Source organism: Sceloporus occidentalis, unplaced genomic scaffold, assembly GCF_023333645.1.
Source record: "Sceloporus occidentalis isolate IW3139 unplaced genomic scaffold, rSceOcc1.0.p SCAF_6, whole genome shotgun sequence".
NCBI classification, from domain to species: domain Eukaryota; kingdom Metazoa; phylum Chordata; class Lepidosauria; order Squamata; family Phrynosomatidae; genus Sceloporus; species Sceloporus occidentalis.
In genome coordinates this window covers 38,742,409-38,814,497 of record NW_028316986.1, presented here as the reverse complement: position 1 = coordinate 38,814,497, position 72,089 = coordinate 38,742,409, and the positions used below count along the sequence as shown (strand labels likewise).

Genomic DNA, 72,089 nt, shown 5'->3' with positions numbered 1-72,089 from the left:
AAATTGTAACCGCAGGCTTATTTCAGCACACTAGTCACCTTGTTTAGTTTACATATTGTTTAATAAAATATGTTTGTTTCAGCATCCCTGTTTATTTATCCTAGCTAGCAAGGGCTTTGTCAAAGCAGCAAAAGAAAAAACATGTTACGAACCAGTGGCAGCAAATTTCTAATAAGAGATTAAAAAGTACATTAGTATCCTCTTGACTCCTGAGGAATGGACTCAAGTGGAGAGGGGTCAACAGCCCTTTGCTCAGAGGCATTCACGTGCCATGTTCTGCAGCATTAACCCTTTCTTGATTGTTTTGAGTACTTTCTTTATGGCTTGCTTGATCTGACTTGGATCCTACCTTTCTCTCAAAACTGGAACTCAAGGTGGCTCACAAGAAGGATGGGAGGGGGGGGGGGCGTTACAAATAAAAACAAAAAAAGCAACCATATTAATACACAACTGGCAAACTTAAGTAAGACCAATATGTGGAATATTGTGTCCAGTTCTGGACACCACTAATCATGAAGGATATTGAGAAGCTGGAGCATATCTAGAGGAGAGCAACCAAAAGGGTGAAAGGTCTGAAAGCGTGGCTTAGGGAGCTGGGTATGGGTAGCCTGGAGAAGAGAAAGTGAAGAGGTGACATGATTGCCGTATTTGAAAGGATGTCATATTGGAGAAGGAGCAAGCTTGTTTTTTTGCTGCTCCAGGGACTAGGACGTGGAGCAATGGATTCAAACTAAAGGAAAAAAATTCCACTCAACATAGAATCATAGAGTTGGAAGAGACCGCATGGGCCATTCAGTCCAACCCCCTGCCATGCAGGTAATCTAAATCAAAGCATACCTGACAGATGGCCATCCAGCCTCTGTTTACAGACCTCTAAGAAAGGAGACTCCACTACACTCTGAGGGAGTTTGTTCCACCGTTGAACAGCCCTTACTGTCAGGAAGTTCCTCCTAATGTTGAGGTGGAATCTCTTCCCAATGGTAAGAGATGTTAAACAGTGGAATATGCTGCCTTGGAGTGTGGAATCTCTTTGTTTAGAGGTCTTGAAATAGAGGCTGGATGGGCATCTGTCAGGAGTTCTTTGTGTATTCCTTCAGGGAAAAGAAGGTTAAGAGGTGATATGATAGCCCTGTTTAAATATTTGAAGGGATGTCAAATTAAGGAGGGAGCAAGGTTGTTTTCTGCTGCTCCAGAGACTAGGACCCGGAGCAATGGATGCAAGCTACAGGAAAAGAGATTCCACCTCGACATTAGGAAGAACTTCCTGACAGTAAGGGCTGTCCAACAGTGGAACACACTCCCTCGGAGTGTAGTGGGGTCTCCTTCCTTAGAGGTCTTTAAACAGAGGCTGGATGGCCATCTGTTCAGGATGCTTTGATTTCGATTTCCTGCATGGCAGGGGGTTAGACTACATGGCCCTTGTAGTCTCTTCCAGATCTATGGTTATATTGATTTACAGCAACAGCAAGTTCTAGTCATCACCATCATAGCATCAGGACAACTGGTTCAGGTGGTTCTGCTAGTTGGTTGTCCCTTCTAGGAATCTTTTTTAACCCCCCCCTCCTCCTATGTAGCCTCAGATTCAGGAACCTCCACTTGTCCCACCACTATGGTACCAAAATTACTACTAGCCTTGAACCACCATAGCCTTTGTGTGTCAAAACACAACCACCACAGTAACACTATTGTAGTATTCCTGAAGACACATTTGTAGAAGATCAGCAAATGACTAAAGATTACCTGATACATACAGAAGCTTATGGTTAGAGAATTTCAAGGTTGTTATTTATCTAACTAATCAAAATCCTAATTGATTTTGATTCATCTCACTAACTCCTTAATATTTTCAAATCACTCCAACTGAGAGAACCAGCTGATGTAGTGGTTTGAGTGTTAGACTATGTCTCTGGGTTCAAATACCTACTCAGCCAAGAAATCCGTTGGGTGATCTTGGGCAAGTCATATTCTTTCAGCCTCAGAGGAAAGCAAAGGCAATCTCTCCCTAAACAAATCTTGCAAAAAAAGAAAAACAACAACAAAAAACCAAAAAACCCAAACAAACCAACAACAACAACAAAACCATTGCAGATTTGCATTAGGGTTGCCATAAGTTAGAAACAACTTGAAGGCACATAACAGCACCACAAATCCTGGCTGAACCTAACTCACCTAACTGACCCAAAAGACAAACTCCTTACATGTCCGTGGGCAGAGGTGATTTGCACCACTGCTCTGTCATGGACGGACCATTTCCTGGTCAAAGTGGGACTGAAGGCTACTACCCAGATCCCCCTTGGGGGTGGAGGAGCTATTAAAATGGTCTGCCCTCGAAAGCTGATGGAACCCAAAAGATTCTAAGCAGCTCTAGAGGGTCTAATGGTTGGGAATGACGGCTATTCTGTTGAAGTCTTGGTTAATACCTGGAATAATGATCTTACCAAGGCCATAGACACTATTGCTCCCGAGCGTCCTTTCCAGCCCTCTTCAAGTAGAAAACCATGGTACACGGAAAATCTTCTTCAAATGAAGTGGACTGCACAACAACTACAGCGCCGCTGACAGAAATATCAACGTTTGTCTGACAAGAAACACCATAAGAACTTTTTGGATTCCTATGGAATGGCAATAGATGCAGCAAAGAATTCTTTCTATGCTGAACGTATTGCGTCTGCAGAGTCTCATCCAGCAGAGCTGTTCAGGGTGGTTAAAGAGTTAACCCAATTGTCTCCCACCCTGAACTTTTTATTGGAATCAACTAAAGCCTGCTGTGATGCTTTTAATGCCTTTTTTTGCAGATAAAATCTCTCAGATAAGGGTCGATCTGGATGCGGGCATTATAAAAGAAACAGAAGGAGAGGTGTCTAGTGACTCTGTGGACTATGTTAGACTGGATCATTTTGAGTTTTTAACTACCGATGAAGTGGACAAGATTCTTGGAAGTGTAAGGAAGACGTCATGCCATCTCAATCCTTGACCATCATGGTTGACCGCCCAGGGAGGGGATGCAATAAAAACATTATTACAATCTATAATCAATGCATCCTTTAGGGAGGGAATATTTCCATCAAAATTAAAGCAAGCAGTAGTTAGACCGCTTTTTAAAAAACCTTCCCTTGACCCCTGGTGAGAAACAATTATAGACCAGTCTCCCTTTTACCATTCTTGAGCAAAGTGATTGAGAGGGCGGCTGCCTTCCAACTCCAGGTTGTCTTGGATGAAGCCGATTATCTGGACCCATTTCAAACTAGCTTCAGGGCAGGATATGGAGTTGAGATTGCCATGGTCGCCTTAGTCAGTGATCTCAGTCTGGGTATCAACAGGGGAAGTGTGACCCTATTGGTGCTCTTGGACATCTCAGAGGCATTCGATACCATTGACCATGGTATCCCTCTGGAATGCCTGAGGGAGTTAGGTATTGGAGGCACTGCAATTCAGTGGCTCCATTCCTACCTCTCAGGCAGATTCCAGATGGTGAGGCTGGGGGATAGCTGCTCTTCTAAAAGAGAGCTAACATCTGGTGTCCCTCAGGGCGCCAGTCTGTCCCCCATGCTGTTTAACGTTTACATGAAGCTGCTGGGTGAGATCATCTGGAGATATAGGGTGCGGTGTTATCAGTACACTGATGACACCCAAATCTATTTATGTATGCCTCTGACTACCGCAGTGACTAAGGATGGCACCTGTTCTCTGGATGCCTGTCTTGTGTCGATAATGGGCTGGATGTGGTACAATAAATTCAAATTGAATCCAGAGAAAACAGAGGTACTTGCAATAGATACCCCAAGTCTGGGAACGGAGATTTGCCAGTCAGTCCTGGACGGGGTCACACTTCCCCTAAAGGACGAAGTTCGCAGTTTGGGAGTACTCCTGGACTCGTCCCTACAGTTGTCATCTCAAACAGATGGCAGGAATGCTTGGTATCAACTTCAGTTGATACGCCAACTGTATCCCTACCTGGACCAAAAGGACCCTGAAGCAGTGGTACATGCACTGGTAATCTCTCATTTAGATTTCTGTAATGTGCTCTACTTGGGGCTACCCTTATACCAAGTTCAAAAGCTTCAATTGGTTCAAAATGCGGCAGCCAGATTGGTCACCGGTACATCTAGGTTTGACCATATAACACCTGTGTTAAAATCTCTTCACTGGCTGCCAATTAGCTTCTGGGCACAGTACAAGGTGTTGGTTATCATCTTTAAAACCCTACATGGCTCAGGCCTGAGTTACTTGCGAAAACGCCTCTTCCTACACAATCCACCCCACACACTCAGAACATCTGGGAAGTATTTATTGGAATATCATAATGCTAGATTAAGGACAACTTCCCATAGGGTATTCACTGCTGTGTCTCCTAAATTGTGGAATGGTCTACCGAAAGAAATCTGTCTTATTACCACCTTAGATGCCTTTAAGAAGGCACTTAAGATGGATTTCTTCTGGTGGGCTTATCCACCGGATTCTGTATAAGAGATTATGACAAAATGCTCCACTCCTGACTACGATTGTTTGATTATCTGATGACTCTGCCATTTTATAGAACTAATAGGAATGTTTGTATTTGTATTGTATTATTTTACTGATGTAATCCCACCTTGATCCATGGGAGAGGCAGGAAATATAAATAAAAACTACATGTCCCATTTCTCACTTTGCTCTTTCTGGTCATCTAACTAACTAACTCTAACATAAAACATATCCAGGGGTATTGGTGTTGGCTATACAGCAAAGTACAATAACTTCCAAAATCCCACAAAACAGAGATACTTTATTGGACAAATCAGAATTCAGAGAATGCATTATGTATGCTTTCAAAGCTCCACTGGCTCTTGTGATGAACTGACTCAAAAACCAGCCAATCAGAAGCCAGAGACTCTAAGCCAATTGGGTGCTGGCTGAGGAGTTTGAAGATTCCGCTTGGCAGTTGGTTTTAGTCAGTTCGGGTTTGGAATCTTGAGGGATGAAGCTGGTGTTGAGTTGGCGAACAGTAGAGTCCAAGAGAGGACTGTGTTCCAGAAGTTCCTGAGGGAACAGCATTTTGTTAGAGTGGGGTGTTGATCATAGACCAAGAAAGGGTCTGATAGGTCAAGAGAGGGAAAGTATTAGTTTGGGAGTCTAGAGAAGAGAGACTCAGTGTAGCCAGACTCTGAAAGAGGGGTTTCGGTTACCTAATTTCCCGAGGGATATTATAGCCTGTGTGGCTGAGTTATAAACTGAGATTTAAGAACAAACCTGTATATATGTAACCAAGAAAGACACAGTAACAACTTCATGTCCAAGTTACCTTTTTCCATTCTGTTTTAAAATAAACTTTTATTCTTGTTTGAATATCCACTTGGCCTGTGTTTTGAAATCAAACCATGCTACTGATCTTTAGAAATGCAGGGGTGTTGGGCCATCATAGGGGAGTATTCTTGGGGCCCTTCACATAAATTAGGTGGGAGCAGGGTCTGAAGAGCCAGTGTCAAGGTGAAGGATGGGCAGAGACCTTCACATAAATTGGTGGCAGCGCCGGGATACAAAAAATCCGGTAGCCGGAGGTGTGCTGAAGTTAAGGGGTCTGAGTGGAAATACCAGATACCTGATAGTAAGTTTAAACTGAAAGAAAGCGAAACCTACAGTTTAAAATCTAGGTGTTAGATTCAGAGGAGTGATCTCTGAGGTAAAAATAAAAAGGGTAATTTGTAGGAGATCACTTGAAAACTGACAACCCTAGATAGGACTAGTCTCTGAGGTAAACGTACTGGGTATTGGTAAGAGACTAATACAACAAGAAAAAACACACTTTGTGATTGCTGAGGTAAACGTCAGTGGTCAGTGGTAAATGTAAGGAATCACTAATAATCTGATTTGAGGGGCAAGTGGAGCCTCTATGCATAGTTGAGACCCAGTTAAATAGACATGATTCCTGAGGTAAAAATTCGTGATAACGTAGGGAATCACCAGTCTGACTTTAAATCCAAGTGGATTCTTTTGACTCAGTTGAGGCATAGTAAAATAAGAGTATTTCCTGAGGTAAAAGTTTGAGGTAATTGTAAGGAAATACTATCAACATTGCCTCCTAAAAAAGTTAAACCTCCAGCAGGTCCAGAAATGGTGGAGGAGGAAGTCGGAGAAGAAATGGTGGCTAGTGTTGACACCATAATTTCTGAACCTCAGGAGAGTGTAGAGATTTGGAAAATTAAACTTGAAATGGCCAGGATAGAAAACGAGTGGCTTTTAAGAGAGAAAGAGATGGATCATCAGCTTCGGATGAAGAGTTTAGAACAGGGAATCCCTCAAACTCAGATGATGGCTGAGGTAAACAGAATACCTCAAATTGACATGAAACGGTTTCCACGATATTATAAAGGGGACAATATTGAGTCCTTCTTTACTAACTTTGAGAGAACTTGTGAAGAATTAAACATAAAAGAAGAAGAAAGGATGAGCTATGTGAGGTCACAAATTAGTGGTGGTCTGACAGAAATTTATGTAGAAATGAGGCCAGATGAGGCCCAAAATTACAATGTTTAAGGACATAGTAAAACAGAAATTTGGACTAACTCCAGAACACTGCAGAAGAGAATTTCGTGCGATTAAAAGAAAAGGTGATGAAATGTATACCCAGATGGGATGCAGATTGGATTATTTGTTAAAAAGTTGGATTGAGGGGTCTAAAATAACAACAAAGGACGAGTTACAAAGTCTGATAGGCTTGGAAAAGTTTGATAATGTCATTCCCCAGGAATATAGGTGGTTGGTTCAGGACCAACAACCTAAAACCGTAGCTGAAGCGGCCAAGGTAATAGATACATTGGCCTTAATCAGAGGGGATGACAGGAAAATGGCAAGGACTGAGGGAGAATCTCCAGAAAATGAAAAAAGAAATCCCAAAAATTGGCATACCTCCAAAGAGAGGAATAACAATGGTAAAAATTTTCAACCTTGGCAGCAAAAAACCCAAAACAAACACCTGAAGCTGAGAGAAAAAGGGTTACAACGAGAGAATATGACCCTGAAGCTTATAAAAAAGACAGTTGGTCTAAAGAACAGTCAAAATTCAATCCAAAAAAAATGTTACGAATGTGGAAAATTGGGTCACCTCAGATATCACTGTCCAACAATATTTAATGAAGATTCAAGATCAAAAATAAGATCGGCTTATTGTATAAAATCAGTTGGGCCAGACATACAAGAATGTTGCCACAGAGAACAGACTGAGGCGGCAGTTGCCATAGAAACGGCAGTTGGAACAGTAACTGACACTAAAAGGATTCCTTCTCCGAGACCTTGCCTATTTGTAACAAATTTACCTCAAGGGTTAATAATAATAATAATAATAATAATAATAATAATAACGATTTATTTATATCCCGTCCAATCACAAAGAATCAGGGCGGCTTACAACAGTAAAAATACATAGCAAATAACAATGGCAATCAAATAACATGGCAAATCACACTAGCAATAAATAGCAAAAACAAAATACATAGCAGCTCACAACAACAATAAAAATAACAGTAACAGATATAATAGGAAATTAATTTTCATTCTCAACCCCCCCCCCCCTGGTCCCAATCCTGAAAAAGAATATTAAACAGCCTCAACTGTTGCCTTGGTGGAAAAAGGCACAGGCAGCCTCCCAGTTTGGCTTGGAGCTGGCTGGTGGTGTTGAAGGCAGGGCAGATGAAGCCTCAGAGAGCCTTGGTCCTGCCCCATGTCCAAGCTCCTTGCCTCAGCTCGCAGTGTTGCCAATGTCATGACTTTCACACGAAAACGGGGACTTTTCAGAGCTTTTCGTGTGATTTTGGTGCCTGGCTCTATTTCAGTGCATTTTTGGTGACTTTTGCCTATTTCAGCTCCAGCCCTGACTCTGAGAGCGAGGCTGGCTACAGAGCAACCAACCCTTTGGAGTGTCACACATTAACAGTTTTCAGCCAATCAGAGAGAGGACTGGAGAGTGGTCGCCGCCCCCTGCCCTCAGGAAGCCTCTCTCTCTCTCTCAGCCCCCGACTCCCTCTTAAGTCTAGCTTTCTTAGACTTAAGCATACTTCCTCAGGTGCATGGGAACTGTAGTTCATTGTGGCACCAGAGCTCTTTCTCACAAAACTACAATTCCCAGGGTTCCCTAGCACTGAGCCAGGGCAGTTAAAGCGGTCTCAAACTGGATTATTTCTGCAGTATGGATAGGACCTTGAGCATTTTTAATAACGAAGGTCCAAAACACTGCAGAAATAATCCAGTTTGTGACCGCTTTAACTCTCCTGGCTCAGTGCTAGGGAATCCTGGGAACTGTAGTTTGTTCTGGCACCAGAGCTCTTTTTGATAAAGAAGGCTCAATGTCTCACAAAACTACACTTCCCAGGGTTCCCAAGCACTGAGCCAGGGCAGTTAAAGCAGTCTCAAACTGGATTATTTCTGCAGTGTGTCTTGGACCCAACTCAGGCTGCATCTTCATTCTAGACTCCAGAGACAATCCAGTTTCATACCGTTTACTGCCATGGCCCAGTGCTATGAAATCCTGGGAATTGTAGTTTGTTGTCACACCAGAGTTTGCTGAGAGAGAAGGTTAAATGTCTCCGAACACTAGAATTCCCAGGATTCCCTAGCACTGAGCCATGGCAATTAAAAGGGTTTCAAACTGGATTTATTTCTGCAGTGCGGTTGCAGCCTAAAACATTTCTATTTGGCACAAAGCTTCCTGAACCCCCTTCATGTCAAAATAAATATCTTAAAAAGACTGAAAGATTCTTTGTTTGGTTCAATGGTAATTTTGAGAGTTGAAATAAGTTACAATTATTTTTATTCAATTATGTTTACGTTTATTTGCAAAACATCCGCCATTTTAACATTATGGGAATTTTCCGGGAATTGTGACTGAATATTCCGGGTGATCTGGGGGGATTCAGTGTGTTTTGGACAAACATTTTGGGGAATTATCTTCGAGGCTTGTTGGCAACACTGCTTGCCTTGGTGGAAAAAGGCACAGGCAGCCTCCCAGTTTGGTTTGGTTTGGTTAGGTACAGATGAACATAGATAATTGTTACAAATAAATAAGAACTGGGTGTGGGGTTTTCGTGACTCAGGGGCTGAGGTGTGTATAGTTAAATCGCACTTAATACAACCTCAAGATTGGTGCCCCAAAGAGAAAATGATCTTAAAGGGTTTAGGGGGCCCTGCTTTTAAGGCACCAGTAGGCAAGGTAGATATTTCATTCAGAGGACATAACTTGCAGTGGAAATTCGCAGTATGGGATGACATTCCATTTCCATGCTAAATGAAAATGACCTAGATAGATATTTTAAGTTTGTGTGTGTGGTCACCAGACAACAAAGAAAAGAAAAATCTTCAGAACTGGTCAGTCCAAAGTCTGAAGAAAACCAAGACAAAGCAGTGGTTATTCCCAAATCTGACTGTCCCACTGACATGGGATTCACCAGCCACACTGCTTATAGCTCAAGTATGGACACATCTTTTCCCTTGTTGGACTACAGCTCCCAGGATTCCGAGTTAGGAGTTGAACTTCAGTATTCAGGATTTGCAAGGTCTAAGGTTGACAGCCATATCAGATCAGGCCAAGAATTGCGTATGAACATCCTGGGTCCAATACAACCCACTTTTAAAATGTCAAATGGAAGCTTTCTATTTTTACTAATAGCATTTTTTAAACAGCATTACTTCCAAGTAAATAATTCTAAAGTAAGTAATAAATATAGGCAAGACAAATCCTTTTTCAGAAGCATATATGAGGCCACACATTTCAGCAAGCCATCCAAAGTAGTGCCCCAAAGCATTTTAGCTTTTACCCTAAACTGACTAGAAAACACCCATAAATCAAACAGGCACCACCTATTATATACTTCCCTTCTGCTATAAATGGAAAAAGTGATATCACAATGAGGCTCCTACACATGAATGAAGTGTATTGAAATAGCCCCATGTGAAACCACTTGGGCCAGGGGTTCCACATGACATCACTAAAAAGATACAAGACAGATTTCTTGTTGATACAGCCACTATTTAGTTTCACTTGCTAGAGGTATCAGACAACCTTTAAGGCTTGCCTCATAGATCTTTTTTTGAAAAAAATGTTTACCTTCTCAGGCAATTACTTCATGTATGAAAAAATGACTTCATATATATATATAAGGGGTGAACACACATAAGTTAAGTTGATTGGCATGCCTTTTATAAAAACATTGATTCAAAATAAGACGAAAAGATGTGACTGAGTGGGAATGAATGCCAAATATTATTGATAGTGAGAATTTCTGTTCTCCTTGGCTTTCCCAAGAACATTGGAAATTGCCTTATAGTGAATCAGACCATTGGTCCATTAAGATCAATATTGCCTACACTGACTGACAGCAGCAATCAAGGGCTCTCTTCCCATTCCCTGGAGATGCCAAGGGCAGAATCTGGGACCTTTATAAAACCTGGGACTTTTGCAAAACACATGTCTCTTTCTGTGACTGCACCCTCTGAGTCATAGGCAGCCCCTGTGGAGCATTTATGTGACCCCCTCTCCCATGGTCCCCCCCACAGGTAGCTGCATCCCTGCAGTTTTTCCCAAAATGGGGGAGGGTCACACAAATCAGGGAAAGGTGCTTGCCCAGAAATGGTCAAAAGTCATTCCTGGAGTGGCAAGTGTCTGCACACCCTTCCCCCAATGAAGAGATGATATGATTGCCTTGTTTAAATATTTTGAAGGTATGTCATATTGAGGATGGAACAAGCTTATTTTGTGCGGCTCCAGAGACCAGGACATGGAGCAATGGATGCAAACTACAAGAAAAGAAATCCCACCTCAACATTAGGGAGACCTTCCTGACAGTTTAGCTGTTTGACAGTGGAACACACTCACTCAGAGTGTGATGGAGTCTTCTTTTTGGAGGTTTTTAAACAGAGGCTGGATGGTCATGTGTCAGGGTCTTGAATATAGGTGAAACTCCATTTTTGCAAGGGGTGGGGTCTGTAAAGGATCCCAGTGAAAAAGGAGGGGGGGACTGTATTTCAAGGGCAATACACATGTAATGCCTCTAGTCCCCTTGTGTTGTAGCCTTGCTTTTTGTTATGTGCCTTTGAGCTGACTCTGACTTATGGTGACCTTATCATAGATTTGTATTAGCAGTTTATATTCAAATGAGGATTACTGTTGCCTTTCTCTGAGGCTGGTGGAGTATGATCTTCCCAAGGTCAGCCAGTAGTCCTAGTCCATCATTCAAACTACTACACCACACTGGCCATGTTAAACACACTTGGCATAACAACAGAAGGATTTCCTTACGCAGTGCTCAATTATCTGGAGCTTGGAAAATTGTGGCCCAAAATGTAGTTGTTTGGATTGCGTGGAAGGTTCCAATAGGGTTAAATTGTATGCTGGCTCACAGATCCAGGATGAGCATTGCATATTTGTTTATTCAGCCTCCTGAAATCAACCTGGATATGTTTGAGACACCTCAGAAAGGACTGTGTCAGTATTATAAGGGCTGCAGCTGGTACAGTTTCATAGAAGGGCTGGGTTATGCCCAAGAAAGTTAGCAGGAAAAACAGCTAACATTTTATATACATGGGCCAGAGCTCCATATGTGTAAAGTCTGTCCACAGCTAGTAACTTTCTAATTTGACTCTGACTTACACATTAGGTTTCTTGTATTTACTCCAAGATTATAAAGCAGTTTGTGGTCTGAGTAGCAGCAGTGGGGATGGGACTGGAGCAAGTGGGCAGCAACCAGAAAGAAAATCAATCACTAACCCCAGGTGTACTCTAGGGTTTTTATTATTTACTGGATCAAGGCTCTATATATTTGGTTTAGCTGAAATGCACATGAACAGTCCTGTTTCACTTTACATATGCAAAGAATATATAACCATAAAGTGAATCTTTGCACAGGGAACAGCTGGTGATAGCCCTAGAATTCAGAGTGGTTACTCTTTGATTGCAAACCTGTTTGAACCTCATTTTATTTGAATTTGAAGTTCAAGAGGCTTATATAGGAATTTATCCCATGTGGGTTTTAAACTGCAATCTTAGCAAGAGAATAGCATCTTTGGTAATACCTATCACAAAATGTCGCCTCTGACCCATTGCTCCTGTGCCTCCATAGCATTGTTAGAGGGCATCTCTTCATTAATTGGAACACCTATCGCTAAGTAGCCAATCACACTGCCACACCACTACTCTAAAGGTATGATAAATCGCTCCCATGGCAGTCCTGATATTGGACAGTCATGTGGTGGTAGTCTCAAACTCTCAGCCTTAGAAGAAAATGATAAACGTCTTCCGAATAAATTTTGCCAAGAAAACCCTAGGATAAAGTTGTTGAAAGTCATAGTTGACTTGAATGTACTCAGCAAAAACAAGTGTATTGTTACAGAAAACCTTTTAAGAAATAGTCATTTCCCGGGCCACACTGGGCACACAAGGACATAGAAAGGACTGGGCATACAAGGGCAGAGGAAGCTAGTGGAGCAGAGATATGAGTAAGGCAGTGCTCTTCAGTATGTAGACAGAGACAGTAGAACAACATTTCATTACTGGCTAAGTTACATATGAGAGTGTGGCAGACTGCAATGATGTGCAGTTTGGAGTATGCAGTTAAATAACCATGGTAAGTCACCACTTGGTAAACACTCATCTAAATTCATTCGCAGTCTGTCCAAACCTGCTGATTGAATCAAATTGTCAACTCAAGAGGAAAAATTATTCTAGTGGCTGCATTTGAGCAATCTCCAAATCCAGCATCTCCTACTAGCGGGCAACGTAGGTGTCTGTAAGGAAAGTATTGCGACGTAACTTTATTTTAGGTTCAGAAGTGGAAAACTTTTTAAAGCTTCATAGCATACAGCAGCTCCATTCAGGATTTGCCAGCATTTCCATTATGAACCGCAACTTTCAAGAGCTTTTAACTCAGCTCTAAAAATGGGTTTTCAGATCAAATTTGAAATAGGGCCTATCCTCGTGGATTTATTCCTTCCCAATTTTCTTTTTCTTTATTTCTTGAGAGATGACAAAATTCAGATAAGGTCATCAAAAGAGGAAAATATCAAATAAGGTAATCAAAAGATGCCTATTGATTGGTGTGCCACTTTCTACACTCTGAATAATGTCCTACTATATGTAGAACACATACCAAAACAAAATTGAATAATGTCTTGGGAGTGGGAAACCTGTAAACCTCCAGATACTGATGGAATATAATTCCTATAATCCCAGACCATGCTGACAGGGACTAAAGATAACTGGAGTCATAACATCTTGAGGGTGATATATTCCCCAACTCTGGAAAAGGTAGATGTCTCCCAGAGGCTCCACCACACACTTCTGTGGCTAAGGGGAGCCAGGAGCTACAGATTACCTAAAAACCTATGTGAGATGCTCCATCCTTCTAGAGATAAAACATCTGTTGCTACTTGACCATGGTTGTTAGGCAACACACCACAGCTGGCAGGGCATTTCTCTCCTGGAAACTCCAAAGGACAGTAGTGGAAATAGCTCTCCTCTCAGTAGCAGCAACATCTAAGGCAGGGATGGGCAAAGTGTGGTCCTTCAGATATTGCTGAACTACAACTCCCAACATTCCACACCAGTGGATATGCTGACTAGTTCTCATGGGAATTGTGACCCAATTTCTATTGCAGAATATTTTGCCTATCCTTCACTAAACCCCTGAGTAGTGGACACTGTCATCACCTTTATCCCTATAAATCATCTTCAGAAGTCACTACTTCCTAAAGATATAATTCTTTACTAATTTTCTTCCCAAAGGAAACAATAATGAATTTTAGTCATTTTCCTCCTGCTTTAAGAATGTCTTTGAAATTCAGAACTTAGGACTTATTCTGTGCAAAAAACATCCATGGCATTTGTTTGTATGTGTGTGAGAGAGAATTTTCCCCACAGAAAACATTTCTGTGATTTCTGCACAGAAAATGTTGTTTCATGAACATAAAATACTGTTTTCTGCACAAAAAGACCATCTGTGAATTTTTGTACAGAATTAGCCCACAAATACACCACTTTCATCACAAAAAAGGCATATTCTGTGCAGAAAATATTTCTTTACATAAATACTGTTGCACAAAAATGTTTCCTGCACAGGAAATGTTGTTTTCTGTTATAAAACAACTATGTACAACTTTTGCATAGAGTAAGTCCCAAACTGATTATTTGCATTAGACCAGATTCCTCTCAACACTAGATAAATATGGTTTGTGACCATTGAAAATTATTTTTGAATACTATTTCCATACCTACTACTTCTATGTAAATAAATTTATTACATGTGTTACAATACATTATTTTTTACTTTCAGCTGCTTTGGGTACCCATCATGGAATAAGGTGGGCTATAAATAAGGTAATTAAGTACCCCTGTCTGCATTTTATCATCCCAGCAGACCTGTGAGATAGATGAAATATGAGGTAGTAATTTAACCAAGGCCATCCAGAAATGCTGAGTGAAGATTTAAATCTGGATTTCTTCAGTTTTTATTCTACACTCTGACTGCCAGTTTTTGGACGAAATTAGAGGTTTCCTATGGTAGCTCTTAACAAATATTTGTCCCAGAAGAGGGCAACAAGAATATGCTCCCAAAATTAAGAATGAAATGGTGGCTACTGCTGTGGAATTTAGGCTGGTCTAGATATTGGATTGCAGTTGAAGGAGACACTGTTCCAACAGTGATGTGCTATACCAATAATAACTGTACATCAGTTACATAATCACAAAAAGTCAACATGGGTTTCAGAGAAACAAGTCATGCCAGACAAACCTGATCTCTCTCTCTCTCTCTTTTAATAAAATTACCAGTTTGGTAGATGAAGGGAATGCTGTGGATATAGTATACCTTGATTTCAGTAAAGTCTTTGAAAAAGTTCCCCATGACATTCTTGCAAACAAGCTTATAGAATGTAGGCTAGATAAGGCAACTGTGACATGGATTTGTAACTGGTTGACCGGCCGAACCCAAAGGGTGCTCAACAATGGCGCCTTTTCATACTGGAGAGAAGTGACCAGTGGGGTCCCACAGGGCTCTGTCCTGGGCCCAGTGCTATTCAACATCTTTATCAATGACTTGGAGAACAAAATTGGGGGCATACTTATCAAATTTGCAGATGCCACCAAATTAGGTGGAGTAGCTAATACCCAAGAGGACAGGATCAAAATTCAGAGTGACCTGAACAGACTAGAAAGCTGGGCCAAAGCTAACAAAATGAATTTCAATATGGAGAAATGTAAGGTACTGCACTTAAGGCGGAAAAATGAAATGCACAGATATAGGATGGGGGACACCTGGCTGAATGAAACTATGTGTGAAAGGGATTTAGGAGTCCAAGTAGACCACAAGTTGAACATGAGTCAGCAGTGCGATGTGGCAGCTAAAAAGGCCAATGCAATTTTAGGCTGCATCAACAGAAGTATATTGTCTAGATCAAGTGAAGTAATAATGCCACTCTATTCTGCTTTGGTCAGGCCCCACCTAGAATATTGTGTCCAGTTCTGGGCACCACAATCCAAAAAGGATGTTGAGAAACTGGAGCGTGTCCAAAGGAGGTCAACTAAGATGGTGAAGGGTCTGGAAACCGTGCCCTATGAGGAACGACTTAGGGAGCTGGGGATGTTTAGGCTGGATAAGAGAAGGTTGATATGATAGCCCTGTTAAATATTTGAAGGAATGTCATATTGAGGAGGGAACAAGCTTGTTTTCTGCTGCTCCTGAGACTAAAATGCGGAACAATGGATGCAAACTGCAGGAAAAGAGATTCCACCTCAACATTATGAGGAACTTCCTGACAGTAAGGGTTATTCAACAGTGGAACACACTCCCTCGGAGACTGGTGAAGTCTCCTTCCCTGGAGGTCTTTAAACAGAGGCTTGATAGCCATCTGTCAGGGATGCGTTGATTGAGATTTCCTGCATGACAGGGGGTTGGACTGGATGGCCCTTGAGGTCTCTTCCAACTCTACGATTCTATGATTCTAAGAGCAAAATCTGTGTTCCCTCACAGGAGTAATGCGGCAAATTCCATCTTTCCCTGTAGAGTTGCCATGATGCAGCAAGTTCCATTTAGCCTTTAGAAAGAGAAAAGGGCACTGTAATGCAGATTTATGTTATAAAGCACCTCCCACAAATAGAGCAGAACAGGCCTGGATCCCAGGCTGGTAATACAGCAGACTAGACTGGGGTTGAGAAATCTGTGACCTCAGTGTTGGTGATCTACAGCAGATTTGTCAGGCATTATTCAAAATGTAATGAGATAACAGTGGTGGACTTTTGAAACTACTAATTATTGAAATAAACACTTTTTTGTTTTTTAAAGGCTGGTGCCCCTTTAAAATGTAATAGTAATAATAATAATAATAATAATAATAATAATAATAATAATTTGTATCCCACCTCCCCCTGTATTGGGTAACAACAAAATGGAAATCAAGATAGCTCACTTTTAAAATACAGCATTATGCAAGCACAACAAAGGAAAGAAATGGTTGAAAATTCTGTCTTCAGTAGAGCTGGCCAACTGAGAATGTTCATCCTGCATTTGTTCTCTTGGTGATGGAAATACAACATGGTAATAATCTTCTGCACTGATCAATGAGGAATTTGCAAACCAGACCAAAGCAGAACCTGTCCTGTTTTTTGTGAAAATATTTGTGAAATATATGTTTCTGTGTCCATGCACATGACAGTCATGCGTACACATGAACAAATACAAAAAAACAAACAAAAAAAACAGAAACAAAAAAAAAAAACAAAACCCCAGCATGCGGATGGAAAATATGAGAGCAGGGAACTGAGCTCATGATTTTTTTCAAAATCCCCAAAGTTATATCAGATCCTCTGAGGAGGTCTCTGGTCCCCAGAATGGGTCTGGGTTAATCAAAAATGGGTGAAGCCAATAACACAAGATGTAATTGTCACTCTTGGACTCATAGAATTTCTTTTAATGTGTTCCAGATGAGTAGATTGTTTTCTCCCATTCTGGGTCTTCATAGGTAATGGCTTCACCTCTTGCAATGCATCAGTAATGATTGTTATTACTTCATCATTTGAAAGAACAACCTGAAAAATGACCAGTTTCCAATGTTAAAAAAGAGCTATTTACATATTTACCTACCAAGATCATTACAAATGAAGTCCTGTAGTCCTGACGACAGGATCACAAATTCTTCTCCTACCACATGAAGAATATTAGAAATGTCAGTCGTCTGGCATTAATCAAACACACTTTCAGAACATTTGTTTTCACAGGGAGGAAAGGCTTGCCATTCTAACGATAATCCTGCCAGCTCTTTAGAAGCTTCCATTATTCTGCTTACAGAAGCATCATCCTTTAAGAAAAAATGAGGTGAGATTGAGCCAAAGATGATTTCATTACACATTTACAGAAGGTTTGCCCATTATCTTTTCTTTTTTACTTTTTGTCAGCACAAATGCATTTCAGCCTTTGGAATAATTCCGGTTATCATCACTGTATCATCAGTGCTGCTCTGACTTCTGGAAGTTAAGTCACACTAAATTATATAACACAAACAAGAGCACATCATAAAGAAACCCATACATGGTAACAATTGCATCTTCCATGTCTCTCTGCTTTGATGGAAACAAACTCAGGAACAAAACAATCAAGTTTTGGCTATGCTCTGAGGTACAAGTGGGACTTGCATCAAAACATTGCACTGGGGGCTGCTCCTGTTCTATGTTCCAAGGACCCAAGAATGCCTTTGTCCAGGATATTCAAATCCATTCCATACCAAACAATGATTGCTCTGTTGTTCCTGAGTTGCACTTAAACTTTCTTTAACCCTCATCACCAGGATTTTCACCTCCTAAAAACAATTTTTTTTGAATAAGTTGCGATATTGAATAAATTGTAGGATATTTCTTGACCCCAAACATAATGCCAGTGTATTATCAACTAGGAGTGAGGTTAGTACTGTGGATAAAGTTTCAATGTGTTTTCTGGATCTACTGAGAATTCCCAAGTCTTCAACTAGCCTACTGACATCCAGAGTGTTGAATGGCATTACATTCCTCTGAAGGCATAGGCTTACCGTGTGAGTGTACTCCTAGATTTAGCCTTGAGCCTGAAGGTTCTGTACCTTGGATCAAACATTGATAAGGACAGAGACTAAAAGTCAAGAAATAAGATTAGGAATGAAAAGGGCAGCCATGAAACTAGACAAGATCCTAAAGTGTAAAGATATACAACAGAGCACTAAAATCTGAATTGTCCAAACCATTATATTTGCCAACACCAAGAGAGTTGGACAGTGAAGAAAGCTGCTAGAAAGAAAATAAACTCATCTGAGATATGGTGCAGAAGAGTGCTAAGAATACAACAGACAGACAAAAAAGCATGCAAAGCGATCTTGCAGCTTCTTTGAGACTAACTGAAAGATGGAAGTTGGTAGCATGAATTTTGTAGACTTGATCCTACTTCCTCAGATGCACAACATACATCTAAGGAAGTAGGCTAAAGTCTATGAAAGCTCATGCTACTAATTTCTTTCAGTTAGTCTCAAAGGTGCTGCAAGATCTTTTTGCATGAACTCTCCCTGAAAGCCAAAATGATGAAATTGACTCTGTTGTCTCACTGCTTTATGCCATGCTTTCTCCTATCAATTGAACAGCCTCTCTGCCCAGAAACCTTGTTCGTTGCTTCCCCCAAACCTCTTTTCTTTGTCATTCCCTTTTTTCATGCCTGCTCTCTTTTCCTCATATTTCTACTCCCCAAGTCTTCCTATTCCACATGACACAATTAATCACAGCTGAGGAAGGTGAGTGACCCTTCTATAGTATGTGGTGATGAACAATATCTTAGATGCTTTTAAAATGGGATTGGAAAAATTAATGCAACATAATGGTTAATAGTCAAGAAAACTGTAAAGAAGTGAGAGGTTAGAGACAGTCAATTATTACAGGACACCAGTTACTGGTAAGCAACAATGATATTGGGCTATGGCTTCCATAACCAGCTTTTGGACTTTCCAGAGACAACTGGTTGGCCTTTGTGACAAACCTGATCCATTATGAGAACGTTACATTTTGGATAACCAGTCCTTTCTCTCCTCAATACATTAGGAACTGCTATCCAAAGCAGTTATCTGTTCATTAATTGTAACATTTTTTTCTTTTTAAAAATGCATATTATTTACAGTGGAAGATTAAAACAAAATACAACCACCCAATTCACATTTTGTTTACAAGTAGAACAGAAAACATTTACAGAGCCCAGGAGAATTCAAGCCCAATATGAAGTCATTTTCATTTGCTTGCTGAATTATGTACTTCACCAACGCAAGTGGAAGTTCCAGAAGGTATCATGAAATAGACTGCTTAAGCCTACCCATTTGTTTCATTATGTCTTGCCAAATGGCCTTCAACTCTGTAGACCGAGATGAAAAGCTACACGATATATAGTACTGGTTTGTAAAAAGTCCCCAAGAAAAATTACTTTTGGTTTAAAGAAGACTGGCTAATTGCTGTTATTGTTACCAAGAGGCAGTGTGCTTGTGTGCTGTGCTTTGCCATGAGAAACATGGGTTCAACAGATTCTCAGAACAGAAAAACTACTTATTAAAATATATTCAGACATAATGGGTGAAATCCAGATTTTGTTTGAGGACTGTCACATTGACATTAATAAAACATATGCCATGACTAACTTTAACATTCAGTGATTTCATTGGGTTTAGTCTAAAAATGGGGTGCGGATCCAGCACAACGAATATTCACAACTTTATTTAAATGCTATATAATCATCAGAAGTATATTTACTTAGAAATCCTTATTGTAGTTAATGAGAGCCTACTGAAATGTACATTACATAACAGATATAAGCCACAATTCAAAATAGTTCGAAACTACCTCAGTATGTGAAAAGAGAAATTAAGCTTGTAATTCTTAAAGGGCAGCCTTTTACCCAGGTTGCATAAAAATCAGTTTCTAAAAGTGATGGGAATTTCAATATTTGTTTACAATAGTGCAGGATGTATGTCTTTTTAAATGAGGAGGGGGTGGAGGAGAGCAGACAGGCATATGTGCGCATGCGCGCGCGCACACACATTCCTGAGTGTTCCAACATGGACCCAACTCTAGAAGATAAACATACCAACGACCAAATCCTACTGAACTTGCTTCTGAATAAATATATTCAGGATTAGGAGAGAAAGAAATGTGTTGCATTCACATTTCCCTATAAAAACATCCATTTCGTGCCTGTAGAGACTGCCAACAGGATGAAGCACATCTTGCCTCAGAAATCCATATGAAATTCTGGAGGATCGCAATGTGTGTGGTAAAGAAAAAATGGGCACAAATTATGTGTGATTTGAGAAATGTGCACAACTAAAACATATACATCTGAAAAATGAACTCAGAGGCATGTAAGTCAACAAGAAATATGCATACATTTGGAAAAAAAACATATGCCCCCAAATTTTCATGAATTTCAGATGTGGGAAGAAAAAGGTATTGGAACATAATACAGTACTGGTTTAAGGCAAGAATGTCCATAAGATTCTGAGAAATGCAACAAAAGGGTTTTACATCCCTAACTCAGGGTCAAACATATGCCCCGACAAGTGATCTTTCTATGTAACTGTAACTGAACAATCTAATACATCAAAGTAATATGTGATATTTGTCCCAGAACTAATCACATCGAGTTCCAACATTTCCTTTCGGCTGATAAGATCTGTTTTATATTGTTTTACATACATATAAGCTCCCAAAGCAAGTATAAACTAGAATATATAGACTGTCCCAACACACACTTTTTCCTCAGTGCAATGAACTGGACATGTTAATGATTGATAATACTTTTTAATGCTATTTGATATAAACAAACAAGTCTTGGAAAATTTAAGGAATAAACTTGATCAAATTTACAGTACTTTATACTTACTAGAGTTTTTAATATTATCATTGATTTATTTTTAGGGAAAGTGTGTTTCAACCAATAGAAAATAACCATATTAAAAGACTGAGTGTTTTGTAAAACCCAGAAACATCCATGTGAATTATTACTTATGTATATCTGATAAGAACTGTTCATTATTCAGGATTCTTCTGGTAATTTCTTCAAAATCCATGTTTGCAGTTTTTCTAGCTCACTTTTGTTCAGTTCATGATAAATGTTTGGTAAACTCAAAAAAGTAGTTGCTACACCCAGAGATTTTAACATTTTGTTGGTTTCTTCACCCCAAGAATACAGAACTAGTTCATCAGCAGTTCCATGACATTGAAATAATTCTGGGAGTTCTCGTCCATCCTTCTTCAGTGCCTAGTGCAGAGAAGACATCTTTTTTATAACCAATCTTTAAACAAACAGGTAACTAATAAAAACAAGAGAAAGTCAGCATTTTACATTGAATACCCAACTACTCACCTAGATCAGCATTACAGTATACATAACAAACATATCCTAAAGACACCTGACCCTGTCTGATCTTGGAATTAAGCAGGGTCGGCCCAGGTTAGTACTTAGTTGGGAGACGGCCAACAAATACCAGGTGCTGTAGGCTATATTTCAAAAGAAGGAACTGGTAAAACTACTTCCTACGTATTCCAGGAGATGCAAAAGACTGCAGCAATTACAAGGCCATTATGCTCAACATTCTGCAGCAGAGATTCCTACCATAAATGGAGTGAGACATTCCAGTGTTGCAAGATGGATTCAAAAAAGGAAGAGGCACTAGGGATCACATTGTAAATATACGTTGGTTAATGGAGCGCACCAGAGAATTCAAAAAGAAAATAAATATGCACTTTATAGATTATAGTAAAGCCTTTGACTACACAGAGATCATGAAGTTATGGCATGCTCTGAAAAAAATCGGAGCGTCACTATACTTGATTGTCTTAAGAAACTTGTACTCAGGACAAGAAGCTACTGTCAGAGCAGAATAAGAAGAAACAGAGCCGTTCCCAATCGGCAAAGGAGGGTGTACAGTGGACCCTTGCTATCCGCTGGAGTTTGGTTCCATGACCCCCTAAGGATACCAAAATCCATGGATAGTCAACCCATTAAACACAGTGGCACAATAAGACCGTGCCCCTTGTAATAAATGGAAAAATCAAAGTTTGTTTTTTGGAATTTATATATTTTTAAAATATTTTTAAACCATGGATGCTTGAATCCATGGATTAAAAAAACCCTGGATATGGAGGGCTGACTGTATTCTATCACCCTACTTGTTCAACCTGTAAGCAGAAAATACCATATACAGAGCAGGTTCAAACTTAGAGGAAGGTAAGGTGAACGTTGGAGGAAGGAATATCAACAATCAAAGATATGCAGATGACAACATACTACTAGCAGAAAGGAATAAAGACTTGGAACAATTACTAAAGAAAGTCAAAGAGGAAAGTGCTAAGTGCTAATGTTAAAGCTGAACATTGAGAAAATAAAAATAACGACTACGGAAAATTTACATGAATTCAGATGACAAAGAAATAGTAAAGCTAAAAGAGTTCCCCTGAGTACCTTAGATCAATCACTGATCAGAACAGAGATTGAAGTCAAGAAATCAAAAGACTGAGGTCCAAAACATACTGCAGAAATAATCCAGTTTGAGACCATTTTAACTGCCCTGGCTCAGTGCTAGGGAATACAGCGAATGGTGGGAGATGTAAAAGAAGAAGAGGTACTTTTTCACACACTGTATAAGCCTACAGTTTGCTCCTAAAAGATACAGTGATGGCCATCAACTTAGATTGTTTTAAAAGGGAATCATCAAATTAATAAGAGCACAAAGATATTCATTGTTACCAGGCATGAGTGCTGTTTACTATGTCCAACAATGAAGGATATATGTCTGTGTCCCTTGCTGGGAGAGTGCTATTGCTCCCCATTATCTCTGGCTTCTAAGATTCCCCATGGACATTTGGTTGTCCACTGCAGGAAACAGTATGTGGAACTAGACAGGTGTGTGGGCTGATTCAACAGAGCTCTTCTGCTATCCTTATGCTGGCTACATGAGGATTATGAGACAGGACACAAAAGAGAGGCAAAAGAACTAAACAGAAGATGAATTTCTGGGGATGTTTAGCCTGGAGAAGAGAAGGTTAAGAGGTGATATGATAGCCCTGTTTAAATATTTGAAGGGATGTCATATTGATGAGGGAGCAAGCTTGTTTTCTGCTACTCCAGAGACTAGGACCTGGAGCAATGGATGCAAGCTCCAGGAAAAGAGATTCCACCTCAACATTAGGAAGAACTTCCTGACAGTAAGGGCTGTTCGACAGTGGAACACAGTCCCTTGGAGTGTAGTGGAGTCTCCTTCCTTGGAGGTTGTTAAGCAGAGGCTGGATGGCCATCTGTCGGGGATGCTTTCATTGAGATTTCCTGCATTGCAGGGGGTTGGACTGGATGGCCCTTGTGGTCTCTTCCAACTCTATGATTCTATGATTCTATGAAGATGGAGAAGGAGAGAGTAGATGGCATTTAGATTAGAAACTTGTGCTATCTTATACAAGTCATTAATTTAATTTAACTTACAGTAATTTAATTTTTACCCTGCCATTCCCATCAATATGGGATCAGAGTCAGCTCACAAATGTGAGACAAAACAAAATTAGCTGTATGATAGCAGAAAAGCTTTTTTAAAAACCAATTAAACAATCAATTTAAAATATTAATTTACAAGTATTGAAAGGCAGTTTAATAATAATGACAAAATGCCAATGCAAATAAAGCACACCCCAATTAAAAGACCTTCCACGTCTGCATGGAAAGCTACAAGATGTAATCAATTAGGACAGGATCATTTGTTTTTTCCAAGGAGATGCAACAGTGATCAACTCATGTTTTGGCATTTTGGGCAACCCATGTTTCCTAAAGAATGACAAGTGTGAACTTTTTTAAAAATAAGAAACAGTCCTTACAGGCAATCTCTAACATATAGCCTCCTCACCAGAAATAACTGGGCAGAAGGAAAAAAGTGGGCTCCAAAAATCTGCTATCAGTTATATTAAATATTGCAATTTGGTTGTCTGTTACAACATACAGGGTTTATTTTTATCCATGGATTCAACCATCCACTGTTTGATAGTATTAAAAAAATAAATTTCAAAAAGCAAACTTTGATTTTTGCCATTTTATAGAAAGGACACCATTTTGCTATGCCAGTGTATTTAATAAGACTTGAGCATCCATGGATGTTGGTATCCATGCGGGGTCCTGGAACCAAACCTGTGGATGTCAAGGACCCACTGTACCTTCATAAGCTTCTGAACTAGGTTGGTTAACATGGTGGTTGCAGGAATGGCTTAGGTCCAGGCAATATGAAACAACACATTTCCATGTACAAGTCTCTCTGAGTCTTAAGACCTTTGGGGGAGGACTTTCTCTCTGTCCGACCTTTGTCACAGGCCTGTCTCGTGAGAATTTGTCGGAAGGCTTTCTTGGTGCTGTTCCCAGCCCATGGAATTGCCTTCCACGGGAGGCTAGGCTAGCCCCCTGTCTGCTCTCCTTCCATAGCAAGATAAAAACCTTTTCATTTCAACAGGCATTTGATGATTAATTGGTTGTACAGATGGGCCTTTTAATAAGGTTTGTGTACTACATTCTTATCTTTATTTTATTCTTAAATGACTTATACTGTTTTAAACTATTGATGGTTTTATTACGATGACAAATGTAACTATCTTTTAAAAGCTTTTTTACTTTATGATATTGAACTGAAACATGGCTGAACACTTTTGTAAACTAACTTGGGTCCCAGGTCCAGAGAAAGGCATGATAAACAAACAAACAAACAATAATCAAATAAAAATATGCTTCATAGCATCGATCACAACATTCTGAGACTTTTAAATATCAAAAAATAAGGCAGACAAAGCTGCCTAACACCCACCTGATAAACAGAAGAGTTCTTATTAAGGAAGCTTGAAAGAGCAAACACTCCAGCCACATCTTGGTGATATCTATAGGCTAAATGCATCGCCATGCCTCCACCCATTGAAAATCCACCTATGGAATTTTAAAAGAAAAAAAAACCAGACACACCAGAAGATAAAGAGCATACTGAATCCAAATGTTTAGAACATTTGCTAACTGCTGTCTATTTTCTAGCATAGACATAAGGGTATACTTACAGCAGCTTTAAGAAAGCTGCAGATTTAAGCAAGCTGTAGAGGATAGAACATTTTCTAGCTTAGAAATAACTTTGCCAAATATCAGTAAAGGCCACTGCACCTTGTTTGCAGATTTATACTTAAGAGGACCCAGAACTCTTTTAAAATAAAAATAAAAATAAATTTGTAGTCATTTTAAGCTTGTTTTGCAATTTAAAACATTGCTTTTAAACTACTAGCTCACTAGATAACAAACCACGCGTAATGCTTGTTTTCCTGGAAGTTAGTGTCAGAAGAATTAGCATGACACTTTTTCTCCATCTAAGCTTCAGTATGTTGTTTGGATTTTACTTAAGCAAGGAATTTGGCAGCTTCATATTCTTCTTACTCTAAAGCAGGAGAGTATGCCCCTTCTTCCTTGAGTCAGACTATCAGTGCCTTCCTCCTGCCTCTTGCCTGAGGCTCAGTGGAAGAGCAGACCTTGCTTGCAAGTGGGTCATAGTTCAATCAATGGAGTCTCGCGGAGTTTTCCTATTCCTAAGAAGCAGATGATAGGAAAGATTTCTTCTTGAGATCCCACAGAGTTGCTGCCCATCAAAGCAGATACTACAAAGAGGCTGGGTAATATGGACAAACAATATGGAGTCTGAGCTGCTGTAAGATATACTCTTATCTACATTTTGAGACAGCACTTTGGTATAGACTTTAGCATATAATGAAGCACTCTTAGTGCTTTTGCTTAGTCTTACAATCACAAATTAAAAAACTGACTAAAACCTGCTCCATCTTCTCTAGGACTGAGAATTATGTTGTCTGGAGATGTTCTTGGCCTGCAACAAACAGCATTCCGTACCATAACATCAGGAGAGCCACACAATTCCCATCCCTGATTCCTAAAATTCACTTTTATTTGACCACCACCAGCCTACATTAAAACAATTCTGGGTGCACTCCCAAACCAATTTCACATTTTCAAAGGGGGTTTCAGAGTGTTCCTTGTTTTACTCTTAACCTACATTGGTGACAGGTGCACATACAGTAACAGTGGGAAAAAAAAGAATGAGGGTATGTGTGTCATATGGGAGAGGGAAAGGACCAGGGGGCATGCATGATCTCATAGCTCTTGATTACTCATCTCTGGATTTCATTTCAAGCCTGGGCCAAGCCAAAAACTCATTTATTTCATGAGAAGATCTATCCTTCTCTGGGTTTATCATTGTAATTCTACGATGATGCATAGTTAATTATGGACAGATGGCTGTAGGTACACAGAAAACACATCTTTCCAGCACTCCTTTATTTACATAAAACTGAGTTAGTACTAACAGTCATCTGATTTTACTCTTCTCCAATTGTTATTAATTTGAGATTTAGGTAATTAATTTATACTCTTCACCTAGAATTTCATGATCCTATTCTCAAAATATTTATTCTACTGAAGAAGGGAAACAAAGCTTAAAATGCCCTGAGGATTCTGAACAAATGTTTTAAAAGAAAAAAAAGGTTCTGCCCATATATTAAACTTCAGGCTGCAGTGCAAATCTCCAAGACAATGACAAAATAGACAGGATAACACAACACACACAAAACACACACATTCAAATTATATATACAGTTGTATTTTGTACAATACTTAACCATCCACAGGTTGAAAATAGTTTTATATACACACACACACACACACACACACACACACACTACATTCCAAAAGCAAACATTGATTTTGCCGTTTTGTATAAGGACACCATTTTACTACATCACTGTATACAATGGGACTTCAACTTCCATGGATTTTGGTGTCCACGGGGGTTCCTGGAACCAAACCCCAGTGGATACCAAGGGCCCATTATATAGGCCAGTAATACTGAAACAGAAAAACCACAAAGATTAATTGTTCATCTATGAAAATGTAGTCAGCTTAGCAGTTGCATTACAATTTTTAAAGATATAAATTACCATCAGCCACAAGCTTGAAAGTACACCATTCTTGGTAAAAGAAATGTTTTAAATCACGCACAAGCACTTTGCTTATTTCATTGTGCAAGTCAGTGAATTATGCCATCACCCCATAGCTCATATATATATATATAGTGGAAAAGATATTTTCTGTATAAATAGGCATATACTGACTCCTAGACACTAGTGCATATTGTGCATAGATAAAATTAAATATGTTTTGGTGTTTCAAAATGCAGGAGGAAAATGGGACACATTGAAAACTCATTACTAATTTGTAAATGATTTAATCTCTCTCTGTCTTTTTATTTTTTTGCATATACTTAGTCATTAGCTGGCAAAGCAACCTGCCATTACTCACCACCCGGGTCTGATAATGCAGCCACCTTCTGTGAGGAATGCATTAAGCAATGGGGCTCTTGAAAGTGAGGGAAAACTAGAACTCGGAAAACTTACTTTTTTGGAAAACAGAATCTCCCTGGCACCACAGGCCAAAACAATTAACTTTTCCACACTTTGAGGAAAACCAAAGGCAGGTTTGATGAATATTGATTTTGAGGAAGAAAACTACAGTTCATTCTGCACTAACTTTGAATCTGATTGTGTATAGCCAGGGTGGGGACCTTGTAAAGATTTCTAATGTAAAGATTTCTAACTAAATACCAAAGTTAGAATTGCCCATGCCATCACATTTCCCATTTCTATGTATGGTTGTGAAAGCTGTAGGAAAAAAATCAACTAATTTGAGATGTGGTGCTGGGGAAGAGTATTACGGACTGCTAAAAAGACCAATAGATGGGTCCTAGACCAGATCAGGTCTGAACTCTCCTTGGAAGCAAAGATGACTAAATGGAAGTTGTATTTTGGCCATATCACGAGAAGAAAGGACTCACTTCAAAAGACTCTATGGCCATGAGGCTGAATGAACTGAGCAAGGTGGCTGAGGATAGGGTAACCTGGAGGTCTCTCATATAGAGGCACCATGGGCCAAGGTCAACCCAATGGCAATTAACAACAATGAAGTGCCAGAAAAAGAAAGAAAGGGAAGAAGATACCACAATTTCAAGTTGTATGGATGGTGGAAGGAGAAAGAGTGCCATGTAGTTGCCAATTACGGGTGTGGGGAATGCACTGCAGCCTGTGATGTGTTGCTCACCCATATTGTACGTTGGCCCGTTCTGGACGGTCGTAAAGTACGTATCCAGTATGTACTAGGGTTAGGGGCGTCACTTCCTGATGCCCCAACCCAACAAAATGGTTGCGCCGGTTCCACACGGGCACCGCCATTTTGACGTAGTGGACACGTAGTGTCCGCATGTCACGCGGCAGAAGTGACACCGCAAGTGTGCCATTGGGCACTTGCGGTGCCACTTCCGGAGCACAGAAAGAAGCGCCATTTTCAGGATTCTTTTTGCTCCGCGAGGGAGCCGCGTGGTACAGAAGCTGCGGCTCCCTCGCAGAGCAACCGGCGGCGCCGGCAGACCGCTGCTTTCAGGCGGTCTGTAATGCGCCATAGTCAGGCTATTTAAATCTTACAGAAGCAACTAGGACTCTGTGCCAAGCCAATGCCTGCTGTTGGTAATGGACTGGATGAGGCTACAGGAAAATAAACTGAAACTTAATCCAGTCAAGACAGAGATGCTACCGATCAGCTATAAGGCAGATCACAGAATAGGGATTCAGCCTGTATTGGATAGGGTTACACTTACACTCCCCCTGAAATCTGGTTCAAAGCTTGAGTGTGCTCCTGGACTTAGATCTGAGTCTGGATGCCCAGGTTTCACAGTGGCCAGTAGTGTTTTGTACAGCTAAAACTCATGCACCAGCTGCACCCATTCCTTAAGATGTAGATCTGGCTAAAGTGACACATAATTACATCCTCTTTGGATTACTGTAATGCACTTTACTTGGGGCTGCCTTTGGAAACTGTTTGGAAATTTAAATGGGTTCAAAATGCTAGGCTGCTAACTGGGGCAGGTTACAGGGAGCACATAACCCATCCAGCTGAAACAATTCTACTGGCTGCTGATCAAAATTCAGTGTTAGTTTTGAGGTTTAAAGACTTATATGGCTTGGGTCCAGATTATGTGAAAAACTGCAGATTCCCATTAAAGCCTGCCTGTGCTCTAAGATCTATAGGTGAATGCTTTCTCACAGTCCCACCACTGTCCCAACACATCTGGTAAGGACATGAGAGAAAGCCTTCTTGGTGGCTGCTCCCAAGTTTACGAACTCCCTTTCTTGGGAGGTCCAGCTGGTCTCCTCCCTGCTGTCTTTCCTCCAGCAACTAGACCTTTTTATTTAAGCAGGCATTTGTGTCAGCAGATAAGAGTTTTTAATGGGGAAGGGGTGTAGGGTTTTTCTTTTGTTTTAAATTTCTTTTTAAATGCTGTTTTGTGTTTATAATGTGCATTTTAAAATCAAAGTTAGTTTAATTGTATTTTAACTTTCGTATTAAATAGGTTTTTTAAATTGTCTTTTAAAGGTTGTACACTGCCTTGTGTCCAGATAGCTCTGTGGCACAAATCACATAGCCCTGGGCTGCACACTTGTCCCCAGTACTGTTTCTGTGGACCCCAGGTCTCTCCTGGACCAGCCTGCACTGAAAAAGAAAACCTTTTAAGACTTAAAAATAGAAACAGGGATTCTGGGGAACCTCCAAGAGTAGCAATTTGTCTTCAAAACAAGGCATAGGGATCACCTCCATCTTGCTTTGTCCCCAACATCCCCAAATAAATTTGTTTAAACTGGAAGCAAAATTTTAATAACTTTTCCAGGCTTTTTATGACTTGTGGCAAATCTCAGTGGCAGAGATTCAGCTTCCAAGGTTATTAACAACATGATTAATCAACATGGATAGATGTTGATCTTGGGCTGCCCAAAAACTATGGAACACTCTTTGCTCTTCGCTTAGCATAACAATCTCATTTGTTTAGGTGTCAGGAAAAACTTTTTTAATTTATCAAAGTATTGCAATCAATTGAACAGCTCCAACTGTGCAGGTTTAAATCTCTCTTAAAGTTTCATTTGGCCTTTTTTCTGCTTTTTGTATTTGTTTTGTATTTTAAATCTGATATGATGAATGGCAGTCTAACAATATTTTCAACCAAGTTATACTGGTAGTAGTGCAGATTCTAATGTTTTAAAAGTTAAATACCTACAGTGACAAACTGTTTGATAATGAAGAGAAGATACAACTTTATGAGGGGCAGCAAGATTGGGGCATGCAGTGCCGTGGAAACAGACTGGCAGCTTGCCCAGATTTTTTTTCCATTCAATTCCTTCTGTTTTCAGTTATTGACAATATTCACTTTCTTCAACTTGTACAGTGCTGTATTTCTTCAATTCCCATTTATATATAGGAGAGAGTGAACATGCCAATATTTATAAGAATTGAACAATTTTCATGTTTTTTCTCTCGTGGTTCAGTAGAGATGGAAGAAGGCTAGCAATAAACAGAAGAGTGGTTGCATGTCTCATGTTATTATAATGAAACAAGGGGTCAAAAAGCATGCCTGTATTTCTTGGCATACTGTTGAGCCTATGGCTCTGTCACAGAAAGTTTATTTTCACTGGCTGCTCATAAAAGTGACTACAGGTGGCAAGGACCAATTGGCTTGGATCAGGATATTTGTGGCCTACCAAACTAGAAGGAGAAAGAGTGAAACAGAAAAAAATGACCTTGAGAAATGGACAAGAAGAAATAATAAGGATTTGCCACAGGTAGAAAATATATATATATATATATATATATACACACCCACCCACCCACACACACACACACACACACAGAGAGAGAGAGAGAGAGAGAGAGAGTGTTACAGTTATACTCTGCCACTTAGTACATCAAAGAGATGATAAATAGAGTCTGAACCTGCAGGAGAGGCAAAAACAGCCTTTTAGTACATATACATGATGTATGCTGTTGACACATACCCAAATGAACAAGCCAGATAGATCTTTTCAAAGTGAGGTTATCAGTGATTCTTTGAGCTGGAACAGACCGGCTATAAAAGCTGCCGTCTGGATGGCTTGGGGCTGTGACGTGTGTTCGCCACAGCCCCAATCTGTCTTCAGAACGGGTGGCTTCAATCAGCCCTTTCTGCCCATCTGTTTCGCCCTTAGTGTAAGGCTGCATCTGCACTGCAGAAATAATCCAGTTTGACACCGCATTAACTGCCATGACTGAATGCCATGGTATTTGGGGAACTATAATTTTCTGAGACAGTCTTCTCTGTCAGAGGGCTCTGGTGCCACAATAAACTACAGTTCCCAGAATTCACAGTACTGAGCCATGGCAGTTAAAGTGGTGTCAAACTGAATTATTTCTGCAGTGCAGATGTAGCCTAAGACAGACTGGAGGAGAGCCTTTAAATCTATAGCATAGATTTACAAGGCTTTTCTACATGGCTGTTCCCAGACACTGAATGTCCTCCCCAGGGAGGCTAGCCTGCCTCCCTCCTTGTTGTGTGGCAAAAATGATTGTATTCAGGCAGGGAATTTGCAATTGACCTGACTTGCAACAAATGTGGCTTTTAAGTAGACGGGTGATGTCTCTTGCTTTTTCTGCTTGTTTTAACATGATGTTTTCTCTTTCTCGTTTTTTAGCTTTTCATTTGATTTTATTGGCAGATACACCAAGTTCCCATTCATGGCACAAAGGTGGGATTTTCCTAAGAATATAAATAAAACTTTATGCGAGTGCAACAGAACTTTCACCTCTCCCCCTTAGCCCTCTGTTATGCCAATATGCAGGTCCAGAGCCAACTTTCAGATATACTAGGGTTGGGAAAGAATAGTATATCACTTCCCATGTACCTGGAATGCAACAGCATGGCTTTTGGAGGAGTAAGCTCAAAGCTGACCGTTAACCCCTCACATTTGCCCAACAGACTATCCTGAGCATTTGGTATGAAACAAAATGGTCTCACACAACATGCCAAATATTGCAGGAGTATATCTGCTGAAAAGTGTAGCTGATGTCTGCTTTTCCTCTTCTGTGGCCACTATGGATCTGGAGATGGCCAGCAGCTACCAAGAATTCTTCCTGTATTTGGCGGTTTCCAGAAGATCTGAGCTCTTGCATGAACCCAGAAGTCTTGTAAGAGTCTCACTTCTCATGATACTTGAGGTATTCTTATACAGGCCTGCCTCATGTGCCCCAGCCAGTCTTAAACAGGTAACTGACTATGCTGTATTGCTGCTTTTAAAATCTGGCAATCCTACACTGAGGTATGTGTGCAGGAAATTAACTATATTTGCATTAGTTTAACATGTGTTTAAAACATTCTTTTAAAAGGAACAAACAAACAAAAATAGGTGCTTAGAATCTGGTAGGTCACTGAAAAGGGGGAAAGGGACAATAATAAATTATTACTTTCAATAATCATTGGTTTAACAATAGTGTTAATCATCAGATTGATAATTATCCCATTGCCTCCACTCTGGGCCAGACTGATGCTTATGTGTCATAGTTCATATGGTATTTTAAACACAGGACACACGTAATGCATTAGGGTTTTTTTTTCCTTTGAAAAAATGGTGTGGAAATTCACCTGCACCTTTGAAACAGCTCAAAAGAAAGTTTTGTGAAAGTTTTGTTTGGGCAATCACCAGTTAGCTTGGGCATCTTTGCAGAGCAGCACTGTTCCAAACAGAAATATATTTCTAAACAGTGACTTCACAGACAGAAAATATTTCCATAATAGCCCACCCCAAATTCTGTTATATTAGGACAAAGTACAGTGAACTTTGTGCTGATGTCCTCCTAGCCTGTCCAATGGTTAGAAGGATCTTAACATGCTTCTCAGTTCCAGCAGAAGGTTTTAAAAAACATGAAAACCAGATTAAACAATCTCTGCTAAACCTTGGAGCTGGGACAATGAGCTACCAAGGCAAAGAAAATAAGGAGCTTCAGGAGCAGGACAAGCTCAGACCTAGAAATAGGCACAAAGAGCCCTGGCTCCATCACTTGGGATCTTCCTGGCTTCTGGATAAGATTTTAGAAGTTCCCACATGAAAAACAAATTTTAACCACCTTGGATTATTCATTGTTGTGCCTGCAGTACCTAGTTAGCTCCAATATGGTGGAAGGTATATGGCAACTGCCCTCGTAGCATTTTTCCCATACAGGGGAGGAGGGAGAGCATGCCAACTCCAGTGCATGTCATCATATACAGTGGTGCCTCGGGTTACGAAATTAATTCGTTCCGCTGTCAATTTCGTAACCCGAAAGGCTTTCGCAAGCCGAATTCCCATAGGCGCTAATGGGGAAAAGCCGCGATTCCGTGTGAAATCGCGCCGAAAAGCACCAAAAGTTTTTTCGTAACCCGAAAAAACTTTCGTAACCCGGAACAATGTTTTCCAATGGGATTTTTTCGTATCCCGAAAATTTCGTAACCTGGGTATTTCGTATCCCGAGGTACCACTGTATTTAAATCCCACATATGAAGAAAAAGCAATAACATCCTACTAACAAGTGCGTGTAGTATAATAGATACTTCAGCAAATTTTACACATGGCATATGCTTTCCGCTGACTCATGCAAGGGAAAAGTGGCCTTATCTATAGCAGATGTTAATGGCCGCAATTACTGTTATTGAACAGTTCCCATTTATTTCATATTGAGCTTTGCAAAGCAGAGCCTACCAATATTTAAACAGTGACAGCATTGCTCCATTTGTCACTAAGCTTCTGAACTCAAGTAAGATGCAAATAAAAATTATGTTGATTAATGCTGTGACAGAGTGCATTCCTACCCTAGACTACTATTTCTTACTCCTCACAGAGTAGTAGTAGTAGTAGTAGTAGTAATAATAATAATAATAATGTTTATTTATATTTCCCGCCTCTCTCATGGATTGAGGTGGGATTACATCAATAAAATAATACAATACAGATACAATCAATAAAACAAATACTGAATTCACCAACATTCCTATTAGTTATCTAAAATAGTAGACAATGGACTTCATAATAAAACTCCAATCCTGCAAATCCCATAAGAACAAATTTTGCATTTAATTAGAATTTAATTTTTGTATTTAATGCATTTCATAGTCCCTTTCTAGGCAGCAATTTTTCCCAAGGCAGCTAATAATATAAGACATAAAACCCTCTATCAATATAATCAATTCATAAAACCATCAATCAATTTAAACCAAATGTAAGAATGCAACAGTGAAAATGAGCTGAGGACAGCAACTAAAAGGCATTAGCAGAAACTCTACCCAAGCAGTACGAAGGTTTTTTGGCTACTCAAAGCTTCCATATCCACTCACCACATTTTCAGGTTTGGCTCAGCTCACAGAATGAGCTCTCTTAAAAGTTTTCTCTTCTAAAATCTTACCCAAGAGTATCCTGTTCTTCTTGATGCCATTTTTAACTTCATCATCAATCAACCCTGTAAGTGCTTGACACATTGAATCAATGGTTTCAATATGTTCTGGGCAATCGTTAGAGATCTTATATCTGTCAAACCACACACTGGACAAGGACCCTCTCATAGGTGTATATGGTCTGGAAAAAAAAGGTGATAGAAAAATATGTGAGAACAGACATTGTAATACATCCATGGAAATCAATTAATTCTGTGTCTTAGGAGTCTTTCCACAAATGCTAGCTAGAGTGGTGGTAGATGGACAGCACACAATTATGTAGGTGATTAAGACTCAAACTACACGTAACAAAAATAAATCTGTTTCTTTAAAAAATATTGGACCCAGTTATTTAGGAAAAAGAAATGGAAGAAGGAAGGAATGAAGAGGGAGGAAAGAGAGAGGATAACGGAGTATGTTTTGTATCAGGTTGGGGCAATGTGTGGTCCTTTAGATCTTGTTGGACTGCAGTTGTCATTAGCCCTAGATGACACAGCCATTGGAGAGGGATGATAGGGAACTGCAGTCCAAAATTTGGAGGGCCACAGTCCTCTCAATTGATATATATCTATATAGCCAGGATGATGTAGCAGCTAGTGTTTGGAGATCTAGGTTCTAGTTCTCACAGAGCTATTAAACTGAGTAAGAACTCTAGGGCCAGTTGCACTCTCTTAGCCCCACTTACCTATTTATTCTGTTTGTTTGAGAATAAAATGGGGAGCAGGGTAGCTATATATGCCACCTTGATCTTGTTAGATGAAAGTTGGGCTATGTTGTTGTGGTGTGCCTTCAAATTGTTTTCAAATGATGACAACCCTAAAATTACCCTAACACAGGGTTTATCTGATAAGATTTGTTTGGCAATGGGGTTAACTTGCCCCCCCCCCCCCAAATGTTGAGAGAGTGTGACTTGTCTAAGATCACCATGTGGGTTTTGATGGCTAAATGGGTATTTAAACCTTGGTCTCCAGAATCCTAGTCCCAGTGCTCAAATCACTACACCATGCTGGCTCTCTAAGGTGGTCTATATGATATCTACATTGCAAATTTAAGAGCAAAAGGGATGTCTTGGTGACTGGGGCTAAACCCTACCCACAGTGTTGGGTCCTGGAACTTTCTATCAGCTAGATCAGTAATACAGTACTCATACATTTGTCTTCCAGATATTTTTCACTTCAGCTCCCAGAATTCCTGGCTGTTGGCCAAGCTGTCTGGGGCTTCTGGGAGTTGAAGTCCAAAACATCTGGGGGACCAAGTTTTAGAAACCACTGAGGTAGATGCACTTCCATTATTAAAAGAACCCCAGAGAATGAAAAACTGTGGGCAGAATGGAGAAGTGAGTACTGTATGACTATAATTCAAATGCTTGGACCAGTGGAAAAAACAAAGAGCTGGGTATAAGCTTCAGGCCCAATTAAACTCTAAAAATACTCTACTTTTCCTGAACTCCAGCTTGCTATTTATGTCATATGACAAATAATATCTTATCCACCACGGCTGTTGAGAAAATGAACAAAGCTGTAAAAACATTTTTACATTAAAAAATTGAAATTCATCTTTTGAAACAAACCCACCATCATTCTGTGTTTCTGAGCTGTAGATGGCTACTGAATTCTGCCTGAAATATTTAACATTATTTAATTATCATATTGGGGCCTAAATATTCTAAAGCAGCAATTCCCAAACTTTGACTCTGCAGATGTTTTGAACTTCTGCTCCCAGAATTCCTGACTGTTGACAAGAGGGTGGTTGGGCCTTCTGGGAGCTGAATTCCAAAACACCTGGAGGACCAAAGTTTGGGGATCACTAACCACATCCCATCTGGGCTTAGAAACTAAGTAGGGTCAGCTTTGGTTAGCATATGGATGAGAGACTGCCAATGCATACCAGATGTTGTAAGCTATATTTCAAAAACACTTCTGAGTATTACTTGTCTAAGAAAATCCTATGGAATTCATTGGGCCATAAGGTGAAGGATGGCTTGAAGGTGTGTGCGTGCATGCACTGCACAATTATCATACATGGTAGCTTAAAAAAACTTTGCACAACCAACCAACCAGCAACCAGACAACAATAATGGAAGTATTAACTCATTAACATTTAAAAAGAGCCAGCATGCCCAAACCCTAAATATAACTGCTGGAATCCCATTGCTTTTCCCTATGCTAGCATCTGCACTTTTTCCAGGGTTGCACAGCTGTGGCGAGAGATAGCAGACACTGCCCAAGAGCCAACAAAGGGATAGCACAGCATCAAGTTCAACAAGCATAGCTATTCCATCCCATTTGTATACTGGATGACACCATTTTTTGTGCAATTAGCAAAAGGAAGGATGTGTAATCCATTTCTTTTAATATGACGTTCTTGTTCCTTTTTTCAGGACCATCAAACCAGTTTAGGAGCATTTTTCAGATGGGGACAATGCAGACTAAATTTGAAGTATAGTTTTTATGGGCAATTTGTGGAATCAGACTCTACAGAGCAGCACTTTTAAAAATATACTGTAGCTGTCTTTCTTGACAAACCTCACACTTTAAATGTTGTGACAGTAAAGATCTATTTTTTCTACAACAGAACAAAGAAGCTTGTTTTCCTTTCCTGACAGCCTGTTTTGTGTAGATTAATCCACTGGTACTAACTCCTGATGTCTCTTGGCTCTCTTCCCATTGGCAACCCCACTAGTATGGATGCCAGTGTTTTCAAATACCACCATGAAGAACAGCAGTAGAGGTGCACACTAGAGAATAAAATCATTTTCTAAACATGTTAGCAGAGTTTCTTTATTGTGATAAATGCGAGCTGCTGAAATTGCCTTCATTTCCATTACCCACTGGCATGATCCAACCAAAATGAATCAATGTTTTAAGTGTTCTTGATTTCAGTGTGGGAAAATTTAAACATTTGGCTTGATCTTAGCCTTTTTAGTTTAGACTCATTGAAGATGGATGTATATGCTTAATTTCTTTCCTGAGTCTGAACCTAGGGCTTTGTATCATCAGCTTCCATGCTAATAAAACTCAGTCTTGCTCCCACAAAATGGAATTAAAAATGGATTACAATAATTTCTGAATACAAAAAAGTCTTAATGAACCTCAAGTGATGTTTTTGAAACTTTCCTTTGCCATGTCTTTATTTCTGAAATGCTCTCTGTGGTTTAGCAAATTTGGGAAGTCACACTAAAGGTAGCAGGGAAGGATATGTCAATCTTGCATGTAGAGTATGCATAGTAGTAGCTATGTTGACTCAGTGTGATGGAAATTGTAGTATAACACATCTGAAAGGCACTTTGTTAGGGAAGTGGGCAATACAGACTGGATCATAGGATGCTGATTCACCCAAAAGTTTAAAGAAATATATAAAACCTTCTAACCAACCAACCAACCAAATTTATTACAAAAAAACCTGTAAATCTCATGAAATTGGAATGATCTGACATCCACAAATGTGGATCCTTGGCAGATTTTAATGCTTTTACTCAGTAAAACATTGCAGTTACTAATAATTTTTGTGGTCTTTTCCCAGAAGAACAAACATAAAGATAAGCCAATGATTTCATATATACTTGTGCACATAGTATAGTTTTACTACGATATATGTTTGCTTTCTCATGAAAGGAGTGATTCACCCATGAGTGTGTCTCTCCTTTTTTGTCTATAACTAACTACTGTATACATAGTAACTGAACATATTGATTTACTTTACTAAAAAGTATTGTGTGTACCTGAGGTATAGAAATTTATTATCTAAATGCCCCATTCATTCATGCAAATAGTCATAATGTTGTTGTCATTAAGTTTTGAATACATTAATGTTTGAATGAAGGCACAACAAGAGATTCCTGTCTATCTCCTTATCAAACTTGGGACCCCTTCCCAAGGTCTCTGCCGATGCATGAAAGCATACATTCCTATTTTGGGGGGGGGGGGGGGGAGAAGCAAAATAAGTGTTGACTGATTCTGCTTTTCCATTGTGATCTGTTAGCATTTTACCATCCTCCCTGAGCAGCAGACTTTGTTCTCTTCTTTTGAACAAATTTGAAAAAAAGGACAGGTTGCTTACCTGTAACTGTGTTTCTTCGAGTGGTCATCTGCGAATTCACACAAATGGGTTATTTCTGCGCATGCGCAGCAAACTCGGAAACTTCTAGAATCTCCAGGCAGAAAGTCATGTAACTTTCTGCAGCCTCTTGCAACTTTTTGGCGGTAGCCCCGCCCATCCGTATATAAGACCCCTACCGGTCCGCCCTCCTTCAGTTCCGAATGAGCCGCAGACAGTGCGGCAGCAAGCGTTATCAAATGAGCAGACACTGAGGGGACGGATGGGTGGGTTTGTGTGAATTCGCAGATGACCACTCGAAGAAACACAGTTACAGGTAAGCAACCTGTTCTTCTTCTTCGTGGTCTCTGCGAATCACACAAATGGGTTAGACTAGCAAGCTATAGTCAGAGGAGGAGGGAGTGTCGGCCAAGAAAAAATCAACAAAGAATAAAGTATATACATCAAACAACTGTGTTATTTATTTACAGTGTTAATACTTAATGTATGGCAGAAAGCAACACTGCCCTCCCAAAGGCTGCATCTTGTCTGGCCCTGGCGTCCAGCCTATAGTGCTTAATGAATGTCATTGGTTGTGACCAAACAGCAGCCTTACACACATCCTCAAGCGGGATCCCAGCTAAAAAGGCCGAGGATGCTGCTACCGCCCTAGTTACATGGGCTCTAACCCGTCCTGGTAGGGGCTTCCTTGCCAGTTCATAGCAGAGGTGAATGGTACTGGCAATCCACTTGGAAAACCTCTGCGGTGAAACCGGCAGCCCCTTCTTGGTCTCGGAGTAGCATACAAAAAGTCTCTCCGACCGTCTGGTGGCAGCCGTTCTGTCTAGATAGAATGCCAGTGCCCTGCGAACATCCAGGGAGTGAAGCCGGCACTCAGAGTCCGTGGACGGGCTAGGGGCTAAGGTTGGCAAAACAATGTCCTGGTTAACGTGGAAAGCAGACACCACCTTTGGTAAGAACGAGATGCCCGTCAGGAGAACGACCTTGTCTCTGTGAAAACGTAGGAAGGGCTGGTCCATTCTGAGTGCACACAGTTCACCGGCCTGACGGGCTGACGTGATCACTACCAGGAAGGCCATCTTCCATGTCAGGAGTCTCAGATCTGTGGTAGCTAAAGGTTCAAATGGTCTGGACATCAGAATTGCCAAAACGGTATCCAGGCTCCATTGTGGAGAAGGATCTGCAACTGGTGGATGTAAGTTGTTGAGTCCTCTGAGGAACCTTTTTATGAGAGGGTCTCTAAACAAGGACAGCTTGTCTTGCAATGAGTAATGTGATGAAATAGCAGACAAATAAGACTTTATGGAACTCAACGAGAGGCCTGCGGTATTCAATGTCATAAGAAAGTCCAGGACTACCGGAATGGAGACATTAGACGGTGACACATCACTGGTTCGTAGGAAGGTAAGGAACCTGCTCCATTTATAGGCATAAGACCTCTGAGTAGACGGTCTTTGTGCTGCTTTGATAATGTCTCGCACTCCGGATGGTAGTGATCTCAGGATTGAATCTTCCATGCCACCAATTGGAGGGATTCCATCTCGGGGTGGTGGACTTGTCCGCCGTGAAGCTAGTGCAAGTCTGGTCTGTAGTCCAGTCAGAGATGTTCTTGGGCTTGTTGCAACAGGGGGGCGAACCAAGGTTGTCTGGGCCACCATGGAGTGATCAGAATGGCATCCGTGGAATCCGTCCACATCTTTGCTAATACCCTGGTGATTAACGGGAAGGGGGGAAACAGGTACAGGAGACCGTTTGTCCATGGAAATTGGAAGGCGTTTCCCAGGGAACCGGATGCACGAATCTGAGAGCAATAGGTTTGCAGTTGAGCATTGTTGGGTGAGGCGAACAGATCTACTATCGGGGTGCCCCACCGTTGAAAGAGAGTGGCAGTTACTTCTGGGTGTAACATCCACTCGTGGCATGTTGACCGGGATGTGCTTATCTGGTCTGCCAGCTCGTTTTCGTCTCCTGGGAGGTGGACACACTGAAGCAGTATCTTGTGTTGTATACACCAATCCCATATTCTGAGTGTGATGTCTAAAATGATCAGGCAGACCCAGCAACATCTTGGACTGCCTGAAGGAAGAGGCCCCTCCCTCCTCAACTGTCATCTCGGCCTCAGAGGGAGCCATCAGGCAGACCCAGCAACATCTTGGACTGCCTGAAGGAAGAGGCCCCTCCCTCCTCAACTGTCATCTCGGCCTCAGAGGGAGCCATCAGGCAGACCCAGCAACATCTTGGACTGCCTGAAGGAAGAGGCCCCTCCCTCCTCAACTGTCATCTCGGCCTCAGAGGGAGCCATCAGGCAGACCAGCAACATCAGGGACTGCCTGAAGGACGAGACTTCTCCCTCCTTTAACTGTATTTTGTATTGTATTACGATTTTACTGTACACCGCTATGATCATCGCGGAATAGCGGTCTATAAATAAAACATATTATTATTATTAAAAGAGTCCTCGACCTCGTACCCCCCTGCTTGTTGAGGTAGTACATGGTCGTGGTGTTGTCTGTCAGGAGGAGAACCACTTTGTTGGAGAGTAGGTTTTGGAATGCTCTGAGAGCTTTTTCCACTGCTAACATTTCCAACGCATTGATGTGGAGGTTTGAGTCTTCGTGGGACCATTTGTCTTTGACTGTGAGTCCCAATGCATGGGCTCCCCAACCCTGAAGAGACGCATCTGTCGTAAGAGTTATGTCTGGTTGAGGTGGGGCAAAGGGCATGCTTGAGCAGATGTTGTCTGGCTGGAGCCACCAACGTAACGAGGCTTGGACTTTCCTTGGAATGGTGAGCGTCTTGTCGGGTCGGTCGTTTACGGGATCGAAGACGGAAAGGAACCAAGACTGTACTGGTCTCAGACGTAGTCTTGCCCATGGCGTTACAAAAGTTGTTGAAGCCAAATGTCCCATCGCGACTTGTACCACACGGGCTGGTAGATGTCTGGAATGGAGGCAGGCTCGAATTGCCCGAGATAGAGTCAGGAATCTGGACGGTGGGAGGTAAGCCTTGGCAGCTTGTGAGTCCAGTAGCGTGCCTATAAAATCGATCCGCCTGGATGGAGTTAGATGTGACTTTTCCAGGTTGATGCAAATTCCCAATGACTGTAACAGGCTTTGTGCAAAGTCCATCTGGTGTTGTAGGGATTGCCTTGACGGTGCAGTAAACAGCCAGTCGTCCAGATACGGGAAGACTGCAATTCCTCTCTGACGGAGGTATGCGACTACAGGGGCCATACACTTTGTGAAGACCCTTGGAGCTGACGAGAGACCGAATGGAAGGACTTTGTATTGAAAGATGTCCTGACCTACGGTGAAGGCGAGGAATCTGCGGTGATCTTCTCGAATGCCAATATGGAAGTAGGCGTCTTTCAGGTCCAAGGTTGCGAACCAGGCGTCTTTCTGCAAAAGTGGCAGAATAGAAGCGAGAGTTATCATCCTGAAACGTTTGTATACTATGAAGGAGTTTAAGGCACGTAAGTCCAAGATGGGTCTAAGGCCTTCAGGCTTTTTAGGGACTATAAAGTACTTAGAGAAAAAGCATGATCGAACCCGTGATGGGTGTACAGGCTTGATAGCTCCTTTATCTAACAGGGAGCGCACTTCGTCGAGAAGGGTGTCCGAGGGGGTAGTAGGAATGACAGCTCCGGTGGTAGGGAGCTCAGAGAACTCAAGGGCATAACCCCATCGAACGATGTTAAGGGCCCAAGAGTCTGAAGTAATAGAGGCCCAGGTGTTAAAGAAGGGCCATAGACTGTTTACAGCGGTGACGAAGTGTGCTGGGAAACTTCAAAAGCGTTTCTTGCCTCTGGTATCCTTCTTTTTATAGCCCTGTTGGTAGCGGCTCTGAGATGGCTGACGTCGATCCTGTTGAGAAGAAGGGGATCTTGATGGCCTGCCCTGTTGAGGGGTGTCCTGGGACTGAAACTGACGGTCCGGTTGATTGTAATGCTGTTGACCATGATGGAACCAAGAGCGTTGACCAGTGTATCTCTGTCGAGGTGGTCTAGATGGAGGAGCTGACATGCCATGCTTTTTGGCGGCGGCTTTCATTCTGTATTTGAAGCTTAACTTCTCATCAGTTTCTTTGTTAAATAAGCCGGAGTTGTCGAACGGCATATCTTCAATGGTGGATTTTGCCTGAGGGTTGAGATCCGAAGAACGCAGCCAGGCATACCTGCGGAGGGCCACCGATCCGGAAAAGATTTTTGAAGCGCAGTCTGTGGAATGGCGCGCTGAAATGATTTGTTGGCCTCCTACCTGGTGGACTTCGTTTCTGATGGCGGTCATAAGTCTCTTTTTGTCATCAGGGAGCTCTGCAATGACAGGGTCCATCTTTTCCATTAAGAGTTGGACATATGCCCCCATACATGCTGCGTAATTAGCTATTTTAATGTCCAACGCAGCAGAAGCATAAAACTTTTTTGCCAAACCATCTATCTTCCTGCTTTCTTTATCTATAGGCGAAGATGAGGGCCGAGCAGAGAAGGAGGTCTGAGAACCCTCTACGATAGCTGAATTCGGCTTCGGATGGTTAAATAGCCAAGTGGGTCCAGATGGTGTAACTCTATATAAATTCTCGATCTTCCTAGATGTGGAGGCAATAGTCGCGGGAGTGTCCCAAGACCTTCTAGCGATCTTCTCCAACAAAGGTAAAAATGCCAGGGAGGGAGGCGCTGGGGCACAGCCATGGATTCTACGCTCCACTGGATCGAGTGCCACTTCTTCAGAGTGGGCAACCTCTAATTTAAGAGCATCAGCCATCCTAATTATTCTGTCCGAAAAGGAACGGACGTCATCCGTCAGGGAAGGTGCGTCCGGTTCGCCAAAGGAGAGAGGCTGATCGGCGTCCAACTGATGGCAAGGGGACGCGGAGCGGGAACGTGATTCTGAAGGTGATCTACTGGCCCTGCGGCTGGTAGGACTGCCTCTGCGGCTGGCAGGAGAAGGGTCCCTGCTACGGGAGCGGCGTCTGGATGGATCTTCGGTATCCAACTCAATGGGCCGGTGGTGTGGAGAGCGAAGCCTCGCTCTGGAAGGGTCTGAAACAGTACGGCGAAGATATTCGACATCAACTGGAAGGAGATATTGACCAGAATGATGGTCGTAAACTAGATCCGGGTATGTATTGAAGAGGTCGCGTTCCGAATGGTCTCTATCCAGAGGAGAACGATTTGGATGGCCACTATCTAGGGCTTCGTCCGCTTCTGTCCCCAAAGCTGCTCTATCTCTCCTTTGCGGAGAAGTACCAACCCGTCTGGGTCGGGATGGTGATCTGGATGGTCGTCTCTGCCTCAATGGACGGGACGGTGATCTAGATGGACGTCTCTGTCTCTGTGGCGAGAGGGGAGCGTCCGAATCAGGGATTTCTCCCTCAGATTCTGAGGAGTCTCCCAAGTTAACAATCTCCAGTTCCTTGTCTTGTACTGACAGATGGGAGGAGATGAGGACCCGTGGTTCCAGAGGTGGTGGGGCCGATGCTGCAGTGATCTCCGGAATGGGAGTAGCCCATGAGACTCAGGCGGGGGAACCGATATGGTACTTGGGGGCCCCTTGCGCCTGGACTTGGGCGGAGGAGAAGCTGATTTGGCCCTTCTAGCCTCACGGTGGTCCTTAGAGGACTTGGAGGATTTCTGTTTGTCTCCATGAGCCCTCTTTGAAGCCTTTTCCGGCTTAGCCTTTGGGTCAGCGGCTGTAGATTGGGCAGCCGACTCCTGGACCGTCGTGCTGGGGCGAAATGCTTTCTCATAAAGGGACGCCTTAAGTTTTTGGTCCCTATTCTTTAGTGCCTGGGCAGTCATGGCCTTACAGTGCCTGCAGGCCCCAGGGATGTGCTCCTCTCCAAGGCAGAGGACACATCTATCGTGTCCATCAGACATGGGGATTTTGACCCCGCACTTGGTGCATTGCTTAAACGAAGCCATATGGGTAGTCGTTACCGGTCTGCGTCAAGTCCGAGAGAGTTGAGACAATGTCCAAATCGTAATCGAAGAGAGTGGTCAAAGGTCCAGTCCGTTTCAATAGCCAGTTAGAGATTCAGTAAGTCAAGCGAAGTTCCTCGAGCTGCAAACGCGGCGGAATGAAGGAACTGAAGGAGGGCGGACCAGTAGGGGTCTTATATAAGGATGGGCGGGGCTACCGCCAAAAAGTTGCAAGAGGCTGCAGAAAGTTACATGACTTTCTGCCTGGAGATTCTAGAAGTTTCCGAGTTTGCTGTGCATGCGCAGAAATAACCCATTTGTGTGATTCGCAGAGACCACGAAGAAGAAAAACCATTTTATTGCTCCTTGCTTGCTTAGCTAGTCTGTGATTATTCTGAGCTTTAGCATGTTGTTCTTGTTGTTTGTTAACTGTCTTCAAGTTGACTTCAACTCATGGTGATCCCGTATATAGAGAGATCTTGTAGCACCTTTGAAACTAACTGGAAGAAAGAAGTTGGCAACATGAACTTGCGTATAATCATAGAGTTGGAAGAGACCATAAGGGCCATCCAGTCCAAACTCCTGCCATGCAGGAACTCCCAATCAAAGTATACCCTACAGATGGCCATCTAGTCTGTTTAAAGACCTCCAAGGAATGAGACTCCACCACACTCCAACTAAAATCTATTTCCTCAGATGCATTTGGTGGAGTAGAAGCCAGGGATAGACCCATATATGCCATTGGGAGCCCTGGTGGCACATTGGTTAAATGACATTACTGTAGTCACAAGGTTGTGAGTTCAATCTCAGACATGGCTCCAAGGTCCGCTCAGCCCTGTATCATTTTGTAGGCCAGTAAAATGAGTACCCAGCTTGTTGGGGGCAATTGGCTTACACATCGTAAACTGTTTTGTGAGTTCTATTTCACTGATAAGTGGTGTAGAAATGTACTTGCTATTGCTATTGGTGTGTGACACAGTCAATTCAAATTCAAAATCCTTTGTGTATGAAAATGAAGTGGCAAGTCCAGTTTTAACAATGGTCGTTTGTGAACAAAGGCATTAGGAACTAGCCTTTGTGTGTGCAAATGAAGTGGCAAATCCAGTTTGGCATTCGAAACTAGCCCACAGGTGAAGAGATTAGATGAGTGTAGGATGCCCTCATTGGGAAGGGGTCATATAGTGTTGAAATGTGTATAGTGTGCCATGATTCCATTATCTTTGTTCAATCCACTGCTGAGGGAATATAGTCTGTAGATGAACTGCCTTTGTAGTTCTTTTGTTCAAGGACTGCTGTTCTGAGGAGTGAGATGGAATGCCCAAGGAGATTGAAATTTTCTGCACTGGATTTTGCGTATTCCCATTCCTAATGTCTGATTTATGTCCATTTATCCTCTGCTGCAGGGACTGGCCTGTTTGCCTGATGTAGAGCGCTAGTGGGCACTGATGTTATAATAGGGCATAAATCACATTGGAAGATGATCACGTGAATGTCCCCCTAGTATTGTAGGTGATGTCATTAGGTCTTGTGATGGATAAATGTGTGGGCAGAGTTGGCATTTTGGTTTGTGGCAAAGCTTAGTACCTGTGTCTCCATCTGTGTCTTGTGTCCTGCTATTGGTAAGTATCTGAGGTTTGGAGGCTGTCTGTAGGCAAGTAAAGGTCTGCCACCAAGAGACCATGAAAGATGTCCAGAATGGGCTGCAGTTCACTGATGATGTGCCTGAATAGTCTGTTGGGAGCTGTATATGACCACTAGTGGAGTTCTGTTGTTTTCTCTCTTCAGTCTGTTCTGAAATAGATCAATCCTGGGTACAAGTCTTGCTTTGTTTATTTGGGTTTTTTATTTCATGTGGTGGGTACTGTAGTTTGAGGAATGCTCATTGTAATTCCTTGAGTGTGGCATCCCTGTCTTGTCGGTCTGAGCAGATGTGATTGTATCTGAGGTACATCCAACCCCTCTGATACACTCACATCTGCTCAGACCCACAAGATAGGGATGCATATCTTAGACTGACAATGTTCCTTCCTCTGATCTTCACTCTTCCTTCTTCAGAATCTGAACTAGCTCTGCATGTGTTTACTGTGTACAAGTTAAACACAGAGAGTAACAGAATGCAGTTTTGCCTGATCCCTTTGCCAGTTGGGAACCTTTAGCAACCCTTATACTATTTCTTCAAGCTTGGGTTACATATCTGTATTCTTCCTTGGTACTTTCTGCTTCCTTTCCATTCTTAATATATGCTCTCTTTTTTTCATCTTCATTTTCTCTTTGAGTTTATGGTGCAGGCACATCAGCTTTTTAAGATAATTCCTATTTTAATTCTTCCATAGACTTGTTTGCGATTGTGCTTTTAGCCATTCCTTCTTTATGAAATCCTACCCATGCTGGGTGTCTTTTTCTTTTAGCATCTCTAGCCATGAGATTCAGATGACTATTTATCTGAGCTTAAAAAAAGATAAATTTTCAAGAGGTCTTAAAAAGGAAAAACACAACATATTTAAAGAAGACTGGATTGATGTCATCAACTTCCTTAAAAAGGAGTGGGGGAGAGATGTAGTAGTGGGAATAGAACCCCTGTAAGCATTGATTGTATTTGATATCTGTTAATCAATCATTGCCAGATTTGAACAAAAACTAGACTAACTCTGACGTCATTTTTGGTTAATTTTTAAGTGGAATCTACTGGCCTGGTGTACCCAAAAACAAAAGCTGTATAGAACTTGCTGGAGGTTAAGCATAGTTATAAACCCTCATTTTTTGCGTATTTGTTTAAAAGGTAATGTAAGATTCAAAAAGTGTATGATTAAAAATGGACTGCTAGCTAGGAAGTAACGAAGGAGGAAGGTAGGTATATCTTTAATGCATCAAGCATCTTAAGCTTGGAAATTGAATAATTATTTTTGTTTTTATTATATATATATATGTTTTTATCTTTAAAAAACTCAATAAAGACTATATTAAAAAAAAGATCAATTTTTCTGAAATTCAGGATTTGTGTTTACCTGTACTCTTCTTTTGCCTGTCCCACAATCATTAATTCTATTAGTAGAAAATACTAACTACTTTGATTCCAGTGACCAATTCCTTCCCATTTGGCTAGGTTCAACTCCAGTATTGCTGATCCCATTGTTTCTTCCTCCACCTTTTGAAAGGCAATGAGTTTTAGGCCACAGCAGGACCAATGGGCCATATTCAGCTCATCTCTCAACTCATCTCTTGTTATCAAAACTTAGTTATGCTCAACAAGACTTGTGTATCAAATAGCTCCCATTTTTTTTAAAAAAAACAGTACCTTGCTGACTCTGTGGTATAGCAGAAGAGTCTTGATATGAGACATACAAGGGGAAAAAAGGTCTCTAACGCACGCTCGAAAAAAGGATCTGCATTACTCCATTTTCCAGCAGTCAACAGATATTTAAATTTTTAATGAAAAAATGTAATAAAAAGAGTCTAAACTATCTGTTGGCTGACAGAATGGTGCATCCAGAGAATCAATTTATTCATAGATTAGATTTGTAAAAGAAGAGAACTGAGAAAAGGAAATGCTACATAAATCAAGATTCTTTGACCTAGATTTGTTGAAAGGAAAGCATAATAAGGTACAGTATAGTCATTTCATAAAGTTGAGACTACATAATTTTAAGATGACCACGTTGGCTGTTGCAATGCCAGTTTAAACTATCACTTTCTATTTGTAAGACAAAGAGGGAGTGGTATTCTATTTCAGTTTAGACAGTCAACAGAAACAAATGTTTAACTTATACCACTAGATGCTAAATCAGTATTTAATGTTGCAACTATACCTACTCCAAGGAGAGAGAGAAAAAACACCATTTGCTGTAAAAACCACTTGAACAGATGTGGCACTGGATGCTATTTTTAAAGCCCCAACTTAAGTTACAGCACATTTAATCAGAATAATTGAGTGGGGGAGGGGGAAATGGAAAGGCTAAATTATATTTGACTATGGAAAGTTGATGTAGTTGTCAATTCTCCATTGCAGAGTAACAAAATTATTATAGGTACAACCTCAGTTAATGAAGCAGATGTGTTCCTGAGCATTACTTGTTTAACATAAAATTTGGGACCAGATGCAGAACTAACATGGAAAGACGAGAGTTTAGTTGCCACACCAAAAAAGGTGGGGCATGTTTCAGCAAACATTTTATCCAAAAGTAACAACACATACATTTGAAATTAGGAAAACATGTTGTATCTTCTTCAGAGCACTGAAAGGCTTCTTTCAAACTGTATCCAAGGATGATTTTTCTTTTCTTTTACTAGCTTCTACTTTTCTTGAAATTTCTCTTTTGGTGGCCAAATACAAAGACTGTGTTTTTTTTTTAAATTAAAAAAAAAACATGCTGAGAGTAGCTGGTAAGACAGATCCCCTCTCTCCTTTCTCTGTTTTGCTGTTCACATATGCTCAGTGAGAGATTCTGAAACCAGCTTCTGTTTACTACCTATTGTACATGGCTACAATACGGTCAGTTAAGAGTAGAGGCTCATCCTTTGCCAGCTCAAGCTTTACTGTGCTGCTTACTGAAGACACAATGTTAATAATAATAATAATAATAATAATAATAATAATAATAATAATAATAATATGTTTTATTTATAGACCGCTATTCTGCAATGATCATAGCGGTGTACAGTAAAAATCATAATGCAATACAAAATACAATGTTGCAACATGTTACACAAAATCTGCACTTCTCCAGCCCTCCTTCAGCATTCTCTCAATGTTAATGCTGCTAAAAAAACTCAAGCCAGACAGAGGTTGAGGAAGAAACAGAGAGCTAGTGGGGTGTAAAAAGCCTTCACTGTCAATGGGTTTGTTAATTGAGCTATGTCTTGGAAAAATCTATATTCCAAAATTTCCTCTTACTCTTACTGCCTCCCTTGAGGACTTCTGGGTCCCATGGCTTAATATGAAACGAAACACTTTTTATCATTATGTCATCACATATTAACTGTCATAATTTCTATTGTGAGATCAACTGTATCAAAACATTTAATTTCACCAAAAACTACCATTGTGTTTCCATTATTCATACCAACTTGTAGAAATCTGATTTATAGTAACAACATTGACTCCTGCAAGCAGATGTAACATCTATTAATGAGATCAAACATGCTACACCTGTTCCAAGTCTCTGTTAGAAACACAAGCAGCTAGTACCAACCATGCCAGATTGTTTGTTCATCTAGCTCAGCAGTCCCCAAACTTTGACCTTTAAGAGATTTTGGACTTTAACTCCCAGAAGCCTCAGCCATATTGGCCAATAGTTTTGGATTCTGGGAGCTGAAGTCCAAAATCCCTTAAAGAACACAGTTTGGGGACCACTGATCTAGCTAGTATTGCCTACTCTGACTGGCAGTGGCTTTTAGTGTGTCAGGCACAACCTTTTCAGAATTTGCAAGTTCCATACTACAAGTATCAATGGCGGTTTACAGACCGCCCCTTTGGGGCGGCCTGTACCCGTCCCTTTCCCAGCCAGATCGGGGCCTCAGCTGCCACAGTGGTAGCCTCTGAGGCCCCGATCCACCGCTTTCCAGGCTGTGGGGAAGCGTTAAAAGGCCGCTTCCCCACAGCCTGGAAAGGGGTGTCCTTGGGGCTTCATGCCCCAAGGACACCCAACAGCAGCGGGGACAAAAAAAAGGGGCCACTTGGCCCCTTTCTGCTTTGCGTCGCTAGTGCAGCCATCGCACAGCACCAGGACGTCACTTTCGCGCCGCTCCGTTTGGGGGTGGCGCGGTTGTGACGTCACAATGGCAGCGCCCGCCACCATTTTGTACGTGCTCAGCACGTACTAGGGTTAGGGCGTCCGGAAGGGACATCCTTTCCTAACCCTAGTACGTGCCGAGCACATACTTTTGGCATGTGTGGAACGTGCCAATGTTACCTTTAACATACTACTTTTCTAGTAACAAGAGTATAATGATATTGCTCCTCTGAAGTAATATAGAGGACTAATATAGAGTACAATGTTCACTCTTTACTTTAAAACAAAAGTGGGAATCATGCAGCCTTCCAGGTGTTGTTGGACTTCATCTCCCCAAAGCCCAGCTATTATTGCCAATCGTAATGGACTGTGAGAATTCTAGTACAGAACTTCTGAGGCAATAGATCCACTAAATTTATTATAACCAGAACACTGCAGAACATTTATTCACAAATACAGCCACATTAAATCTGATTGCAACAACCTCTGTACTGGATAACAGGAAATGGGCAAGAATAATTACTTAAAGTATATTTTTGTTCAGAATATGATTAAAATGATGTGATCGCTTTTGCTTGTCAAGAGAATATTCACTTGCTGTTGAGTAGTTATAGCCTTGTGTTAGCAATTTGCCACCCCAAGGAACCTGTCCAAGAGCATGATATTACTGTCCAAAATAAATAAAATCTTTAAGCTGTCACCATTTTGGCACAGCAGTTCGCCTGCATGCTAGCGCTCAGAGGCATGAGGCTGACAACTTAAAAGTTAAATTTACAAAAGGGTTGAAGTTAAGATCTTAACAAAATATGTAGATTGTGTGCATGTGTGTAAACGAAGGCAGTCATGTAAACAAGTTTCTTTATACTTTAAAATACTGATGTAATTATAACCATACTAATCACTACCATATACAGGACTTGTTATGTAAATCCAAGTGTCTTAAACTCCTTGTGCCTTCAGTTCATTCTTTCTCACAACCACCCCCAAAATTAATTTATTGTTGTGTGACCTTTTGTAGGCAAGACTTAGCTTTTTCAGACCTGAAGACCTGTTTATCTACCTATTTTACAAATGGGGGGGGGGGGGAGGCTAAGATATAATAATATTCCAGTTACCAGGATGTGATACTATATCTGAACAGAGATCTGAAGACTGGTATTCAGGAACAGATTTCCAATTCTGTAGCTAGGATCACTCTAACCAATTTAAATTTCAGGGCAAATGTGTATTCTTTGTGCATTCCCCAAATATTTGCAGGAACAAGTACATACCTTATATCTGCTCTTTTTGCCAGTGTTGCTTAACAATAAAACTGTTAACAACAATTATTTATAATAATGGTCATCTGAAAAACAGTAATTTAAGAGTTGCATGGAAGAGTACCTGGCAGGAGCTGTTGGATAAATGACCTTTATATGTTGAAACGACAAATCCTGATTCAAAACCTGCTTGATCCAGTTTCTTATTCCTTGGCCAGTATCACCTAATATAGAAAGACACAATCTGCTTTAGATATCTATAGAGTACTAAATACTGGACACACACACACAAGTTTGCATCTGAGAGAGAAACTGCACAACATTTGGAAATCAATGCTCAACCTTACTGAATTTCAGGAAAACCTAGCAGTACTTGATGTCTCTCCTTGTTCCATACATAGTTATTTTGCCTTCTCCTTTCCCCAGCTGCTGGAGTGCAGATGCTTCAATACAGCAGGGTATATAAAGTAAAGGCATGACAACAGGCTGTCGTTCTGTACTCTGTGAATAAAAGTCTCACTAACTTGGAGCTCTCAAGCAACAGGTGTTGTCTCTGGATCAGGAACTGGCAGCTCCAGCTATTCTACTTTCCATGAAAAACGATCCCTTATAAACACAAGTTTACATGTAGGCAGTAAAAACAGCTTTACAGTGCAATAACCCCAATAAGTTTCACACTTTTTAAAAAAGGCTATTTAAAACCACATAAAATGGCTTTGATCTAGCTCACCTACTCAAACACCAGAAATTAAAGAGCTGCACGAGAATAGCACCTGCTGAGGGATAACAATCTCAGCATGCCTGTAGTCAGATAAACAAGGCAACCTTAAGGTAATGAAAAATACACCAATATTAAAGTGTTCTGGGACTGTAAACATGTTCTTTGAAACAGAACCACTGAAAGGTCAACTGCTGAGTCCAACGTGTGATTGCCTTTTTGCACTGCTAGCCACCTTGCTATGTTGTAGATAGTAATGCAGAACAATGTACCAGTCCACATTAAGTAAACCATTCTGATCATCCTCATTAGACCCTAACTTCCAAAAGAACTGAACAAAGAAAACACCACTATTACTAAAATTAAAAAGTATCAAAAATGAAAGGCTGCACACTACTTGAGATCCTAGGTGGCTGAAAGGCAGAGTTGCTTTCTTATTTTACAAACAGCTAAAAGGGTAGCCATGTTAGCCTGGCACAGCAGAAGCAGTGATTCCTCTGGCACCTTAAAAGTGACATGATGAAATTTCTGGCTAATATTTGGCATACTGGTTTCAGCGATGGACTATGACTCTAGAGACCAGGGTTCGGCTCCCACCCAGCAAGGCCATGAATCCCACCTTGGGCAAGTCACACTCTCTCAGCCTCAGGGGAAAGGCAATGACAAACCTCCTCTGAACAAATCTTGCCAAGAAAACCCTCTAATAGGTTCAACGTAAGTCAGAAACCACTTTAAGGCACACAACAGGAACAACTGAGGAAGAGCCAGGGTGACCAGAGGTCCTCCTTTTCCAGGACATGTCCTCCATTCCTGTCTACTGTCCAGGAGGAATTCCAAAATGCCCTCCATTTAAAGCATTAATTTATATTTTTATGAGTGGCTCCTTTTTAAAAGCTTTAATTTGGTCATGTCCTACATTCTTCTTGAATGGCCTGCATTCCCAGGCGCCTTGTCCTCCTTTGCAGGGAGGACACCTGGTCCACCCTGTCTCCATCCGTCTTTGATTTTGGGGGAGATTCAGGCAAAAAGAAAACTGAGGCTACTTAAAGACTAATTTAGGTCCAAAACACACTGCAGAAATAATCCAGTTTGAGACTGCTTTATATTATTATTATTATTATTATTATTATTATTATCATTATTATTATTATTATTATCCCATGTTTCTCCCAAGCCTGGGACACAGAGCGGCTTACAACATAAAAAAATACAATTAAAAACATGCAAAACTAGTACATCAAAACAGAATTATTATTACTATTATTATTATTTATAAAGTGCTGTAAATTTACACAGCACTGTACATACAATCAATTAAAACAGATAAAAATAAACCTGCCTATAGCGTACATTCTACAAAAATAGTTAAATGTTAAACATAATACAATAATAATAATAATAATCTGCAACAAACAGATTATACTAATCTGAACGAATTATGGAAAACTGCAATATGTTTTAGTAAGAAACATTTTTGTAATTTCAGTGTACACCTATTGCTTTATATGTTTATAAAGCATATGTTTATATATTAAATATAATATGTTTAATATAATATATATTATATTTATATCAAATATACAAATAAATATATAAACATATTAAATTAATATATTAAATATAATAAATGTTTTATATTATATATTTAAATATAATATATGTTTATATTTAAATATAAATATAATTATATGCTTATATTTAAAATAGCAATTATTTTAACTTTTAAATCTATTTTTTTGTATTTTTGATACAAATACGACATGTTTGAATTTTGTATGTATTTTGTATGTATATTGTATGTACTGTTGTTTTACGCAAAGGCCATTGGCCATAAGAAGTAATAAAACTTTGATACTTCGATACTATATTTTATAGAGCTAACTGACTGTAAAAGTTTTAAAAGGTTTTAATTATTTTTGTAATCTGATGACTATAACCTGTATTTGGTTGTCAGGAATAAACTGTATTGTACTGTACTGTAACAACAACAACAACAACAACAACAATACATAATAGCATTCAAACAATAAAAATATAGCAGACAACAAATTATTACTATTAAATTAAATTACTACAATAATTGAAACAAATCACATATTTAAAATATCACATATTTTAAAAAAGATTTAAAAAATGTTTAGAAGACATTAAAAAAGTAAAGCACCCTGGGGACTGTAGTTTTGTGAGCCTTCTCTGTCAGAGAGAGAGAGAGAGCGCTCTGGGGCCACCAATGAACTACAATTCCCAGAATTCCATAGCATTGAGCCAGGGCAGTTAAAGCAGTCTTAAACTTAAACTGGATTATTTCTGCAATGTGTTTTGGGCCCTAAACATACAAGGTGTGTGCCTTTAGTTGACTGCAACTCCCACCATCCATAAATATGGTGGTTGGGGATTCTGGGAGCTGCAGTCCCACAGGTAATGAATGTTTCAGGGTAGTAGGTCAGGCCCTTGAAAAGGTGGAGGGCTGGGGGTCACCCTGGGATGGGGAAAACCCTGTCTTTGGCAGCCCCAGTTTCCCCCTACAAAGTGAGGCTCCTTGGGAGTCCAGAGAGCCCAGTGCTAGCGCCACCTGCAGGCCACCTGAACCATGGAGAAAGATGATGGAAGCTGTATGTCTCCCCGCAGGAGCCGCCACCACTGCGCCCCTCTGCAGCGCTGCATTGACTGCCATGCTGACTCCTTCCTTGGCCAAGCAAAATGGGCGGTTGGAACGTACTGCGCAGGCGCGGCAAGGAGGCCTTATTATTTTCCCCGCACATACATGGAAACACCTCAGCTGCCAAAGAGGGAGCGGTTTGCGCATGCGCGGGAGGGGAGGGCTAGCCTTTCAGCTATACAGGCGGATGAGGGAATATTATTGAGTTGTATTCAGGCTGCAACTGCACTGCTGAAGAAATAATAATAATAATTTAATAATATTTGTTTCTTAACTCGCCTCTCCCCATGGATCGAGGCGGGGAACAACAACAACAACATAACATAACAACAACAACATAACATTATTATATTATAACAACAACAATAATATAACATTATTATAACATATTATAACAACAACAATAATAATCATAATATTATATATATGTGTGTATAATATTTTCTCAAAAATGGAACTTAGAAGATTAAAAACAGTACCATTAAAAACACAGAAAAATGTTACATTAAAACAATTATTAAAATATTGAAACAACAACAACAATAATAACAATATAACGATTATTATGATATTGTATTATAATAACAGCAATAATATATATATATATATATTAGCATTATTATTATAACATACAACATCAACAATAATTATATATATAATATAATTTTATAACATCACAACAACAATATTATATATATATATATATATTCTCAAAACTGAGACTTAAAAGATTAAAAACAGTACCATTAAAAACAGAAAAATGTTACATTAAAACAATTATTACAATATTGAAACAACAACAACAATATAACTATTATTATGATATTATATTACAACAGCAACAATAATAATTACATATATATAAAATTATTATAACATTATTATATTATAACATTATTATACAACAACAATAATACAGTATCTATAATCTAACATTATTATTATAATATATCATAACAGCAATAATAATAATATTTTATATATGTGTGTGTGTATATATATATATTATATTTTCTCAAAAATTGGACTCGGAAGATTAAAAACAATACCATTAAAATGTTACATTAAAACAATTATTACAATAACGAAACAACAACAACAATAATATAACATTATTATAACCTTATATTATAACAACAGCAATAGTAATAATCATTATATCATATTTTATGTAAAATATAATAATATATATTATATTATATATTATATTCTTATATTTTCTCAAAACTAGGATTTACAAGTTTAAAAACAGTACCATTAAAAACAGAAAATTGTTACATTAAAACAGGTCATTACAATATTTAAAACAGATTGCATTAAAAAATAAAATACAGTTAAAAAGATAAAGGTGTTTAAAATACTTTTAAAAATTACATCATCTAGAGTACAACAAGAACAACAACGATTAACACACACACCTTTTGTCAGTTAAAACAGACATCATTTAAAAATGCACATCAGTTTAAAAGGACAAGGCTCTGTCCACACTGCAGAAATAACCTGATTTGGTACCACTTTTAATGGCCGTGGCTCAGTACTAGGGAATTCTGGGAACTGTAGTTTGTGGCAGCACCAAAGTGCTTTGACAGAGATTCCATAGCCTTGAGTCATGACCATTAAAGCAGTGTCAAACCAGATTATTTCTGCAGTGTGTTTTGGACCTAAGATATTATTTATTTATTTAATTTCTATGCCGCCTTTCTCCCAGAAAGACACCCAAGGCGGCTCACAAAAACTCTTTAAAAACGTATTACAATAAAACAATAAAAACAATCCCATAAAAACCATTGAAAATTAGAAACATTAAAACTACAATAAAACCCCAATGCCCACCACCATCATATAAAAAAGCTACCCCATGATTATACATAATAGACACATATTAAAACAATCCACATTTAAATTCATCTTTTAAAATTCACAATGAAAAATAATCCAGTTTAAAGGCCATGGCTCATGAATGTTATGAAATTGTAGCTTGTTGTGGCACAAGGCTGTGATTCCCAGGCTCTGGCCTGTTTTGGACTTCAGCTCCCAGAAGCCTCAGCCATCTTGGCCAATAGCGTGGAACTCTGGAAGCTGATGTCCAGAACACCTGGAAGGCCAGAGTTTGGGATCACTGTAAGAGAAGGCTCACAAAACTACAAATCCCAGAATCCCATTGCATTGAACCATGGCAATTAAAACAGTGTCGGCTGGGATTATTTATGCAGTGTGGATGCAGCCCTAAACTGCCCTGGTTCAGTGCTGTGGAATTCTGGGAACTGTAGTTTTGGGAGGCATTTAGCCTTCGCTGTCAGAGATTTCTGATGCCACAAAAAATACAGTTCCCAGGATTCCATTGCATTGAGCCATGGCATTTAAAGCGGTGTCAACCCAGATTATTTCTGCAGCCTGAATTCAACATGTCTGTCCAACACCAAAACCTCTCACATGCTACCCAATACATGTCCATATAGCAGAAAACCAACAGTTATGGGTTCCCATGAATGGGGATTTCACAGTTTGGAATTCTGCTTGAGGCCCATTTTCAGCAGCAGCTGCAATGTATTTGTTGCTGTTTTTCTGTTTATTTGGGTGGTGAGACCATGCTCAACGTGGCATATACTAACATCAGAAAGAATGTTAAATACAAAACAACATTTCCAGGTACAGTACATTGGCCTTCCATATCCACAGATTTTTTTATCCATAGATTCAAACATCCACAGCTTGAAAATATTTTAAAAATATAAATTCCAATTGATTTTTGCCATTTTATATAAGGGATACCATTTAACTATGCCATTGTATTTAATGGGACTCGAGCATCCACAGGTTTTGGTATCTACAAGAGGTCCTGGAACCAAATCTCAGTAGATAGCAAGAGCCCACTGTAATTCAATAACAACTGCAACTCAGCATGGTCATTTATACCATAAACTAATCCTTTCACAGCAATTATTCAGTATGCGCTGAAATTAAATAATCCATTAGTAAGCAATTTACTAGTAATATGCGTTTCGTGTTCATTGTTTTTAAATCAATGTCTTACAATACTGATTTTATTGGATTGTTTTTAAATAACTTTTAAACTTTAAAGTGCAAAAGCAGTTACAACTGAATGTTAATAATGACCACAGATAAGATATTATTTATTTATTTAATTTGTATGACGTCTTTCTCCCAGAAGGGACCCAATATTCATATAATTAAAGTGGATGTTGAATACATTGACATAGTCAGAGACTTTCTATATCTTGGCTCATTTATAAATCAAAATGGAGACTGTAGTTAAGAAATCAGAAGTAGACTAGGACTTGGAAGGGCAGCTATGGGAACTAGGTGAGATTGTTAAGAGGTTGGGCCAATTTGGTTGCCAACTTTGAGGTCTGGAAAAATATATGCAGAGTACAGAATATAACATGTAGAATATTTATAATGCAGAAAGATGTGTGTCTCTGTTTGTGTGTGTGTTACTGGGAACAAAGAGGCTAATTCCAGGCAGAATGCCTATTCAATAATGAACAGGGAGATGAGAACGCCAAGATTTCTATTAGCATTGAGATATGAGCAGACTTGACCAACAATAACCTCCTAGCAGGTGCAATGGCTGATAGAGATCTCTTATTTCATTGCATCAGATGGGATAGCTGATAGGCTGAGTGAAGGCTGGAAAGAGAATAAAAGAAGCCAAGAAGAGAGAGAAATTAGATGGCTTTGGCAATCTGCAATGTACAAAGGGAAAGCTGCAATGTATCCTCCAAGCCATGCTGTTCCTGTTAACTGCCAGACTGTCCAAACATGCTGATGCAAACAGATATTGCTGGTACAGCACGCCCCCATTCACCATATTAGGTCTCACCATCCATGTGACCTCAAGGCCGCATATGGCAAGCCCGTATACGGCGCGGGCGTGCTGTAATAGCATCGATTAGTATCAGAATGTGGAATACATTGACTTTAGCATAGCCTAGATGTTTCTTTTACAGTCTGCCCTTCGCATCCATGGATTTTTTTTATTTATAGATTCAATCATCTACTGCTTGAAAATATTTTTTTTAAAATTCCAATGAGCAAACCTTGATTTTGCCATTTTATATAAGGGGCATGGTTTTATTATGCCATTGTATTTAATGGGACTTCAGCATCCACCAATTTTGGAGTCCTGGAACCAAACCCCACTGTACCAGCGGCGTACTTCATGAGGCTTGATCATTCACGGGATTTGCCTTACGCAGGGGAGAGGGGTCCGGACATTTGAGGATCAAGGCGAGTAACAACAAGGAAAATTTCAAACACAAAAGTCACAGAAAATAACGAAACAGTCCCCGAAAACCCCCACCCTTCTACCCTCCCTCCCATCAATACAAAATAATAACAATAAAACATTTAACTGGAATAACATGAGTTAAAACAGCTCAGCAGGAAGTGACAACAATATGAAAATATTGGGCAATAATGATGACAATGTTCCTCTAAGACAGCGGTTCCCAACCTTTGCTGGGCCGTGACTTCCATTGCGGACAAAAGTCCCGCCTGGTGGTCTCCCTGATTGGTTGGGAGGCCAGGAATGGGCGGGACTTCCAGTTGCCTACAAACCCCAGCGGCCTTTGCATCTGGAATTCCTGCCCCTTCCCGGCCTCCCAACCAATTAGGGAGGCCACCAGCTAGAATAAAGGGCGGGACTTCCGGCCGCAAAGGCTGCTGGAAGCCCCTCTACCTCCACCTGCTCTTCCTCATCCCTCCTCCTCCTCCTCCTCCTCCATGCCGGACAGGCCTGCCGTGGCCGCCATCAGAGGAGGAGAGGGAGGCAGCCCCGTCCCCATCCCTGTGCTGTTCTGGCACCAGCACTGGCACCCATGAAAAAAAGAGGAGGAGGCAGCCTCTTTCCCATGTGGTGCCAGCGCCAATGCCAGCACCCGCAGAAAAGAGGAGGAGGAGGCAGCCCCGTCCCCTTCCCCGTGCGGTGCCGGCACTGGAAAAGAGGAGGAGGCGGCATCCCCATCCCCGCAAGGTTCCGGTGCCACTCCAGCACCCGTGGAAGAGAGGAGGAGGAGGAGGAGGCAACCCCGTCCCCTTCCCCGTGTAGTTCTGGTGCCAGTGCCAGCACCCACGGGAAAGAGGAGGAAGAGGAGGCAGCCCCGCCCCCGTCCCCTTCCCCGTGCAGTTCCGGCCCCAGTTCCGGCACCCGCGGAAAAGAGGAGGAGGAGGAGGAGGCAGCCCTGTCCCCTTCCCCTTCCCTGTGCAGTTCTGGCGCCAGCACCCATAGGAAAGAGGAGGAGGAGGAGGAGGCAACCCCGTCCCCTTCCCCATGCGGTTCTGGCACCAGCAGCCACAGGGAAACAGGGAGGAGTGGGAGGCAGGGGGGAATCACAACCTGGCGACCCCCAAGAAAGGGTCAATCGACCCCCAATGGGGTCACGACCCCCACGTTGGGAACCCCTGTTCTAAGACGCCTGCTAAAGAGATGCAGAGGTAGAAATCCTTCTGAAATTGTAACATCTTGCTTGCTATATCTTGTAGTTTAATTAATGTTCGATGCCTTACATGCCATGTTGTGCAATGTGATGAAAGCAAAACTCCCAGACATTGTCATGGTTGTGTTTTTCCATAAGGAGACTTTGTATAGTTGTATATCTGTGTTCGCCTATAATAAATAGCCTAAAAGATTACCAGAGAGCCTGCTCACTTCCCCATATAAATAACCTGAGATTCCACTTCTTTAGAATGCTCATGTGGAATGCTGACATTAACTTTGCCTGTCTGGATTTCATAGCCATCAGAAGCTGGATGCCTAGGTTGCCAGAAGGCAATAACGAGACATGAGACAAAATACAGATTAGTTGATAAGTAGTAAAATACCCCCACCCCCAAACATCAGTTTGAAGAGATAGGGCTGAGGAACTAGTTTCAAATATCTTGCAGGTTTAATCTCATTGACCTTCTCTTCCATACTGGTTAGAATCAAGTCAAGGGTATTGAAAGGAACTGAAAATAAAACTGCCAATATCATGTTGCTCATACACAAATGCAAGATGCAGCCACTTCTTAAATGTTGTGTACAATTGTGGTCAACACACTAAAACCTTTTTTTAAATTTACATAGAGTCCCTGAGTGGGTATTCAAATCTCAGTCCAAAACTGAAACTACTATGCTGGCTCTCCAAACAGCAGCAAAACTTAGCGGTTTCCAGTTCTATTAGTTCCTGCATAGGAGAACTTAGCTGTTCTCATCTGAGTCAATAGTTCTTAATGAACCATGTATTAACATATATTTCACAATATATTACTTCTTAAAATACATAAAAAGAAGTAGTTTTTAATGCTACTGAAGACTATTCCAGCATTTGATATCTTTCTTGGTTGTGTAAATTCATACGAAAAGCCATGTTGGATCAGATCAAAAATTTAACTAGTCCAGCATTCTGTTCCCACAATGTTCAGCCAGATTTTTTTTGGCTTTTTATAGGCATCTGGTTGGCCAATGTGGGATCAGAATGCTGGACTAGAGAGGCCTTAAGTCTGATCTGGCAGGGTCTTAAGTATCTTTTCAAACATTTTTTTTGCCTCCAAAAAGAATATGTCCAGCTAAGGCTGCAGTCCTAACACATTTAACATGGAGTACAAGCCACTGAACCAGGCCAAGTACCAGTACCAACATGGTGGAGAAGATGGTAGGGCTCATAAGCACAAGCAAACACGCAGAGTCTAATTTTAGCTTCCTTCTATTTCAAAAGAAGAGATAGATGGATATCTTTTTAAACAATCAAACATTTTTTAATAACGAGCTGAGCACCATAAACTGTAGCACCAAGATTAAAGGTGCACCAACTATCACTACTCCCCAAATTTTGGGGTCGCCTTCTGGTTGGTTTCGGAAAACCACCAGAATAATACAGTGCTGTGTGGGTGGTACGTTTCCCAGTATGTTGAATTTATTTGGACTGCTGATTCAATATGCTTTCGATGCACCCAGGTCTGACTCTACCATTAACCACAGTTAGGAAGCCACCTCAGATACCAAAGTATGGTGGTGATTGGTGAAATATTGGTAAATATAGGCTGGAATCCTGAACATGATATACCGTATATACTTGACTTTAAGTCAAACTCATGTAAGTCAAGGGCATGTTTTGGGACCAAAATTATGGATTTTGATATGACCTGTGGATAAGTCGAGGGTAAAAGTTAGGGACAAAAAACAAAGAACTTGAAGGATGAAACAAAGGAAAACAATGCCAAGGAGCTTAGAAAATTCCAGCAGGCAAAACTGTTTCTGCTCACACTAAAGGCTGGATGGATGAAAGAATAGAGAGGAGGGGGTCAGTGCTTCCAGGACAAATCACACTCTTGCCTGTTACCAGGTGATTATTCCCTTTTTTTTAATGAGAAAGTCCAGTACCTACACTGACCCACTGATAAGTCGACTCAGTTTTGGGGATCAAATTTTTGACTTAAATTTCTACATTTATACATGAGTATATACAGTTCACTTGTTTAACCTGTGATTATGCAAATGTAGGTTCTTTTGGATGTTGTGAAAGGAGGTATTCATGACTATGTGCACTGAATAAGAGAAAGTACCCTGGAAGCATTCTGCTGCAGTTTTGCCACTGATGGTTGTGGGGCAGGGAGGTGATGCAGTCTGCTTGGATGATGTAGGATATGAGCTAGAATTTAGTGTGCCAGTTCAACTACTCTGTACCTAGTAAACTAGCCTTCCACCCCAAGATGTAGAGAAGGTTGCAGTCCACGCTACACTGATTAAACTAGAAGTAGGAATTAATTTGTTCCTCTAGCTCTTGTTGAACTACCGCTCCCAGTAGCCCTGTAGCTGCTGATGGTGCGGATTCTGGGATTTTCAGTTTATCCACGAGACTTTTCTGCCAATAAAAAGTGACTCTATAATTCTTCTTTATTCATGGGATAATGACATGATTTTCGTGATGTTGTGTGGCATTGTCTGATAATCTTCATGCAATTGTGTGACAGTGACAGGAGCATCCGACTATGCTCCTGTCACTTTTGCCCATGTAAAAATTTCCTTAGTTTGGTTGCCTTCTGAATGTGGATGTAGTTGGAGGGAACCAGCATTGTTTCAAGTAACAAAATATCTTACGTTCAGCTGTTGTGTATCAGCATTTTCTTATGCTGTATTGCTTGATTCTAGCCATACTACTTCTTTCTGTCTTCTTTGTTCTGTAGTTTTTCTCACACCTTCCTCGGCAACTGGCTGTACCTCTTTAAGGGAGGCCTGGTGCTTACTTCTAAGAATCACCATAATTTCCAGCAGGCATTTTAATCTCCTTCATATGTGGATTAGTTCAGAAAACACATGTGAAGTAAGCAGTGGTCCAGCTCCTCCACTCCCAGCTTTGTACTGCTGGGGTCTTCTGTTTATGGCTTCCATATTTTGCCATTTATTTGTCCAAAATGGGGTGGAGATGTCTTTTTCTCCCCAGTTTATGCGCTGCCATAATAGCAGCTTTTCTCCCTTCGTTTTTCATCACTTATTAGCTCAGCTCCCCAGCTGTGTAGCACCACTCCCTGGTGTGAACTACAGAGGCGTAATTCTGACAAGTTTATTTTGGCCCAAATTGACGGCATTTCATATGGGTAAACGAGTATCTTGTTCACATTTCTACTGAATATACTTATTTTGTATGACAGCTTCTGTCCACACAGTGCTAGGAACACTGCAAATGTGGCATTTCTTGGAAGGTAAAAATGATATGTGAGGCAGCTTGCTTATAATAGGAACAAAAAGATTGTTAAAAAGAGGGAAATAAAAACATGTTAGCTGAGGCATCATGTTCCTTGCCAGCACCAGGCAAGACTTTCCTTCCACAGAGAAATACTGCACATGAATGTTTCAGTGGTGAATTACCACTGAGTTATATTTATTTAATCACTTTTATATTCAGCTGTCAGGAAGTTCAGAGTGCCATATATCAGCATTATCCCATTTTATACTCACAAAAAGGCTTGTGAGATCAACTGAGAAATGGGAGAAGTGGATAAGTGGCTTTACGGAAGACTAAGCAAAAGAGACAGCCAGTGAGATATAGTAATTAAGAGCACTACAGTGGTTTGGGCACAATTCTTACTTGGGGGTAATGCTTTCTCCCCCAACCCCATAGCTACACCTGTGCATTAGTTCTACTACATTTGATCAAGCATGTGGCCAGTTCATATGTAAGCATCATCATATGTGGGTTAGGAGATCTGATCAAGGGATCTTGGATGAGACGGATTTTCTGGACCCATTTCAAACCGGTTTCTGGGCGGGCTATGGAGTTGAGACTGCCCTGGTCGCCCTGGTCGATGATCTCCGTCTGGGCATGGACAGGGGTAGCGTGTCCCTGTTAGTGCTTTTGGACATCTCGGCGGCCTTCGATACCATTGACCATGGTATCCTTCTGGAACGCCTGAGAGAGTTGGGTATCGGGGGCACTGCGCTCCAGTGGTTCCGTTCCTATCTCTTGGGTAGATTCCAGATGGTGCAGATGGGGGACTGTCGCTCCAATAAGAGGGCCCTTACATCTGGTGTCCCTCAGGGAGCGATTCTGTCCCCCATGCTATTTAACATTTACATGAAGCCGCTGGGAGAGATCATCCGGAGACACGGGGCGCGGTGTTATCAGTATGCTGATGACACCCAAATATGCTTCTCTGTGCCTCTGACTGATGCAGTGACCAGGGATGGTATCTCTCCTCTAAATGCCTGTCTGGAGTCGGTAATGGGCTGGATGAGGGAAAACAGACTCAGCTTGAATCCAGAGAAAATGGAAGTACTCGTGATAGGTTCCCCGGGCCCAGGGAAGGATATTTGTCCACCTGTCCTGAACGGGGTCACGCTCCCCTTGAAGGACTCAGTTCGCAGTTTGGGGGTGCTTCTGGACTCGTCGCTCCACCTCACATCTCAGGTGGATGCGACGGTCAGGAGCACCTGTTATCAGCTTCGGCTGATACGCCAGCTGCGACCCTACCTGGGCCGGGGGGACCTTGAAACGGTGGTACATGCTCTGGTAACCTCTCGGTTGGATTTCTGTAATGCGCTCTACATGGGGCAACCCTTGTACCAAATTCGGAAGCTACAATTGGTTCAGAATATGGCAGCGAGGCTGGTCACTGGATGTTCCAGGACCAGCCATATAACACCTATATTGAAAGATCTACATTGGCTGCCTATTCGCTTCCAGGCGCAATACAAGGTGTTAGTAATGACCTATAAAGCCCTAAATGGCTTGGGCCCAGGGTACTTGGAGGACCGCCTCTCCCCATACAGTCCGCCCCGCACTCTCAGATCAGGCGGAAAATATCTATTAAGAGTTCCCAAGGCAAGGTTTGTGTCTTCGTCACAAAGGGCATTTTCCATCATGGCCCCTCAGACCTGGAACTCTTTACCCAATGAGCTCCGCTAAACAACCTCTCTAGATCTTTTTAGGAAGAATCTGAAGACTTTTCTTTTCCGTCAAGCCTTCCCCCATGTGCCTTGATGTTATTCTCTCTCCCCCCTGTGCATTTTGTTCAATCCAGCTAATTTGTTATATAGGTTTTTAATTGGTTTTAGATTGAATGATTGTATGGATTGTTTTTAGAATTTTTGTATTGTTTTTAAATAGTATGGGTGGGTTTTTGTATTGTTGGGTTATGGGTCGTCACTTTGTATTGGTTTTGATGGTGTTTTTGTAAACCGCTGTGATCTGCAAGGAATAGCGGTCTAGAAATAAAATTTCATTCATTCATTCATTCATCTCTCACACCCATTGATATATTCACTGAACACATGGGAAGAGATAATCTGAACAGAGATATGACATCAAGCCTTTACAGTAAAACAACTGAGCAAGTATGCTTAGCAGCAGATAATCTGTACTCCAAATCACACACACATAACACCTGCATTTATGTGCCCATGTTTCTTAGGCCCATTTTTATCTGTCTTTAAAGCCACAGTCTGTATTTATTTATTACATTTATAACTTGCCTTTACTTCAATGATCTTACATCCAACATATATGACTTTCCTCCTCATGCATATGGCTTTCCCCCTCCACCTTACAACACCCTGTGAAGCTGATAGAAAGTGACTGGCCCATGTTTACTCACAGAGATTCAAGGCTTGAGGGAAACTCATGCCACGGCCCTGATCCGGCCTCCGGAGAGTGCAAAAAGGAGCAGAAAAAGTGGCTCTTTTTTGCGCCCTCCCAGGAGTGCCATAGCTACTGCGGGATGGCTTTATGATGCCTTTTCAGTGCTGCATCATGGTGATGCAGCATCAGAGGGGCGTCATGATGGTGTGTGCCATTTTGACCGGCACATGCGAAAATGCCACCATTGGGGTAGGGTTAGAGCAGGGGTAGGCAACCTGCGGCCCGCGGGCCGGATGCGGCCCGGCGAGGCCTTGGGACCAGCCCCAGCCCGGTCCTGCCGCCGATTGCCGCCGGGGCCTTTGGCCTCTCGCGCACAGGGGCAAGGGGGGCAATTGTCTATAGACGCCTCAGAAACATGCATTTATATTAACATTTTTAAAAAAATCAGCAATTTTTTTTGCGTGTCCTCCACTTTTTTAAAAAAAGTATCCACCATTTGAAAATGTTGTCCTACATTTGTCCCGGTTTATTTATTTATTTAATTTTTAAAAGAATTGTTTATTTATTTATTTATTGGCTTCGGCCCCCCAGTTGTCTGAGGGACAGCAACCCAGCCCCCGGCTCAAAAAGATTGCCTACCCCCGGGTTAGAGTATTCAGCATGCGGACATTACACCCTAACTCTGCCCACAGGCCAGCACAAAGTGCCGGTGTGTATCAGGCTTAAATTTCCCAAATCCCTGTCCATGTCTCACTTAATGAAGGGGCAGAATTGTTGAACTCCCAGGCCTGAATTGTTGATGGGTCACACGTTTACACTAATGTTTGCTACCAAGATATTTATGTGTATTCCTCAGCCCAGTTTTGACTTTCAAGGTTTTTCTGCAAACATAAAAGCTTACCTGCTCAGGCATACAGAGAACTGTGTTATAGGAATGATGGAAGCTGTAGTCTAAAAACACTGGCTTGGGGAACATTGCTTTCAAATGTTAAATATTACAATAGAAACTTTCTGTTCAAACCAAAAGTGTCCTCCTGGGCCAATACCAGATCTTGGAAAAGTTTCTTTTTTGGACCACAGTTTGCAGAACCTCCCAGTCAGCATGCCTTCAGCCCTATAATCTTTCAGCTGTAGAGATAAATTGGGCCATTGTGACACAATCTCTGTCTGTCTGTGTGAAAGAGACAGAGAGAGACATTGTGCATGTGGTTTCTGAGTCACAAAACTGAATGAGAAGACAAGTAAAGCTCCATAGCTCAGATAAATCATAGAGTAAGTTTTAAATGACTTGACTGGAGACATCTCACATTCCAGCCTTTTGTTCCATAGTGTATTGTACCATCCGTTTCCCTATAGTGACCACAGAAAATCTGGCTTTGACAAGGTTCTCACACTTTTATTAATATAATGGGCTCAGGGAAATTCCTCAAATAGACTTTTAATTTTTTTAACAAATACCGATAGATTTTTTTTTAATTAACTTTGGTTAGCAAAAAGCCTGCTGTAATAATCACAAATCAGATTAAAGTCTCTCAAAGGCCACATTTGAATCTGGTTTTGGGGAATAAGGTCTATTGACCTTAACTGGGAATCCTATAAAACAGGCAATGTGAGGATTATACCGAAACGCATCTATTAACAAGTCATTTCATCACATCAGAATGATTCTCCCACTTCTGCAGCAATTCTAGTGATGAGATACCTATTTGAAAAATCATGTCACAAAGGATGTCTTTAGGGAACCCTCAAGCCAATGCATCAGATCCATTGCCTAAAATGATGTTCCTTAGCCAAGAATTAATCTCTCTGCTTCTTCATTACTCAACTGTCCTACTTAGGCATAATTTCATGAAAAGGATCTTTATTGGATCTAAAATGGCCTGGGGCCATTCAAAATGCAGAGACATTTCTCCCTGTCTTGGGGTAAGTAAATTTATATTTTGAGCCCTGATGACCAAACAACAACAACCCAACTCTGGTGGGCTACATGAAGCCTGTCAGCTCCATTTTCCCTACCCCTGTTCTACCCCAATGTTCTTCAGCTAAGAGCCTATGAGTTGCAGTTAGTTTTTACCCTGACACCTATTTTTGTTTGGCTAAGTGTCCCCCCCCCCCCCAAGAAATGGAAAGAGTGATTAAACAACAACAACAACAACAAAGATGAAGATAGATAGAGGAAGAGGAGGAAGCAGAGGAACAGAAACAATCTGGTGAAAAAGTCTATGAAACTGATGGAAGAAAATAAAATGGATTCATGTAATGGGTCCAATACCCCGTGTGTGTGTGTGTGTGTGTGTGTGTGTGTGTGTGTGTGGTTTCATTTCACTGATTGTTCGGTGTGGTTACTAAGCAATAACTCCTGTACAGCTTAGTGGGCATGGTTTTGATAAGATATGTGTAAACTCTGTGAAATTCATGAGGTCACAATAAACCATCAGGACGCTTGTATGCACATAGATACATCAACTGTATTGTATATCTGTGATTTGAATATATTTGGCTCTGTTTCCCAATTTAGTCTGAATATCCACGAGTACCCATCATTATCATGATGTTAGTTTTAGTGTTCTGGTTCTCACAGTTCTTGTTATTAACCAGCTTTGACTTATGATGATCCCATGAATAAGTGACCTCCAAGAGCCCTGATCATCAACAGCCGTGCTCACATCTTGCAGACTCAGAGCTTTGGCATCCTTGATTGAATCAGTCCATCTGTAATGTGGTTTTAATACTGCTCAGTGGTGTTACTAACTATGGTGTCACCAAGTGCAGGGAGGACATGCCCACACAATTCCTCCTCCTCCTCCTCCTCCATTCCCCTGGGAGGATGCCTGGGGACGGAGCATGCACACCATTCTTGCACCGAAGGAGGAGGGGCATTCAACCGGCTGTCACTCCTCTTCTGGATGTCACCTGGTGTGGTCCGCATGCCCTCCTCCCCCGTGACACCAATGATACCGTCTTCCACTTTACTGAACATTATTGTTTTTTCTTCAGAGAGTCTTGTTGTCATATGATGTAACCAGAATACAATAGCATCTGTTTAGTTGTTTGGGCTTCTAGGGAGAGTTAAGGCTTGATTTGCTTTCTGCTCAATATAGAAAAGATAGGAAATCTTGACCATTTCTGAGTCTTCATCATCCACTATAAAGTTATGTAAATCATATGTGGTCATTATTTTTGTTTTCTTAATATTCAGCTGTAACCCTGCTGTAGCACTTTCTTCAGTAGCTATTCCAAGTCTGTGCTATTTCTGCTAATAACATGGTGTCATTGCCTTTTCCTAAGTGGTTAATGTTTTGTCCCTCAGTTTTCAGACTAACCCTGTCTAGCCCCACTTTCTGTATGATAAGATGATAAGCTGCAACCTTGTCTGATCAACTTTGCCAATGGGGGACCATTGTGTATCTCCATATGGTATTCTGACAGGGCTGTTTTGTCCAGATTTTGGTTAATCATCAGGACAATGAGGTGTTGTAGCACACTCATTCCTTTTAGAACATGATTCATTGATGTTAACTCATATTGTGTTTAAAAGAAATCTGTGAGTGTAGCCACACTACAGAATTAAAGCAAGTTGACACCACTTTAGCTGCCCTGACTATCCTACAGAATCTTGAAATTTGTAATTTGGGTGAGTTCAGTCTGGTCCGTCACAGAGCTCTGATGCCTCAAGAAACTACAAATCCTAGGTTTCTGTAATATAGAGTCATGGCAGATAAAGTGGTGTCAAATTGCTTTAATTCTGAAGTGTGGATATCCCTTGTGACTTTTGACAGTTTAGCAATCTGCATCTTGGGTGCATCCATACTGTGCAAATAATGCACTTTGACACCACCTTATGTGTTGTAGTTCCATTATATGGAATCCTGGAATTTGTAATTTTACACAGTTTCTGGCCAAAGAGTGCTGGTGCCTCACAAAACTACAAATCCCAGCATTATGTAGGAGGAAGTCATGGCTGTTAAAGTGGTGTCAAACTGTATTGTTTCAACAGTGTAGATGAACTGCATGTCTGTGTTGTCTTTTTCCTCTTTCTTGCTATGACTACCATGAATATTTCTTCCTTTCTTACTTGTTTTTACACAAAGACAAAGGTCCAGTTTGCCCTGGCTCAGTGGTAGGGAATCCTGGGAACTGTAATTTATTGTGGCACCAGAGCTTTCTGACAGAGTAGGCTATGTCTCACAAAACTACAGTTCCCAGAATTCCCTAGCATTGAGCAAGGGCAGTTAAAGTGATCTCAAACTGGATTATTTCTGCACTGTGTTTCAGAGCATAATGACCCAAAGAAAGAAAAAAAGACATTGCTCAGACTTTCCTTGGTGGTGTCAAAGCTTATTTCGCCTTTACCAGAACCTGCTGGAAATTATAAAGCTCTCTCTCAAACTACATTGCCTCTTTCCTGATGACGAGACTGAAAATCTCCAAAGTCTGTGGAGTAATGCAGGGACATAGCCAAGGGGGGCAAGGTCCGGGGTGTGTGTGTCTGGACTCCCCCTTCCGTTAGATACAATGAATGGCGCATGACACTGTGCCACTACACCCAAGCCCCATTATAATGGTGGTACTTAGTCTGGACCCACCCTTCCCAAAATCCTGGCTACGTCCCTGAGTAATGTATCACTTTCACTACACTGCAATTGTGTTGAATAGCAATATTGCACAGTGGAATACCTCCCAAATGTGTAAGCAAAATACAAAGTGGCACCACATAGGCAATTCCACTTCAGCAAACCTGAAGGCAAAGGTTCTGCAAAAATCTCCAACCACTTTAGAATGCCCAAGACTCCCAACATGATTCCTGCTACTGTTTTTTGACTATACTTATGCACGATCATGCTCCAATTGGACACATTGGGGTTTATTTCCAAGTAAGGATGGCAAAGGCAAGCCCCTTTTGAAGAAATGTGTCAAGAATGACTTGGAGGTCATCAGAGTCAGCAACAACAATTCTGTGTACAGTTATGTTGTTGGTATTACAAAGTTGTTTCTTGTCAGATGATGGCATTTTGTTACTCAGGTGTTTAAAACCTACTGAGATCAACAGGGCTTACTTACTCCCAACAAAAGTACACCTAAGACTGCAGCTTTAAAGATACTATCAATACCCGTTTAACATAGTAATCACCACCACCACATTATTCATGGATTCAGCAAGCATTCTTCCATCCCAGCCTCATAAAGAGCAAAAGAAAAATAAATATCCACAAAGCTTGCAGCCATTCCTTGGAAAAGAGGTTGGGTTTTTTTGGCAAAGAATAAAGTTGTCTCCAAGTTTGAGAGGAAAATAAAAATAAGCAGACATAAATCTAACAAGATTTTTTTTGTACCTCGGTAGCAGAAGAAAGAGGGAGAAAGAAAAACCTTTCCAACCTAAAACCTGCTCAGCCAAAGGAGGAAGGGTGGGATTAAGGCATTGATAAGAATTCTGTCCCCAATTAAATTTTCTTTCATTTGTCCAGTTTCTAACATTGCAGCAAGTGAGACAATGAAAATCATTCACACCCAAAACTTCAATCTTTACTGTGTTCATATTCCCTTAGTAACTTTTTGGCCTCTTTTCTTTGGGTGCCTAAATTGTGGTTAATCTGCAGAGCAGAAATAATGTAGTTTGACAATAATGCAGCTGCCATGGCTCAGTGCTGTGGAATTCTGGAATTTGTAGTTTTGTAAGATATTTTACCTTCTCTGTCAGAGAGCTCTAGAGCTACAACACACTACAAACCCCAGGATGCCATAGCACTGAGCCACAGCACTTAAAACAATGTCAAACAGCATTATTTCTGCAGTTTAGATTAGACCTGCACTTCTAACTGCTAAACTGATTTTTTTAGTAACTGCAATGCTAAAAAATTCAGGAGTGAAAGAAAATGCTTATTTTGTGGGGGAACAATGTCCTAATAACTCATCTTCATAGTAGGCAAAACCCAAACCAAATGTTACTAGACCACATGAGACTGGGGGTGAGGGATTTCATCAGACTGAAGGTGCAAAATGACACAGCAATCCTGCTAATCCCTTTGAAAATTCCCAGGGTGGCAGCCACTGGTTGTTTGATATACACACTCCCATTTCCTATGCCTGTCTTTCATTGGTTATTTTAGTCTCCCTATGTGAGTCCGTATCTACCATAGTCTCTCTCTGTTTCCCATGCCTGCTTCTAAATAACTATTTTGATATCCCTGCCCGAATGGGTGGTTCCCATTAGCTGTTGAGCTCTCTCCCTCTCTTTCCCCAGGCTTTTCTCATTTACACTATGATTCCACTTTAATTTC

General features: G+C 40.9%; 1 protein-coding gene across 1 annotated transcript; it reads right to left on the bottom strand.

The window, feature by feature from the left end:
- Nucleotides 1–21,041: 21,041 nt before the first annotated feature.
- On the bottom strand, nt 21,042–54,758 carry LYPLAL1 (lysophospholipase like 1). The gene is made up of 5 exons (XM_089529330.1): nt 54,658–54,758; nt 51,481–51,580; nt 34,368–34,537; nt 24,844–24,959; nt 21,042–21,269 (listed from the first exon to the last, which is right to left on the bottom strand). The coding sequence occupies exons 1-5, from the start codon at nt 54,746–54,748 to the stop codon at nt 21,045–21,047; spliced, it is 702 nt and encodes a 233-aa protein (XP_089385456.1). The 5' UTR covers nt 54,749–54,758; the 3' UTR covers nt 21,042–21,044.
- Nucleotides 54,759–72,089: the final 17,331 nt, after the last annotated feature.

Bases quoted from the DNA above. Each gene is read 5' to 3' on its own strand.
- LYPLAL1 (XM_089529330.1), bottom strand. From the start codon at position 54,748: ATGGCAGTCAATGCAGCGCTGCAGAGGGGCGCAGTGGTGGCGGCTCCT. The intron at 24,960-34,367 runs GTAAGATTTTAG...AAAATTCCATAG, and splicing joins GAAGAACAGGATACTCTTGG to GTGGATTTTCAATGGGTGGA. The intron at 21,270-24,843 runs GTGGGTGTTAGG...TCTCTGCACTAG, and splicing joins AGAACTCTTCTGTTTATCAG to GCACTGAAGAAGGATGGACG.